Here is a 51,223-nt window from a genome sequence, read left to right as displayed (position 1 = left end):
TATAAAATGGCTGCCATCACGAACTAGGAAAACAGGAAACCAGGAAGTCTTGGACGTGATTAAAGTAGTTTTTGCTAGCAAAATAGACGCGCATACTATGGGAAGAGGCAAAAAAATATTCAAGGAAGCAGAACATTGCTACGAGTTAAATTGTGATATCCGAAAACACTTTTACGCCGCTGCTTGAAATGAAACGCAAGGACGCGAACGCTCCCTAACAACGCCCGCCTCGCGCAGTCAAGTGTAATAGTGGGTGGCATTAAGGGTGGTCCGTGCCGAATACTTGTTGGGTGGGTTATTTGAGCATGACAAGCATCGCACATATGACATCATACTCACAACCGAGTAATTGACGAAACGGAAAAACAAGAACACGAATAAAACGCGCAGCGTCCGAAGTGCGCATGTACGCAGATTTAGGCGCGAACCTCTTTGTAGGGGTGAATACGAGTACGTTGGGAGTACATAAGAGTCATTGTAGTTAATCTGCTGGCATCATCAATGTCTGCAGGTATGTAGGTACCATTTTGCTACGAAAGTCGGCTGTTGTAAGCATTTGAAGTGTTTCAGCATTTACTGAAACGCGTTTACTAAACGGGTTAAATATTAGTTAAAAAAAAATGGTTGTGGGCCGAATTTAGGAGATACCAAACATTGTACTTGTATTTCGAGATTTAGTACGCTTTTTTACACATGAACATTAAAAATGGTTGAACAGAGTATTATGTCATGAGAGCCATAACCGTGCTAAATTTTTTTTTTTATAAATTTCTAACTTTTTTTAAGTATGTATTTTGAATATATAAGGATATGAAATTATTAGAAGCTATTTTTAAATGTTTTCTAACGATATTGGTTTCTTGGACCCTACTCTGTCGATTCGAAAAAGGTTTATTAAGATTGCTAGATTCAAAAATATAGTTTTATGACTAAAATTTAATATCAGCAGGTCTGGTATAGAGTAATATATGTATAACAACACGTAACATAGAGGTTAGTTACCAGTTAGTAGGAACACCGACATAATAATGACTATGAAACACTTCGCATAAAACACGAAAACATTTTTCTCTACCAGGTTATGCACTCTCATGTACAAACATATTAGAGAAAGTAAAAAATTTTGATCGAAATTTTCGCTTATAAAAAATTCCACAGCCAATTGAACAAAACTCAGTTCAAGACGAGCGCTGAACGCCTAAAATGATGCTACATAAACGGCATGATTGAGACAATTTAACAAAAGGAGCTGCTTGTTCTTCCAGAAACAGGAAGGAAAGTGCACTAACATTCATATGTATATGTACATTCACAATTTTATATTGTACATTGTAGGGAACGCAGTTAACTGCCGCGCTTCATGACCCACTTTCCAGCTTTCGACACTTTTGCATACATAAAAAATATATACACACGTATGAAGCTACATTTCCTGCAGAAATATATATATATATTTTTTTTTTGCAGAATATAACTGACTGCTTAACACTGCTGAATCGGAGCTGATTTTCTCTTATTTTTAGAACAATTTTCAATTTTTATTATCAACTGCGTTCTTCTTCTTTTTAATCCACCCCAGGCGACTGATTGTTTGTAAACAACTGCCTTGGTGCTGGCGCCTTTTATCAGATTTATCAGAGGAGCTGAGATTCCATGACTCGCCTGTGCTGCTCGTATACACACTTAAATGTTTGCACTTTTCGCAATTTTTTGCATCATGCGTTCAGTTTCATGCATACATACATACAAACGTTTGTATTTACAAATTTATTTAACGGGATTAAAATGTGAACTTACACTTTTAGCTTTAATAAATATTATTGAAATACTGTCACTTTTCTTATTTAATTTTACTTTTGGTCGTATTTGTTTTTAATCAGTCACACTTAGCCTCGTCGTTGTTGTCGTGGTCTGCTCCGCTGTACTCTGCGTACTGGACGAAATTGCGAAGAAATCTGTCGTTTTCGACAATGGCGCACAGCCAGGCCCGTAGCCAGCTTTTCATTTCGGGGGGGCTGAAGTAAAAACATATATAAACTTTGAATTTTCTGTTTATTAAAAAAAAAACAATATAAATTCATATACATATTACTTAAATTATTTGGTAGTTGTAACTTAAATAAGTAAGTAATATTTTTCTTTTCTTCTTGTTTGCCATATCATTAACTACATACTTCATCTGGATCTATTTTAATATCCCAGTGCACTGCAATAACAGCAAGTGCACTCAGCCGCTCATTGCCCATCACACTGCGTGGTAAAGTTTTTATTCTTTTTAAGGTTGAAGAAGTTCTTTCGAAGGAAGCGGTCCTCACTGGAAGAGTTGGTAAAATTGTAAGCAGGTAGTGAATATTTTTAAAATACGTTGCATCGCAATGTTGCAGTAATTTCAACACTTCTATGGTTGGATCTATTGTTGATAAGCTGGCACACCACAATCGATACTCTGATTTTAATGCTGTCATTGATATTATCTCCTCGAAGTAAATAGTTAAATTTTTTTAATTCTTCGGCATTATCAATTGCAGCAAAACCCTGGGAGTAGAATTTGAAATGACGAGAGTAATATCCTCATTCACTAATAAACGTTCTGTCATCTTTTGAATCAGAGCATCAACGCATGGAATAAATATTGTAACTCTGAAGTGGCTTTCAGGGGTTGTGCAAGGTGGATTAGCACTAGTAGTTTGACGCGAAGTCACTCTAGGCACTACAAGATCTATGTCATAAAGATCTTTAGACATTTGTGATGCTGTTTGGAAAATATCGTTGAAAAAACCATCCGCTGTTTCTCTTATCTGGTGCAGAGTTCTTATTAATTCTTTGGCTCGGTTCATTGCTGATACAAAATCCATAGATTTTTCTTGAAGTTACACAGACAGTGGCAGCGTTATGCTGAACAATTGCTCACAGACGAATAGACTAAGCAAAAAATCGCTTTTTACCGCTACCGCTGCTAGGAAGGCTGATGCTTTAGACGAAATGGACCATGTCTTACTCGAAATTATTTCCAAACTTAGTACAATGAATTTGAAAAGCTCCACAAAGCTTATAATGCTTTCATGCCTTTCTATAAACCTTGTTTCACAAAGGCGAACAAGTCGTATTTTTTTGCTTTCTGGTGCGTGCTTCTGTATAACGTCCTGGAAAGTTGTGTTTGCATTTGAATGGTTTCTAAATAAATTTGCTATTTCACTGACAATACCAAGGCAGTTCCGTATTGAAGGTAATGACATAGTATTAGAAAGCGCAAGGTTCAATCGGTGACTAGCGCAATGAACATATCGTGCTTTTGGATACAGTTGTCTTATCCTGGTTTGCACTCCACTTAAATGCCCTGATATGTTTGCTGCTCCGTCATATCCCTGGCCAACCAACTTCGCCATATCAAGATGGAGATCTGTACAACGCTTAAGTATGACTTTTGATAAGTTTTCAGTCACCGTCTAGTGTAGTTGCGTACGACTGTTATAGGTTTGAGCTGAGTTGTGTATAAGAGTTTCAAAAGATTCAGTCAGTGATAAATCTTTTTTTATTTGCGATTTATTTAAAAAAATTTCCTTATTTCGGGGGGGCTTCAGCCCTCTACGCCCCCCCCTGGCTACGTGCCTGCGCACAGCAGTCGGTGGGAAAAGTGCGCAAAAGCTAAATGTTTCTAGTGGACGCTGTTCTGGCACACATATTTGCACGCACACACAAACATTTTCATAAAATATAAATGAGAGCCTATAAATATTTTGCGTATTTCATTCACACACATGTACATATGTATATATGTACTCACAGTATTAATGAATTTGTAGCTGTGACAACTGTTTGAGCTTGAGTGAGAAACAAATATACACACTCTCTTTTGAGTGAGATTTTTAAGTTTGGCAGAATTGTTGTCGAGAGCTGATGCACTTACGAGTGGAGCCAAATTACAGACATAATATGAACATGAACGAATATAGTATGTATGTTTAAGTATTATTTGTGTGCTTTCTCACTTTGGTATCAAAAAGGTTCAAAGGCGAGTTTGAAATAACAACAATTTGGTAATGACCATTTCTTAACGTTAGAAAATTAGTCAGATTCTTTTACGTGGTCATTACTATTACAAAATTATACAGCTAGAACATTTCAGACATTCATAGACTTAAGAAAACTTTTCTAAATGGCATAAGCAATTATAAAATTTAAACAAGACAAGTAAGGAGGGGCTAAGGTCTGGTGTAACCGAAAATTTTATATTTTATCAAAGCCCAGGATATTCGCCCAGGTGGTGTCAAAACTTTATATTAAAATATGTTGCGAGAGAATTAAATTTAGTTTTTTTGCTATGTTTTAGTCAATTATGTTGAAAATCTTTTCACATGAGATATAATTGATTTGTGATATTAACTCGATTTAGCCTCTACGAAAATTTAACATATAGAGTTACTGTAGTAAACGTCAACCAGAAGATCGAAAGTCTTTATATTCTGAGGTTTAGACCAAGATGTAGTCCAATTCCATTCCAATTCGGCGCTATACCACAACATTTTTGAAGAAAACTTGTCCATTTGTATAACTCACCGACTTTTTCTTTATTTTCTTTTTCTTTTCATTAAGGGGTCAGTAGGGTAATCTTTTTTCAAAAAATTTAATATTATTTTTGGAATTTTCTGTTCCCTTATACCCTTGGAATTTATGTAGAAACCCACTTTATCATTGGAAAGTTTCGAAAAAGGCCCAAAAATAATAATACCGCTCGGCAATCGGAACGCTCGGAGTGGACCCCTAGCGCTTTAAATGCGTTTTTCTCAAAACGCACTTTTTTTAAACTGTCGGACATGATTCCGGTCGAACTACTCTACCGATTTGCTTAATTTTTTTTTTCAATGTTCACAAAACGCCTGGCTCTCGTCCCTACTAGATTCATATTCATTTCATTTTATAATTTATTGAAAATGTTATGACAAAATTTATGTAAAAAACACATGGGGAAATTTTAAAAACAAAAACGTTAATTACTTTTTTATTTATCAACATTTTTTTCATGATTCTGGTAGGGACGATACACTTACTTTTAGAAAAAATAAATTGGGTTTTTGTGTTTCAGTTGATCCAAACATGAGAAATCGTGTCCGCCAGCGAAAAAACGTATCTCATTCACCCAGTTGTTTCTCCAAAAAATGTCACCAAAAAATTCCGAAAAAATTTGTTTATACACTCCACGATATACCTCATGATATGTGAAAAAAGTTCTATTGTAGAATAAAAATGTCTATGAAAAAAAATGTCAAAAAAACAGGCCAGATTACCCTACTGACCCCTTAACATGCCAAACTAATAAAATGTTTCCATGGTTTCATTAAGGTACCTTACATACCATCGTCATAAATCGGCTGATTCACCGTTTTCAATCTACTATGTAGAAAATAATTCGAGCTGCAAAGCTTAATCGAGAAGGTACAATCTCCTATAAGAGCGCGCAGCTGCTGGCGTACGCCGATGATATTGACATCATTATTGACATCCGCGCCATTAGTTTTGCTTTCTCCAGATTGGATAAGCGAAGCAAATGGGTCCGGTTGTGAACGAAATATATCCTGCCATCAAACAAACAGTCGTCACAATCGCGACCAGGCTTCCACATCACTCTTGACAGTCATAACTTCGAGGTCGTAGATAATTTCGTCTATTTAGGAACCAGCATTAACACCACCAACAATGTCAGCCTCTAAATCCAACGCAGGATTACTCTTGCCTATAGGTGCTACTTCGGACTGAGTAGGCAATTGAGAAATAAAGTCCTCTCTCGACGAACAAAGACCAAACTCTATAAGTAACTCATCATTCATTCCTGCAAAATGGTGCAGAGCCATGGCCGATGACAACATCTGATGAGTCGACGTTACGAGTTTTCGAGAGAAAGATTCTACGGAAGATTTCTGGTGTATTGCGAATATCGCATTCGTTGGATCGATGAGCTGGACGAGTTATACGACGACATAGGCAGAGTTCAGCGAATTAAGATACAGCGGCTACCCTGGCTAGGTCATGTTGTTCGAATGAATGAAAACAGCCCCCAGCTCTGAAAATATTCGACGTAGCACCCACTGGGCGAAACAGAACAAGAAGAAGACCTCCACTCCATTGGAAAGACCAGGTGGAGAAGGACCTGGCTACACCTGAAGGACCTGAAATTCCAATGGGCCCAACAGCGAAAAAGATGAATGTAATCAGTGTCTACGCCAGTAACAAAGACGAAAAAGATTGTATGTGGCAATACGGCCGGTTTCAGGTTTGATTTCCTTTTTTCAAAAAGTAGCTCTTTTAACATCTATAGGCATTTCAACAATAGCTTGTGGATTATCACATCCATTCAACTAAAATTGAGCTTCATCGCTAAAAAAATGTGCTTTGTGAAACTACGAAAAAGTTTTACTTCATTGAAAAGCACACGTCTAAAAAAACACTCGTTATTAGTTTATTTCTGAGCCAATAATCGAAGTCTAATATGATTTCAGACCATATTTTATATAAATAATTATAATTATTTTTTTTTAATGGGATTTAATTTCGAGATGACACTCTTTTTTTTATTACTCGTGATCAAATACTCTGAGCTATAGTACGTCATGAACGAATCAAGCTCTCAAACTGCTACAGTAATTATAACAAGTAAGGAAGGGATAAGTTCGGGTGTCACCGAACATTTTATACTCTCGCATGATAAAGTGATAATCGAGATTTCATTATCCGTTTCGGTGAAAAATTAGGTTAGGTTAGGTTAGGCACTGAGTTCTTCGTGTTCGATATCAGGGACCTTGAAAAGTTATAGTCCGATCACGACAATTTTTCCACAAGGGATACCTCAGCTCAAATACCGTTTTTGTTTAAGGTTTTATTCCGCTATCATCAATGGTTCCTAATGTATATATTATGCAGAGAAGGTATCAGATGGAATTCAAAATAGCGGTATATTGGAAGAAGGCGTGGTTGTGAACCGATTTCGCCCATATTTCATATATGTCATCAGGATGTTAATAAAATATTATATACCGAAATCCATTGAAATCGGTTGAGTAGTTCCTGAGATATGGTTTTTGGTCCATAAGTGGGCGACGCCATGCCCATTTTCAATTTTTAAAAAAGTCTGGGTGCAGCTTCCTTCTGCTATTTCTTCCGTAAAATTTTGTGTTTCTGACGTTTTTTGATAGTCGGTTAACGCACTTTTAGTGATTTTCAACATAACCTTTGTATGGGAGGTGGGCGTGGTTATTATCCGATTTCTTCCATTTTTGAACTGTATATGGAAATGCCTGAAAGAAACGACTCTATAGAGTTTGGTTGACATAGCTATAGCAGTTTCCGACGACGAGATATGTTCAAAAAACTTAGTAGGGGGCGGGGCCACGCCCACTTTTCCAAAAAAATTACGTCCAAATATGCCCCTCCTTAGTGTGATCCTTTGTGCCAAATTTCACTTTAATATCTTTATTTATGGCTTAGTTATGACACTTTATAGGTTTTCGGTTTCCGCCATTTTGCCGGCGTGGCAGTGGGCCGATTTTGCCCATCTTCGAACTTAACCTTCTTATGGAGCCAAGAAATACGTGTACCAAGTTTCATAATGATATCTCACTTTTTACTCAAGTTACAGCTTGCACGGATGGACAGACGGACAGACAGACATCCGGATTTCGACTCTACTCGTCACCCTGATCACTTTGATATATATAACCCTATATCTGACTCTTTTAGTTTTAGGACTTACAAACAACCGTTATGTGAACAAAACTATAATACTCTCCTTAGCAACATTGTTGCGAGAGTATAAAAAAGCCTTATCACCATATAGTTTATGACGTCACATACCAAACTATTTGCTCCCGAAACGTCCACAAATATTGAATTAATTATAGAAGAGAGAGAGACATACAAATATTCCCAGCATGTCACGACTACTAAAAGTAGTAGTCCCTGTTAGAAGGGAAGTAACGATCATATATATGTATTGTACAAGAGTCTCGGTTAGATTTGTGAATTAGGGTTTAGCTAATTTTGCTGAATGGTTCAAATGAAATGTATGATTGCATATATTTAAAAAATATAGTGAAAATACCCTTTTTTGAAACTTCGAAACGCAACTAATGTCCAGAGGTTTCAGGAAGCGATCTTGGGTAATTAACTGATGGTTTAAGAGGACTAAATCTGAGTGAACTCGAATACATAGTAGCCAAACCTCAGGATTATTTTCATAGCTACGAAGAAGCAAACTCAAGCCTAAGCTCAAATTTGAAATTGTTATAGCGTTCTTCTTTTTTCCATTAAGTATTCATTTTACAAGATACCGGAGTTTATATGTTTGTATAATTGTCTTAAGGAACAGCCTAGGGACACTTGTTATAAAAGAAATTATACTATAACAACAATCTGTACCATCTGACGCATCTTGTTGAACGTAAACATATTGAAGTCATGTTAGCCACGCAGATTGATTGCTTTGTTAAATAATCTACTTGGACCAAGCAGCTTAAACTCTTATTAATATTTTATACAAAATTTCATTCATTCATTATTTGTTCTTTCTTCTTTAAGTTGCCCCGCACATCATTAGGTATTCGCTATATATTATATTAACTTTAAAGTTTTTTCGAGCGATGACTTCATTTCCACCGCACGACAATGGTACACAATAATAACAACGAATTTTATAAACAAAACCTTCTCTAGAACTAATACCAATAGCTTGAAATAATCGTACCCGTAATACATGCGTAATACAAACAAACATGGGCACTCCAAACAAATGCTTATCAAAAGGCAAGAAAGCCACTCTTGCTCACAGAAGTTATATTTCGCTTTGAGTGAGAACGCTTTTTCCACTCGTTCAATTAACCCAGCGAACAAGTTGTGTCGTTATTATTATTTTTATTAATTATTATGATTGTTATTGATTTATACACTGAATTTATAAACAAAAATAAAGAAAATCCAACAACTCGATCATTCAAAATAAGATCATTATATGGAAACTGCTGAAGGCTTACATATATATTTTCGGTGTTATCAAAGTCAACGTTTTTTCTTGTTTTTGCACTAAAATTTCTTAGAGAGCGACCGGAATCGAACTATAACTTCTCTAGCTTCTCTCACTTCTCCATAACTTCTATCAGCTACAGATTATGAGTATATCGGTGGTTATGACTGACTTCTTACCGAAAATATCGTTCAATTTACAATGTCGTTATGAAGTGAAGATCTTTAGTTTGATAATAGTACAGTATGACATAAAAAATGGAACATAATCATTCAATCGCCATTCCAGTTATTACAGAGAGGTATTTTGAAGCCGCTCAATGTTAAGCAAATGCTAAAAACTCTGAATAAATAAAACAGTTTGTTTTGTTTTGCTTTATAAACAATATATTTTTGAGTATCATAATTAGCATACGTGGAAACAAGGTAAAACTGCTCCCCATATTGCCTCCGTAGCTTTTTCTAATTATTGCTCTGATAGCTTACAAATATTCATATATGTATGTAAGTATCTTCGCGAATTTACTTCAGTACAAATATTTTTTTTTATTTTTTTATTTACCAACTCTGATGACCTTACATACATACATATGCATTCATATGTAGTTTCACTAGCCAATAAGAGCAACCACTATTCAAATAAATAACTGTCTGAACTACGACTTAGCCATTATTGCTTCAGCTGTTTTGGCGCCTATCGTACTCACTGATTTCATTTTTTCACTTTTCCAGTGATTTATTAGGTGCGTTTTGAGCGGATGACAACAAACGTAAAGCAAAGCGCGTTTATTACGTCACTTTTTATGGTCGATATTTCGAAAAAGAAACAGTGTGAAAAATGTTTGTATAGATATACGTACATATGGTCTTACGTATATACTAAGTAATGCTTTATCATTTATTATCATTTTATTTAAGTTTTATTCAGCAAGTTCACAAAAATTATGCATACATATGTATGTACTACTGTGATCAAGTTGAAAGATGAATTTTTAATTTATACTTCGCGTGTTTTTTGAATCGGTAAATTGTTTTCCTCTGTAAGTTTGTAGTATTGTTAGTGACATCTATGCTAATTTTCACGTCAAAATATTCATTAGTATTTGAGATACGCGTCGTTTTGTGAGGGTCCAAAAGTTAATTCTTTGATTCTTACAATGATTGAATACAAAGAAGTACGATAATATATCATCTCACACTGCATTGGATACTCGTGATCATTTCACCACATTTTCAACTAATATCGTGCCGCAACCACCGCATTCACCAGATTTACCTTCGTGTAACTTCTGGCTATTCAGAAAATTCACATGACCACTCCGAGGACACCGTTTTGACTCAATTAAGGATATACAAACTAAATCGAGGAAGGCCCTGATGGCCATCATGACGGATAATTTTTCCAAGTGCTATGATGACTGGAAAATTAGTTGGCATAAGTGTATTGCAGTGGGAGGGGATTACTTTGAGGGAAATGAAACAATAATATTCAATGTATACATACATTCAAGTATACATAAATAAAGAAATTTGTGATAAAAAGAAATTACAAAAAGAAAAAATATTGACTGAAGCTACAGTACATTTTGCAAATACAGAAGATTTCTTACAAAAATTTGATTCCGACCGTTTAGTTCCAATTACCAGCTTCGTGAGTAGAAAATGACGTGTGCAAAATTTCAGGGATTTGTTCGCGCATATACAGACTGGCTGGCGAGGCTAAATTGACTCAGCTCATCATGCTGATCATTTATACATACGTTTTGTACAGTTTACGACGGTTTCTTCTTAATATACCCCTCCTAATATACTTTTGCAGACTATAAAAAGCCATCTAATAAACAATCGAACGAATACTATAATGGCAAGATGTTTGAATCTCTGTACCTGTGCTGGGCAGAAAACCTACCGTAGTCTTCTAAAACGACTTGGTTCTTAAATATATGGGCCATTCCATCAATTGGCGACACGGTTTTGTACCCGTGGTTCTCCGATTTTGACGAAACTTTAGAATATCATAATACATATAGACTAAAATAAGAATATCTGTAAACTTTTTAGTGGCCAAAGTTGCTCCATTGTTTTTTGGCGCGCACTTCAAATTGAGATCAAACAAAAAAATGACTTTTTCTTTTATTTTTTAACGACCTCAAAATTGAGTGAAAAAAATTTTTAAGTTATCCATTTTTATGTAAAAACAATCTCAGCTTTCTAATAAAAATATTTTCAAAATCCAAAAAAAATTTCAAAATCCAAAAAAAAACCTGTTTTTTCCAAAAATCCCGCTTTTTGTGCTCTTCCCCACTTTTTTTCAAAATTGACATTTTATTCGATTCCTCGTTAAATTTTACATAACAATCAGTGTTCAAAAATATGGGACTCTGATTCCATGAACAGCAAAAAATATTTAAAGCTGACGCTCAAAATCAAAAAAAAAACATTATTTTCCAAAAAATCCGGTTTTTTGTGCTTTTCGACCAACTTTTTTTCAAAATTGACTTTTCCACTCGATTCCTCGTTAAATTTTACATAAGAATCAGTGTTCAAAAATATGGGACTCTGATCCCATCAACAGCAAAAAAAATGCAAAGTTGCATATTTTTATGAATGAAGACAGTGATTTCCTCTTAGTTCAAGTCTAAGAATACAATTTACATTGTAGTTGTCCTACAAACTGGTCGATCAAAATTAAGTTTGGGTATTAAAAAGGATTTTATTGTTTAGGGTATTATAGCTTCTGTTCAATCGAAGTTAATTTTGTTTCTTGTTAAGCTGGACTCAGGTTCTGCCAACTTCTTTCATCATTCAGATAAATACGTTTTCTAAAGATCTCCAAAATAGGACTCCGGGCGGCGATCATCATTTAGCTGAAATTACTGTTCAAATTACGTAGATGGAAAGACAGACGAGATGTTTCAACAGTTTTGCAAAGGTTGAACCATGGAGGAGATGTTTCCATCTCACCCTCTTCCCTACAACGTTGACAATTTACGTCCGCCAAGTATTTTAGCTTTACCGTATGAATGCCTATTAAACAATATCCCGTAAGTAGTTCAGAAGATCTCCTGTGTTCTATTTTATATCTGGTTCAGTACCAGAACCCAAAATGCCAAAGGAGATCCAACTCGGTCCCTTTCCGATGTGTCCGCTCTGGCTAACTTATCGGCTTTTCAGTTACCAGCAATTCCATAATGAACAAGCACCGAAAGGAGTTGGATAGTGTACTAGCTTGATGCTATTTCTATTGATTTCCCGCATTAAAATAATTTGCTAACCCAAAATGCTTAATAATTCTATTCCATTTGAAGCTATCGTCTGTGAAGGGTTAACTTCCGCCCGAGCTTGACACATCCTTACTGGATTTGTTTACCTTTTCCTTTACATCATCATTGAAATTTACTCTGATTAGAATTACTTATCTACTTACATTACATTTAGGAGTTTAAAGATTTATGGCTTTTGCATATCCTTAATAGTGTCGTAACTCAAACCAGTAAAGTGCTTAAGTTCCAGGTATGCCTTGTGCCCTTCGGTTGTTTTTAAACCTTTGTAGACGTTAGTATGTACTTATGTGTTTAGTTATCTACTCAGTATAGTGGATTAACACAGTCTATGTTCATAAGCGAAGCAAATAAATCTGGCTACAAGACTTCATTGTGCTGCATAAGAGGGGATTTTTAATACCAAAATATTGGCTAGGTCTTTAGACTGCAAAATGGTAGATCGGAAATTTACAAAGTTCCTACTGACACTTGATAGAAGGGACTGTGAAAGCATTATTGAAGTACTCACTGGTCACTGTTTAGTGGCTGTACACGGCTACAGAATAAGATTGACAGCCGGAGAAGTTTACAGAAAATGTCAAGAACAAGGCACCAAGGAAGCAATGGAGCATCCCGTGGGTACTTGGTCCGCATTGACAAGGTTACGCTTTAAACATTTGGTAGCCTCACGGGGTGAAACACTGGAAGATATGCATACCGTTAGTCAGGCCATAGAGTCTGTTGAAATACGCATCGAAATTTAATGAAATTTTTACCAAGCAAAAAGTACGGTTGTACGCGCCTCTTTACCGTCGCAAAGAAATGCATTCAAAGGAGTAGAATTTACAAACAAATTACTGTCGCACCATTCATTGCACCCGTATTGGTTTTATAGCATCATTTTTGTGACTTAATGGTCATAACATGTGTGTCAGTTAGGGGTTTCACATAGTCTCATAAAGTTATAACGATCTGAAAACATAGCGTTCAGAGCTATATTTGTGTAAACGCCTTTAATATGCAATCCAACAACACATTTTTTAAACAATTATAAAAATTTATGATTTTATGATTTCACGATGATTTATGACACGTTGTGAGTACCCCAAGTATGTTGCCAGTGATCGTTCAGCAGCAGTCAGCTTATCAAGGGAATGTCTCAATAAAGATATTATCTAATTAATGTCTCATTAAACTGTGGAGAAGCAAATGCACTTATAGCAGAAGTGTTTATTTGTATATTGCAAACAACTAAAAGCTATTTACATACATGTACAGATGTATATACATAAGCAATTTATGATTCCTAGTTTATAAGCCCTTAAGCCAAACAGCATCAATGCTTTGGACAGAAAATCTTCATAGCCCAGTTGTAATTTCAATTGGTCTATAAGGAGTGAGAGAAACTTATACCACAGCAACGTGTGGACGGAAGTAATAAGTTTAAGTAATGACAGGTGTAAAAAAAAATGGTGCATCCTGGTTACATTGATCCTGACTCTACTGGTGGTCTGAAAAAAAAATCAAAAGAAATTCTTAATCAGTAAGGATGCTGTTACTCGCATAGTCCCTACCTCAGAGAACACGAACAAAATTTTTTTCGAAAAATGGCGACTGCCTGAAAATAAAAATAATTTTTTACGCTTTTTTTTGAAATTCCTGAATTTTTTTTAAATATTAAAAACAAAGGATTAAGGATTATATAAAGATAAAGGATAAAGGATTATATAAAGAAGGTTCACACAAAATTTCAAGTAAATCGGTTGTATAGAACTTGAGATAATGCCGGTACCGTGTGGAAAAAGTAGTTTCGAGAAAAACGCGTTTAAAAAAGTGAGTCTACCTACCTACCGAGCTAGGTACTGTGTCACTAAAGTAGCTATAGCTGTTAAAATATTTTATTATTTTTTAAAAATCCGTTGGAAGATATGCTCTTAAGGGTCTAATTTAAATATATGAAAAAACGAATTTTTCAAAAAACTAAAAATAGAAAAAAAATTCATAGGTGGTTAAAAACCATTGGAAATTAAAGAAAACATAATAAAAACAAAAGGAAAATAATTTACGTTAGACCTCAGAGCGTGAGGAGGAAGGAGAGGGTCATGGTTGAAACTGCTTCCATTTCCCACAAGAATATAGTATGTGTTCTACATAAAAAGTTGTACGGCAAAGAGATAAACTTTTCTACTAATATCTTGTGCACGTAACCTCAAATTTTATTAGAAAATTACACGTTTTCAATTTTCTTTTATTTTGTCTCTACAAAGAAGTTTCTTTCTTTGAAACTTTTAGTAAATTTATGTCCGAAACAATTTTTTTATTTGAAATTTTGTGTAGGAAACCTTATTTCGACTTATCATCAAAAAATCCTAACTTTCCAAAACGAAAGCTTCACATCATTTGCCTACACAATTTTTCTTGATTGAAGATTAACAAATGCCCAAGTATAGCATTATTAATACCTAAAATCGGACAAATAACATTCACATTAGACGCGATTAATTGCAGTAACTATAGCAGCTTTCCAGAAAGCGAGATTGTCAAATATATTAGAGTACATCTCGAATACAGATTAACAAAGCAATGACACTTAAAATCGAAATAAAAGGCGTTAAATGCAAAAAAATATTGACGTTTGGGGCTCCGACCTCAACACTTTTTAGCAAATATTTATTTTATTTTATAATCTTATATTCTAACAAAATTATTTTATTTAATTTTCTGGAATATCTATGTATATAGTATTACTAAAAATCTTAAACTTATATGACCCATTCAATTTCCTTGTCTGAAACCAGTTCTTGAAGAGTAGCGCCGTTTGCATAATGATACCAAAGAGACTAGTCTGCACATAATTTTCGACAGACATGCTACAATGTGAGTAGTATTGTTGCATTTAACAAACATGTAATAAAAAATGCAATCACATATGCATACGTATATATGTACAATAATAATACGTTAGCCAGACACAATACGAAGAAACCTTAAAGAAAATATGCTAAAGGGGTTTCCAATGAGATTGCACCAATTAAAAGCACATAAAGCATCAGAAGTTGTTTAAATAGTACAGATTACCTTGAATTTTTTTATTATCTATAGTTAAAATATGTACTTGGAGTGGACCATTATTGAACTAAGTCACAACCAATCTGGCCACACATTGACCAACTTATCCACGATTATACATCGACATATCAACAAAAAAATCTAAGCCAATATGCAAATAAAAGACCATTGCAGTAATAACTCTTGTTGTAGTGGGTATTCTTATGTCTGCCTAGTCTTATATAAAGATTTTCGAACTTCCGACTGACTATATACCGCATATATCGGCCAATATGTGAGTTAACTTAATAAAATTTAGAGAGAATCTCTTTTTAACGATAGTATCTCCTAGTGCCTAAAATCGATAAATACAAGAGAATACTTCATCTAGTCCCCATATTCCTAATATAATATTTTTCAAACATCCGGTTAACTTTGTACAGTATACATCGTCGGTCAATATGAAGGAAAACTGAGGAAAATTAAATGAATGTGTAACACTGAATATTGTATTGTTTAATTTTCGTTTATTAAGCTCACAATTATCCCAGTTACTAAGTATTACATACCTGTATAATGATTTTCGTTACTAGCAGACTTCATACCAAATATTTCGGTCAATAATGAAATCAGTCCCGTCTTTCTCATTGCTGACTTATTAATAATTTTACTACACTGAAATAACAAGAAAAGCAGCTATACTCATCGCAGACGTGTCCTAATTTGAATTTTGTAATTGAGTGTTTTTGCTTATTGTATCTCTAACTCATTCACTCAGCGTGATTTTTCAGTAAGAATCGACCGATTTAACACAGACATCAAATATGATAGATACACTGGTTGTAACGTTCCAAAATCAAAGACAAAAAGAACATTTTCAATCCATTTATTCAGACACGAAAAAATTGTGAAATGACTGAAAGTTGACGAAGAAAAACCTAGAATCTACGGCTGACAAACGAAACTCGAAATTTTTTGCCTGAGAACTTACGAAACATACTACAGGGTCTTAGTGCACATTCCTCTCTTGGACACAATAAGCGAAGATTTCAAGACTCACTTTTCTAGAAAAGTATTGGATGGATTTGAGTTTGCTGCTTCTAGAAAAAGTATGTACTTTGAAAATCAAAAAAATTAAAAATTTTATTGACTGCTTGGTAGATAGATTCAAAGGCCTTTAGGACAATGACGACGTCATGCGACGATGTAAGCCATTGGGGGCAGAAGCAAAAGTCAAAAGACAGCAAGTTACTGACTACTGCATTAGAAACGTTGAAGAACTGCCATGAAGACCTATACCCCATAAGTAATAGTTTTCTTCAGATATTCTGCACACTTCCTGTGACATATGCGAACTTTGAACGCTCTTTTCCGACACTTCGCCGCATAAAAACGTGGATGAGGACGAGCATTTTTCAAGATAAATTGATCGGCCTGGCATTGTGGCACCCACTTCATGATATTGAAGTCTCGCAGAAGAAATTCTCGAAAATTTCTCAAAACTTGGGGCACATCGTTTGTTTTGTGAAATTTTTCTATTTAATACACGAACGGACTACAGTATTATATGTTACTGTAAATTATGCCACCCGCACATCCACGATCTATAATGTGTTTTTTCTATTTAGCAGGATTTGATATTAGAAGGTCGATTTGAAATTTTTCCACCCTGATAGCATGTTTCAAATAAATGTTTAGTTATATCCAAACCCCACACCCCATCAAAAAATTGTTTCTGGATCCCCCCTGCATATAGTAAGAACTGGATTATGAATCATCTATTTGACTTTTCTCCTTATACTATATAATGGTGATGACATATGATGGGCTTTAAGGCAACTCCAAGAACATCTTTTATTGTTAAAATTATGTCAAATTAAGTAAAAAGCTTTCTTAACAATTTTGTGTGGCGCTGGATATGAACGGAATTGGTCTACACCTTGGTCCAAACCAAGTATCCACAATGTAATCAATTCCGAACTTCTAGGTAACGTTTTCCAATCAATTTATTAAATTTACCCTCATCGGTTGACTTTATGTCACATATAGTACGAGTATACCTCATTTTTGGATGATTATAATATAATTTTCGGAAGTAAAATATAGTTTTAAAACTGAATAAGTCTAGGGCACATGACTTTGAGTATAATAAAAGTTTGATAGCAATCCATTCACGATTTCGTAGAACAATAAATGTTGAATTCTTTTTCAACCATTTTTAAAATAAAGTTTTGTCACCACCTAAAGTATTTCTCCCATTTTGATCCTTGAAAATTGAAAGAGTCTGAAATATTCGATTACACCATAAATTTCGCCGTCCTTACTTGTTTATTATCCGTAAAATATAGATTAAGTAATACAAATGCAATTAAATATAATTTCTATCGCATTCAAATAACAAAACAATTGGTGTGTGCCTACTGAAGACCCCTGTACCAAATCATTGGTGTTCTTCACATATCACCTCAAGCGCTGCCTTGTTACAAGGAGTGATATGAATCAATGAAATCCAATGAAGGCCTACGCCAATCTTGCTATGAAATAACCAACGTTACCAATGTGTAAGGTGATGTAGGAGAAGAGTAAAGAAGAGGAAAAACAAACTGGAACATTGAAATGCACTTTGGATGTGAAAGGCACAAGCACTTGGCATGCCAACACGTCACATTGGTGCCGAAAGGACTTGACTTCATTTGGACACAAAGCTTCAACGTTTTCTTATGGGTTTACAGAGGAGGAAGGGATGTCATGAGTACGCAAGTGATGAGAAGTCTTGGACGGACCGCGGTTGGTCAAGAAAAAATTGCGACTAATAAGTAGTGACAGCGTTTTGCCACATTCAGTGGAGAGATACAAAAACATGTTGGTATAAGCACGCATAACATTTTCGTACATGAAAATTGAACGAGTAGGGCGGGCAAATAACGCCATTAAGAGTAACTAGCGTTAAATGTTGCAAGGCGGTACTTGGATGGCTAAAAATACCCTTTAATTCAAGCACTCCTTATAATAACAAATTAACACGGCTGCAGCCAACCAGTCAGCCAGCCAGTTCCCATCCGCTCTTATGCTTACATTCGAATTCCGTTATATGTACAAACTGTACAAAATGTTCAATAGGTATGTTCGCGCAGCACGGCCGATAGTGACGTTATTTTGATCCGTCAGTAATTATATTTGCAGTACTAAACCTTGGCCTTCACTTACCTTGAATTGTCATGATAATTTAATGTCCAGCACGAATTGGACAAAAGCAAAAGAAAAAGCATGCTGGGCGCAGAGCTTGTTGTCCGGCCGGCTAACCAGCTGGCAGACGCGCAAAAACCAACGGTCCAACTGCGGGTGCATGCGATTATGTGCTCCAGTGCTGCGACAGCCGATCAGATAGCGCTTTAACAAACATCTGTACTGGTGCATATCGGAACACGTGTGAGTGGCTGTGCGCATAATATATGCGGTAAAGGGAAGCTGAATTCGGGAAATACCTTATTAACTTCCAAACAAAGGTAATTTGACAGACACGCCCATCGATTGCTACCTCTTTGGATACAGCTTACTACTGCGGCTGCTGACAGAGTTATATGCAGACATATTGTTACCGAAATATGTTTATGCATGCACCCTTCAAAATTATCTCTACTCGTATAAATTATCAGCAGTGAACAATGGAATAAATCAATTGCAGTGAAAGGAGTTTGAATTTTGTCGTTTTGCTGATAAGCGAATTAATGCAAATATGTACAAATCAATCAGCATCAAATATAAATATTGCTTGATGTTTATTTGTAAAACACTCAACGTTTCCCCTAGGCACGGTTATCGTTAGAAAAGCTTTTATAGTGCGCTATCGGTATATGAGCACGCGTTGTTTTGCTGTGTGATTAGCTCCCATAAGAAAGGTGAACATTGTGTGCATGGAATTCAGTCAAATCTAGGTGGGCGAGAACTTGCTGAACTTTGCCAAATTTATTTATGAGCTACCCTGTTATACCTATAAGCATCCATAGTACTTTCTCATTTAATATTAGAAGGATTATTCTCTTACTGATTGGACTTAATTCAGAGGAATGTTTTAAAAGCAAAAGCGATTTTGATCCAAGAAAATCTTACCTAAGTTTGAGATTTTTACATATTATAGGCACCACCAAATTTTAAAACTTATTATTTATTTAATGTGAAAAGTTTCTTCATTTTATCAACAACTTGGTACACGTATTCCTTAGCACCCAAGTATGTATTACAGATGGAGCATTGGCAATCGCACAAAATGTCGTTAGGTAAAAACCTTTACGATAAAAGGCTATAATGAAGCCCCAAATTAAGATAGCAAACTGTAATGTACAGCGACTCGCAGTTGGAAGAAGCGATTTTAGTATAAACATGTTAAAAGTGGACGTGACTCCACCCTGACTATATTTTGTGTGCATATCTCATAAATGTCTAAAGCTATTTCAACAAAAAATTCCCGGTACCTTTACAAACAGTGTGAGGAGGGGTAATCTCGCAGGATAACACCGCGCTCTGGTGAGCGTATTGTGTGAAAGATTAAAGCCCACCGTCAACAAACTGATTGGACCTTATCAGTGTGGCTTTAGACCTGGCAAATCAACAACCGACCAAATATTCACCATGCGCCAAATCTTGGAAAGGACCCGTGAAAGGAGAATCGACCACACAGCACCTCTTCGTCGATTTCAAAGCTGCTATCGACAGCACCAAAAGGAGCGGCCTTTATGCCGCGATGTCTGAATTTGGTATCCCCGCAAAACTAATACTCGGCTATAATCGCATAAGCGGTGTCTACGCCAATTAAGAAGAATAAGAACTCCGCGGCCTCTCCATATAATGGTTAAAACTAAAATTTTGAAAACACTATAACTCACTAAACAAATATGTTAGAGTTCATTTTATGAGATCATCATCATCATCATCCACATCTCAAATGGTATGAGAATGGCTAAGAGCGCCGTCTTTAAGGGGGTAGCCTGATTTAGAAGCTTCAAAAAATCGAATTTTTTTTGCTTAAATAATCTAAAAATATGTCCCCAAAGTTTTAGATGGGAATTTGAAATATTTTCGAAGCTAGAAGGAAAATAGTGACCGAGCGTCTAGCAGATATATGAGCGATTGGGCAGACAGCAAAAACTTTGACGCGCGATTTCTCAGTTATTCTTTTTTAAGATTTTCCTTGATTGGCGGGCAGTATAGAAAAAAACTAAATGTCGTATAGAATTGGGGCAAAGTTTATTATCTTTGGCATTAAATTATCTTCTATTTAAACTAAAAAATTCTTTTTTTTTCAATTTTTAAAAAAATGTCTAAAATTTTACAATTTTTTTTGGAATTTTTTTAGTTTAACTAGGAGATAGTTTTTGAAGTCGGTTGGCAAAATTTCTCGAGAACTACTTAACTGATCTTTATGAAATTTTACACAGGTCTTTGAGATACAATTCTTAAAAACTTGGACTAAGGATTTTTTTTCGATTATAACTATTTGAAAAAAAAAATGCCGTGAAATTTTCACTCTAACTTTATATTTTTGCTTGTAAAAATGTCTGCCAAAAATCCAATTTTCAGGTTTTTTCCTTCGTTCAAGCTCCAAGTTAAAGTTTTAATGGTCGAGTTTAAAACATTTTTTTCCAAAAGTTTCACAAACTTCTTGTTAACAGTGTATGTTTGTAACAATAAACTATTATAATAAAATATTTGATTTTTATAACAGAAAAAAATTGTTGAAAAAAGAAACTAATACAATTTTCAATGCACACTAATCAAGGTCATAGCCGCTGATCTTGTACGAGTACAAATAATAAAAGTGCTAGCATAGGTCATTACAAAACAGGCGCGCACTACCATGACTGGAATGCCAAGAGTGATGAACACCTCTGCGCAATGTTGTTATTTACAACAAAGGTAGAATTCATTCATGTCGCTTGCCGCTGAAGTGGTGTTGATGTCCCTATGCGATTCCCACTGGATCTTTCAGCTGTCGGCCGACTACTTATGCTTGTAATTGCAATGAATAAAAAAAGAATGAATAAGGCGAAGTTCCTTAAGAAAGATAACGAGTAGGCGCATTCTTTGCGGCGAAGAATGTTTGTATACTTGTGTCGATGGAGCGCATATAAAAGGAGGCACAACCTTGGTGGACAGCATCAGAATACAAGCAAGCGAGTGCTGGTAAACATCTATTAGTAGCGCTACTAAACTATCGACCAGCTAGCCTGCCCTCATTGCCATGAAGTACTCTTACGTAGTCTTTATTTCAACCTTCATACTGGCCGCATTTTCGTATGTAAGAGCTAGCGATAATGCTGTAGCTTACGTAGCCACACCACTGCTACGCACGTATCCGTACGTTTACAGCGCGCACAGTTCTTCCCTCGTCACACCCACTCAACAGCAATATCACACCCAGGATGGCTTGGGACAGTACGCGTATGGCTATGCAGAGCCTCATTCTACGAAGCAGGAGGTGCGCTCACTGGACGGCATCACACGTGGCTCATATAGCTATCGCGACGCTACGGGAAAATTACAAACAGTAGACTATACCGCAGATGACAATGGTTTTCGTGTTGCCGCTACAAATCTACCAATCGCCGTCGCCGATGACCAGTCACTTCAGCAGCCCTTTCGTGGGAGGGCCACGACAGGCGGAGTTGCCATTACCACCGGGGTTGGAGCAGCCAGTGACGTTCACCTTGCAGGTCATAAGGAGGCTTTATTGCGCCTGGCAACGGGGGGCATCATTAGCGGCGAATCCTTTTCAACCGGGTCAGATACTCGATCTGTACAATTGTCTCAGCCCGTGGATGATACAGTTACCGTGGCCGCTGCAAAGACGCCTCAACTAAGCTCACATAATCCTGAGAAACAACTGCAGGAAATTATTCAACAAGGACGTGTTCTTACACCGGCAATTTTCCCTGGCCAAGCTGCTATTCGAACATCTGTCATTCCAAGTGTTTACAATTATGGTTATCCGTGGAGATACTTTTACTATTAGAAATATTCGTTTATCGAAATTTCTAATATACCAACAATATGCTTATAAACCTTTAAAAAATATAAAGAATTTTTGTAATTTTTTGGAATAATAAACTTTTATTTAATTATCGAATTTGTGCGGTAAATATTATCCCAATTTCACTCTTGAATAAGGAGTGCTCAATATTAGTACGCTCCTTCGTCCAAGTCTTTAAAAATTGTTTCTCAAAGACCTGTGTATAATTTCATGAAGAAGGGTTGAGTAGTTCTCGAGAAATCTTGCCAACCGACTTCAAAAATTTTTTTTAAGAAATCTTGCCAACCGACTTCAAAAACACAGTTTCAAGGAAAGCGCGTTTAAGGACGGCGCTCTTAGCCTACCTATCCTCGAGCGCACAAGTTCTCAAGGCTATATCTCCCAAAATATTACTCGGATCAACTTGAAAATTTAGGACTATATTTAGCTATGTCTATCTGTCCATCCATCCACGTGTCTGTATATATGGGAACTGGCTCCTTAGTTTTTGAGATATAGATCTGAAAATTTCCAAATGTCCTCTTCTCCTCAAGATTGTGCTTATTTATCGGAATTGCCGATATCAGACCTATTAACACTTAGGCGAGCAAAAGTATTATTATAACCCAACGATTACCCTACTCCCGTCCAAACAACGTGAGAGCGCAATTAGGTGCAGAATTAGCTAAGTCATGAAAGGCAAGAGACTTTTAAGTGTCGAGATCTAAAATTGCTCAGAATGAAGAATATAATGCAAGGCATTTCCCTACGACTAGTAAGAGGGCGCCATCGCATCAATCAATGGATTTATTGAGAGAAAACTTCGGTGAACAGACTATTTGACGTTTGGACCGGTCGATTGGCCGCCAAGCTCGTGCAATATCATACCTTTAGACTTTTTCCTGTGACGATGTGTAAAGCCTAAAGTCTATGCGAACAATGCCGCTTCTATTCAAGCCTTGGGTCAAACTATCACGCGTGCCATTCGCCAGTTACCAGTCGAAATGCTCGAACGAGTCGTCGAAAATTGGACTCAACGGATGGACCATCTAGGACGTAACTGCGGCCAACATTTGAAAGAGATAAGCTCCAAAAAATAATTGCCAAAGAAAGTTCTTTCGAATGATAATAAACATTCCCCATTAAATTTGAAGTTTCTGTGCCGCTACTTCAAAAAAGTAGGGAACCCCGAAATGGATCACTCTTTATTAGTTTGATCCTCAAAAACACAAAAATTATCTATTTTTACATCCTATAGGTATATTCAACCTTTCCTTAAAAATAATACAATAACTGTTTTCTGTCCTGGTAAAAATGGTTTTTGAACACACTCTGACTTGTCTGAATGATTTTGGTAACTAGAGTTTCCTACCACGTTGCGTTTTTCCAATATAGGCCTAACCAAAGTTCTTATGTATGCCAGAAATGTGTCTCTTCGCTACTAATTGCCCTTATTTTGCGGAAGATGGAAAATAAATTATTTCATAAACATATTCGTATTGCATTTGTCTTTTATTGATCAACGAAAATAAACAAAAATATATCAAACCAAAGTATTACTTTTTGAAGGAGCTCAATTTCGCAATAGGCAAGTACTCGCGACTATTTGATGGCACAATAATATCATAACGGAAAGCACCACTTGGAATTATAGACGGCCTATAGTTTCTCAAAGGGACCGTTACAGTCAACGGTTGCGACTTGACCAACGCATAACCAGCATTCTGCTGCTTCTGGTGCAATCGATTATTGCGTTGCTTCACCTCCTCGTAACGCTTAAAGAACTCCACCTTAGCAGCGGCCACCTCAGGTGTATCTTCTACTTGCTGAGGAAGTAAAACGGAACGATCAATAGTTTTTACATTGTCATCATTAGATTCCTTAACCAGCAATGAATTCGAGGCGATAGGCGTGGAAATGCCGTACAAACGCAATTTGGCCTGCTGATGCGCTGCCAAGTGTTGTAAGCGCGCCGCTGCAACTTCTGGTGTTTCCTGCACAGATTGTGGTGCTACGAATGCAGTGCTATCATCCGTTGACGAGCGCTGTTTTGGCAAATTGGTACCTGCTACATGAAAGCCATCGGCATCGGCGGTATATGTGACTGTCTGCAATTTGCCTTCGGCGTCTAAATAAGTGTAGTAACCGCGTGTAGTCCCGTCCTGAGTGCGTACTTCTTGTTTTGTGGAAAATGGTTCGCCATAGCCATAAGAATATTGCCCAAAACCATCCTGGGTGTGATATTGATACTGCTGGGCAGACGCTAACCTATTCCAATGCGGAACGATGCGTGTGGCGGGAGTCTCATAGTAGTAACCGTCGGCAGCGACCACCGCCAAAACGCACGACAAATACAAGAAGAACTGCATTGTAATTATGGAATGTCGAATTTTGAATACAAAGACAAATTGTTTAAATTGTTTAACTTGAAGAGCGCTGCTAGTGATGCGTTGTTGCAATGTACCAGTACTCGCTCTACGACGATTCTGTTATCAGTTCGACTAAATGTTCTGCTATTTATACAAAACGATGCTATGCGTAGTTACCTTTGCCTGGTTGGTCCACTGAAGGATTTTCGTTCTCCTTTATTTCTTAAGTTCAGTTATTCTGTCATATTAACATACATACTTATTTCTTATTCGGTAGCGAGCTTATGCTCTTCTAGATTGATGATATGTGTGTATTTATGAACATATATAAACAGTCGCGCATACACGCGGTCATCCCACTGTCAATGGCATGTTCCATAAATCGCACTCGTCCTCAAGAAGGTCGCCCAGTTTGCTTTCCGTCGCATGGCATGGCGAAACATGACGCACAGCACGTTTTTCGCGAACTCTGCACATGCGGCAGCGCCTCCTGACATCACATGTTGTACTTATGCTTGACTTGTGCGAAAGTATAAGCAACACGTGAGCGCCACGCATGTACAGTTGCGTGCAATTATATAGTGGTGGATCACTCTAAATCGTTTTCAATTGAGGGCTAAGCTCTCCAAACACATTTCTTAATATAAGTCCAAAAGCTTTCAATGGGATTGAGTTCAGGAGATCAAGTTGGCTAGTCCATAACCTCAATTCCACTGATCCGAATCATTTCTGTGCCAGTCTACGGTTGAATTTTTGTTCATTGTCCTGGTGTAAGATCCATTTTAGCGATGTCATCTTCTGCGAAGGATAACATAACATTTTGCAGTACGTACGTCTAGGCATGCTGATCATTATACCCTGAACAGGGTATATCACGAAATTTGTAACACCCAGAAGGAAGCGTCGGAGATTCTATAAAGTATATATACTATATAAATGATCAGTATGTCGAGCTGAGTCGATTTAGTCATGTCCGTCTGTCTGTCTGTCTGTATATATACGAACTAGTCCCTCCCTCTTAAAAATCGTTTTGAAATTTTGCAAGAAGCTGCTCATTTGTCGGAACGGTCGATATCGGACCACTATAACATATAGCTACCATACAAAGTGAACGATCGGAATCAAGTTCTTGTATGGACAACTTTCACATTTTACAAGATATATTCACGAAATTTGGTGCATATTGTTTTCTAAAGCATTGTAATCTCCGAAGAAATTGTTCAGAACGGATTACTATAGCATATAGCTTCCAAACTGAACACATAGTTACTAACAGAAATGCACCTGTGAAGGGTATTTAGCTTCGGTACAATCGAAGTTAACGTTTTTTCTTGTTGATATCTTAAATTCGATAGATCGGACCAACGTCTCTGTACGAGAAACAATCGGCCGGGTCAGGTGTTTCTGTGCAAATTTTAGATGTCATGTTATTTTTTTTAAGTTGCGAGCAAACGACAACAAATTATTCTCTCGAAACCTTTTTCCCACAGTATGAACACCGCATCCTTAATTTAATCTCTACAGCAGACATTGTTTGTATACGTTAAAACATTGCGGCTCATTGATGCTGAACACTGGACCAATTATTCCATCGCAATAACGGAAAAACGGAATTCACTTTACCTTTTCAAATTGAGTGCAATAGGGACTTTACATATTTCGGAATGTTAATTAAAGGGTAATTGGTATAAATATGGTAAGAAATATATATCAACATGCATTTAACGCATTTCCACTACTATTTCACTGCTCGCAGCTGTATGTACCGACATGCATACAAGTCTGTCGACGCATACACGTAAGAGCACCGTTAAAATTAAGTTACGCGAGACAGCTTTTGAACGCATGCTGCGATATGTCAGTTGTGCTGACTAAAAGAACTTAATTCACTTGAGTTGCTCAGCCTTACTATATGTACATGTGTATGAACAAATGTGCTGACAGGAAACAATTTGTGGCGTAGAGTGCCTACAACCATCCTGCCCAGCTGCTAACAGAAGTTTCTGCACGGAATAACAACTTCTCATTAATTTTTCTGATCTGCAAATTGTCCTTGCCGCGTTATTGTGCAGTTTCGTTTAATTCCATTTATTGGCGTTTAGGAATTATCATCGATGTTGTTCTCTTGTTGGTAAATTTGTGGGGTCAATAGTTCACTGTAAAAACTTAAATCGATCTGTAAGTTTATATGTTGAAGGAGTGGATGTATGTACATACGTGCAGCATACAATATCATTATTGCCTTGAAATATTGGCAGTCGAACATCCACATAAGTACAACTAGGAACACATACATATGTCCATATAAATTACATATTTACAAAAAATCGCTGTTGAGGTATAGAATAAAACCGTAAAATATTTTAAAACATTTTTGGTGCAAGTACTGAAATTTATATTAAGGGTAACATAGAAGATCTAGCAAGCAGATTAAAAAGCTACAATGCTGATTGACAGCTCTGATAAGCTTCTCTTGTGACACTACACTCTTGTTGTAATAAAAGGTGAACCATTTTAAAGTTCCCAACGAAGTTTGACAATTAAGTAATGAGACTGATCTTATTGCCCCGCTTGTGGTAAACCTGTGAACTTGAAATTCCGTTTCTTTTTTTCCGGTATCCCTCTCCACTCCATTGATATATGTACCGTCACTCTAGCTTGTTTAGTTCGCCTGCTGCGTCAAGTTGAGTAGACGTGTATTTGTAGTGCTCGTCACGAAAATGCAAAAAACGAAATCAATAGCAACGCGTCGCGATAAAATTTTGCGCCAAATGAGGCGAAATAGCTTCGGAAACGTACGCTAAAATTGTAAGAGTGTATGGTGTTCCAATACGACCCGGAAACCAAACGCCAAAGCTCACAATGGTTGTCTCCGCGCGCCCCCCGCCCGAAAAAAGCGCGTATGAGCAAGGCGAAGGTGAAAACGATGATTATTGCCTTTTTTTGAAAGCCCTGGAATCCTCCACAGAGAATTCGTTCCACCGGGGAAAAATATGAATCAAGTCTACTATTGCCAAGTACTCGAAAGATTGCGAAAACGAGTCAACAGGTGCGCCCAGACATCCCTCGTAACTGGATCCTTCATCACGACAACGCGCCGTGCCACACCGCCCTCAGCGTGTCCCAGTATTTGGCCTCTAAAGGGATCGCCGTGTTGCAACAGCCGCCTTACATGTCACCCCGTGACCTTTTTTGTTTCCTAAAACAAAATCGGTGGTCAAAAGAACCCATTTTGGGTCGATTACCGACATCCAGGCGGCTGTAACGAAGGCGGCAGAAATGTTACGAAGCATGGAAAATGCGCTGGAATCGCTGTATAGCTGCCCAAGGGCACAACTTTGAAGGCGATGGCAGAGTTGTAGAATATTTTTCAAATATACGGATTTTATGGAATCAGTCTCATTACTTAATTGTCATACCTCGCATTTGTTAAAGAAAAAACACAATTATTTTAAATTGTGTGGGAAATGTTTACTTGTATTATCATTAAAAGAACATTCTTTGGCATATATTTTTTTGGAGATTATCTCTTTCAAAAGTCCATCTGTTGGGTTCAACTTTCGATGACTCGTTGGAGCATTTCGACTGCTAACTGGCGAACGACACTGATGATGTTTTGCTCCTAGGCCAGAATCGAAGCGGGATTGTCCGCATAGACTTTAGACTTCACATATCCCACATGAAGACGGGTGATATCATAGAACTAGGTGACCAATCGACCGCCACAAAACGTGAAATTAATTCTTCACCGAAGTGTTCTCTGAATAAATCCATTGTTTGATGCGATGTATGGAAAGTGGCATCATCTTGTCGAAACCAAAGTCGCCGAAATCACAAACTTCAATTTCAGGCATCAAATAGTCAGTTATCATGGCATTATAAAGATCATCATTGACGGTTACGTTTTCAACGGCATCATTTTTAAAAAATGTGGACCGATGAATCAACCGGACCACAAACCACACCAAACTGTTGTTTTTCTTGATGAAATGGCAGGTTTTGAATTTCTCTCCAAATGCTGCAATTTTGCTTGTTTACATACCGATTAAGCCAGAAATCATCGCTGAACAAAATTTTGCTTGAAAACGTCGGATCTTCTAGAAACTTTTCAAAAGCCCATAGAGCGCAGCGATGAAGACTTGAAAAGTTATGTTCGTATGGGCCTACGGAGCCCAACTATGGAGTTGCTCAAGTCAAAGCTGCATTGCCAGCATTCAGCGCTTTCAAAGTAAAGTACTAAGGATTTTAGTTAACGTTAGATCTGCTGACCTGCACCGTGATCTAGGCATGAATTCAGTGGTAAATGAAATCTCCAAAATTGCAAAGTCTCACGAACTGTGGCTTAGACTGCAAAAAAATGTTCGATTTTGAAAACTTTTGGATCTGTGATGATATCTTGTTTTTTGACAGATTTGTGTTACAAAAATTCCCCAAATTTTGTAAGCTGTACTACTCCTAAAATTTGAAATCTAAACTACCATATGGCGAAACTTACCAGTAGGAGAGGTGGGATAGGGCCTAACCGGGCCGGCAACAGTGATCAATATACCAAGATAAGGTTGTAAGCGAATCATCGAATCATCGGGATGCAGGTTATCAGTGCAAAACAATTTGTCTCATCATTCTGATCAAAGCATTTGATGTAGCATTTTAAAAACAGAATATTTATGTATAGTATATATGTATATATGTCTGTGTCTGTGTATATATATTATTTAATCGTCGTTGATAACTACGTTTCAATAACTTTACTTAATTACTGGACAAAATGACGGCGACTTAGCGTAATTGACTTTGTTGGACATAGGCAGAAAACCATTTATCATTTAGCTTTACCAAAGAGGGTAAAAATCATTGCTATCTATCTCGATTAGAATTAGGTTATAGATATAACTGTTAAGTGAAAAAAACTATTATAGTCTGTAGCAACGTGTTGCTAGAGGACCAAAAGAATTTTCCAAATCAAAAGAAAGGAAGGATTTCCATTGCCGTTAACAAGATGTTTATTTAAAATGTTTATCAATTTCTCCCCGTTACTTTGTTAACATAGCGAGTACAGTGAAACTCTTCATAACCGGATATGCACATTCGCGCTCCATATATGGGGGCGTGGCAAAAACGAGTGTTTAAAATGTATGCTTAGAGCCAGAAGCTGCAACGCGGTACCATATTTATATTGAACTAAAAAAATGCTTTCCAATGTCAGACATTGATGAATGAATCCGCCCGGTTATAGGAATTCCTTGTGTATGAAAATAATGATGAAAATGTGTTCATGAGATTTGTCCAGTTATGAGAGGTGTCTGGCTATGAAGACTGTCCGTAATGCGGAATTTCACTATAGTCCCAATTTCATTAAGATGTATTGTAGATTTGAATCAAGACACTGTTGAAAGAAGATGGATTGAGTATTTGCAAAATAACTTTTAAGTATTTTGCATTTTGATATTATTTTTGGTTGCTCGATACTCGAGTAGATCTACTTATGTATTACTACTGTGCCCAAAAAAAGTCATATTTGGTTTTAAACTGCGCGCGTCGAAGGATTTGGAGAATTATTTTTTTTAGGTTGGTAGTACTGTCAGTCACATTTATGTCAAATTTCATGTCAAAATATTCATTAGTGTTTGAGATACGTGTCGTTTTGTGAGCTGCTAAAAGTGAGTTTTTCGTTTTTTTGCGATGTCGAAATTTGTTGAGCAAAGAATTTGCATTAAATTTTGTTTACGGAATCAATTTTCTGCTGCGGATACGTTGAGGATGGTGCAGAAAGCCTTTGGTGATGAGGCTATGTCTAAAAAAATGTTTACAAGTGGTATAGTGAGTTCCAAGCCGGCCGTGAACGTGTCGAAGACGAAGAGCGTCCAGGGCGACCATCAACCTCAACCGACGAAGCTCACGTTCAACAAATCAAAGATTTGGTGTTGAAAAACCGTCGATTAACAATTAGAGACTTACTGATGTAGTTGGCATATCGAAAGGCTCAGCCAATACCATTTTGAAGGATGTTTTGGGCCTCAAGCGCGTCAAATCTCGACTGGTACCGAAAACATTGAATTTTTTTGGAAAAAAGGCGTCGCGTTGAAGTGTGTGAAACGATGCTTTCCGACTACCAGGGTGTCATGAAATGCATTATAACTGGCGATGAGACTTGGATCTATGCTTACGACCCCGAAACAACCGATCAATCGAGCGAATATCGTGCCAAAAGAGAGCCGAGATCAAAAAAATCGCGCCAAAGTCGCTCAAAAATCAAGGTCATGTTGACTGTTTTCTTCGATTATCGTGGTGTTGTGCATTATGAATTCCTTCCAACCGGTCAAACAGTCAACAAGGAATATTATTTGAACGTTATGCGTCGTTTGCGTAACGCTATCCACCTAAAAAAGCCGGAATTGTGGAAAGACAATTCTTGGTTTTTACACCACGATAATGCACCATCTCATACTGCCCTCGTAATTCGTAATAATTTCGCCTAAAACTCAACCCATATCCTTCCGCAACCACCATATACCACCACCACAGTAGTATATCAGCCATATGCCACCCTGAATACGAGTAATACTATTATGAATAAATACTGTACAAAGTTTATGTCGAAATTCATTTATTTCTCGTGCAGAATATGTAAGTATATAAAACATTTTGTAAATTGGCAATAAAGCAAATAAAGATCCTTTAAGACCAAACTGGTTTCTTACTCTGAACCCTATCATATAATAGGTTTTAAGTGTATTAAATTATATATATACATACATTGTTTGCTTTGCAAAATTGTGTAAATATTTTAAAACTAAATACATCCACATACACACGTGTGTATATATACGTATGTATGTATGCGTACTCGCGCAATGAAGCTAATATTTTTATGTACATGCAGTATGAACAATTAAAAATAATAATATTAAATGTGAAATATGATAGGAATACATGTAATGCAACATTCGAATGTAACAAGAAACTCGTGCTACGAATATATGGTAATGTTAACTCTAGTCAAAAAATGATTCAAAAGTTGGTCCTTACGTCCGCGCTGATAAATCTTTTGTAAATGTGCGTCTTACCGTGATTCCTACTTCGATCTAAGACGGTGCGACAGGAAAGAACTGCTCAGGGAAATCGGCAGACTTTGACCGCGTTTCAGTGCTTCCTCACGCGGAACCAATTGATGTGTTGTGGGCGTGATGACAGTGTATTTGGTAGTGGGCGCCAAAACTGTATAGTACGAGTGCACTGGCACGCGCACAGTTTCAATAGTCGTAAGCTTTGGCTGTCGTAAAGCTAAGTCCGATTTATCTTGTAATTGCGTGAGTCCTTGACCATCGCCCTCGAATGTGTACAATGCACGCGAGTTAAGTTGTTCGATTGGACTTAACAAATCGCTGAGTTTATAAGTCGTCATTTGTCGATCTGCATTCGACAATTCACCGGCCTCATTTTCGCCGTCGCCATTTTCAATAGCAATATTATCGCCACTACTGCCGTTTCTTTCGTCCTCACTACCTTCACTATCGTCTTGTGTGCTTTGTACATTGTCCAAGGTTATTAGTCCATTATCATCATTACCATCTGTATTTTCGGCATCTTCTTCTTGATCCTGAGTTGTACCACCAACACCAATTTCAGCTGTCGCTTCAACATTCAAATTATTATTATCGGCATTCGCACTTTCCGATAATATTGCTAAAATTTTACTTCTGGTACTTTCTAATATATTCGCCACCTCTTGTTGCGGCCGTTCAGACTTTTGTTGCCCGTCCAAGCTAAGTTCGCCTAGCTGTACAGCTTCATTTTGTGACGCTAATGCCGCTCTCAATTCCGCCTCCCGGTACGCTTCGAAGTGCGCCTTCTTGGCTTCCTGTACTTCAGGCGTATCTCTTACCGGTAACGGTGCAAACCTGTTGGGATTCTTCGGCGCTTTTGGTAAGTTGGTAGCGGCAGCCTTGAAACCTTGATTCCGCCCGGCCTCATACTTCACTGTCTGCAACTTTCCATCTGCATCAACATATGAATAAAATCCGCGCGATGAACCGTCCAGCGAGAGGTACTCAGCCTTAGCAGATTGATCAGCGCTGTAACCATAAGAGTAAAAACCATTTGAATCCTGCTCGTGATATTGCGTGTTAGCCGGTGCGGTGTCCTTTTTGTCTAACGTTGCACTTTCTAGTTTGGTAACCAATATCTCGTTGGGCGTATAATGTATGGTAGACGCTGTGGTGAGGGTCACCCAAATCAAAGCGAGCATTAACCGCATTTTGAAACAGAAGTTTGAAAGGATGCTTATGTAGTTCGGGTGAAATATCCAAATAATCTGCAATATGCGTTGAGACTGTGTCCACCTTCCAAAGCTGCGAAACCACTAACTTAAAGTAATTGTGAACCGTTTCATTTATATTGTATAACACCCCTTCGAAGAATCTATTGCACGCGCCAACCAACCGCTCGCTATATTTTTGCAACAATTTGTTGCAGTTTGTGGAGTAGACGGTGCGTGGTACTTGTAGTATCTTTTACGAAAAAGTGCGATTGTCACAAGTGGTGACCTCGAAATGCAGCCAATAGACAAGTACCGGCAGCCACCAGTAAACAACAACCACCAACCTGAGATATCAGTTGGCACAGCACTTTGGCGCTCAAGAAGCCCAGCTTGGCGGATTATTTTACAGACCAAATGACATACTGGCATCATGATATTATTTACCCAACCAATCTCTGGTTTGTGTTGAAGCGCACATTCGCCTTATTGTTTATACAATTCGTACCGATGTCTTAATGGTTGTATGTAGACAGATCGATCGCTTCCGATGTTGTAATAACGAACTTCTTATGTTCCTACCAATAAGTTTATTAACGCTTGAAGACCTATTAAATATCAAATTTGCTAAAAAAAAACTTATTGTAAGTTGTAATATGCAGAGTGTCAGCTTTCACTGCGGCATAGTAACTTCCAAAGTCTGAAAGCTGTTATACTAGTTGAAATGTTGCAAAGCCGACGTAATATTTTTGCAAATACAAATCATTTATTACTATGCACAGTGGGTTTGGTGAGATAACGAGCTAATCAAAACTAAGCTATACTTTGTGGCAAATAAATATCCGGAAATTATAAATGAAATATTGGACACCTATATTTATTTTCTCGCCTTCAAAGTAATCCGCACCAATACACTTATGCCAACAATTTTTTTAGTCTTCCAAATACTTTTCAAAGGCACTTTAGGATGGTCTTCAGCTCCTTCAGCGTATTTTGTTTAATCTCTTTGATCGACTGAAAAAGGTTTCCATTCCGACGGTTATTACTTGTTTGTGCGTCAAACTCATAAGCCCAAGTCTCATCGGCAGTTACAACGCGACTCTCGCGACAGATGTCAAGCTCTCTCGCGATCTCTCTAACACCTGCCTGACGACTTTCATGCACCATATCCTTCACTTTGTTAACATTTTCACCAGTTGAAGAGATTGAAGGTCACCCAAAATGGCGCATGTTTTCAACGATCTGTTTCCGTCTGATCAATAACCGGTCGGTGACTTTGGCACAACGTGAATTTTGTCGCAGATTTCCTGGCCGTCCGACGCCTACTGGTAAACCACTGCGACGTTTAGCCGCTCGCCACGAAAAGACTGGCACAACACGACCGTTCTGCAGAGGATGTCATGGAAACGCCGTCGACATCGACCAGACCACGTGCCACGCAAATGGGTATAAGTCGACGGTGTTTACAGCGAATTTTGGTACAAGATTTGAAGATGTTTCTGTACAAAATCCAGCATCAGCTGTTAGCTGCTGACCATCGCGTCTAACACACGCTCAAGCTATCCTTAATCCCCACCAATAGAAAGATGATTTTTCATAAAAAATAATCTTGAGTGATGAGGCCCATTTCCATCTTAGCGGGTGCGTAAATAAGCAAAATTTACGCTTCTGGGACACTGAAAATCCGCGTCTAACCCACGAGAGCTGTTTTCGCGGGCCAAACGGTTACTGTGAGTGGTGAGCGCTACAGAGCAATGATCAACGAGTTCTTTTTGCCGCAACTTGATGAATTGGGATTGGAAAACATGTGGTTCCAACAGGACGGTGCAACGGCACACACTGCACGTGCCACAACCGATATGCTGAAGGATGCATTTCCCGGGCGCCTAATCTCCCGTTTTGGCGATTTGCACTGGCCAGCAAGATCGCCTGATATGGCCACTCCAGACTTCTTCTTGTGAGTTCTGTAAAGAATGTGTTTCGCGCGCCTTGCTCAAATAACTACTTAGCGTACTATTCGGAACACCGTTACCCATCTTGAGACCCAGAATAGACCACGACCGAATAGACTACGTCCAGCACGCCGTGAAGAAAATATAGCAGCCGCAGCTGAGAGTGGACACGAAGATCGTAAGGAGTGGTTTCGGCGCCGTTCGCAGCAACTCGAAAAAAACGTATGGAACGACTTGACGCACAAAATACAGATTGTGCAAGAACTGAAGCCGTTCGACCTTCGCAAGCGACATCACTTCGCTCTATGCGCTCTTGAATAATTCCAAGAAGATCCGACTTTTTCGAGCCAAATTTTGTTCAGTGATGAGGCCCATTTCTGGCTCTGCATTACCGCATTTGGAACGAAAAGCAACCTGAAGAGGTTCAAGAGTTGCCATTACATCCAGAAAAAAAACGGTTTGGTGTGGTTTGTAGTCTGGTGGATACATTGGTCCAATTTTCCTTAAAAACGATGCGGGTTGGAACGTAACCGTCAATGGCGATCGTTATGGCGCCATGAAACCGACTATTTAATGTCTGAAATTGAAGCTCGTGAGCTCGGCAATATTTGGTTTCAACGCACTTCTCTCACTTCGCATCAATCAATAGACTTATTGATAATTTCACGTTTGGGGCCGGTCAACCACCAAGATCGTGTGATATTACACCGTTATCACACCTATATGGACAATCCCGCTTCGATTCAGGCCTCGGAGCCAGACGAAATGCTCGAACGAGTCATCGAAAAATGGACTCAACGGATGGACCTTCTGAAACGTAGCTGCGGACAACATTTGCAAGAGATAATCATAAAACAATAAATGCAAAGAATGTTGTTTCGAATAATAATAAAATGAAGTTTCTGTGTTTATTCTTTAAAAAAGTAGGGAACATGTAATAGGATGTCTTATGATTATCCGGTGATCATTTCTTTTCGGCATGACAAACATCGTGGCAAACTTAATATACTCCTTTCAATGGTTTTCCGAAATAATTAGTTAATGCTTTCCCAGGCCTCGGAAAGCACTCTGGTACTAAGATCCTTAAATATCCATACAAAACTTTCACAACTATAATGAAGTTTCTTTTCCAACTTTTCAATATTGTATATAAATAATCTATGATTCCAAACTTTTTTACTATGACATAATAAGCGTTCGGCTGCACCCGAAGTCATTATTACTTGTTATACGCTAAATTGAGCATACACGTTTGCTGCTTGTAACATCAGGAGACCCCACAAAATGTTCGTATTCATATCATATATACATTCAAGTACTATCTTTAAGTTTTGTCCAGAAATAGCTCAACGGTATCGCCATGCCATAGTACAGTCTGCAGAGGAGTGTGGGAAGAATATGATTAAAGTAATTGAAACTGGTAAGAACGGTGGTGTCTACTTGCTAGATTTAGGCAATATCGATGATGAAATTCCATATAAAAGGCAGTGGGTAGTTTACTTATGAGACACACTAAATGGTTGAAAAAAAAAATTATAAAATAAATGTAATTCCAATAGATGCAGTTTTGATTTGACTTTTTTTGAAAAATTTATTCAATAAAGAAGTTTGGTAAACAATTGCAGTCATTTCAAAAGTTCTTGCAAACTATTCTCAGCTGTCTCGCATCCACTTATTCTTTCAATATGATAACTGATCTGGAAAATTTGTTCAGATGTTGAAGTGCTGCGAAGTGAGCTCTAAAACTGAGTGAAGCTTACCTAGATTCTCTCCTTCTCAAATTTGCAGATTTGGATCACTAGTTACAGAGGCATTGGTCGCTGCTTCTCTGTTCACATACCTACAAGTTAGATATCGATGAGAGAAGGCACTGGAGAAGAGGTGCAGTGTGCTTTTTCACGGATGGGTTGAAGCAAAATGGGCAACTAGAGGGGAAAGTTTTTTGCAGGGAGCTCTCCGTCAATCTTAGCGTTAGGCTACCGGACCACTGTATTATTTTTCAGGCAGAAGGTGCTGCTAAGAAGGTGACGGTAGATGTACTACTATGAAGTGCAGCCTCTTTGAGGGAGGTGAGTATATACTCCGATAGCAGATCGCCAATAAGCTCGCTAATGGTGCGTTCAAAGCTAGTCAAGCAGTGTCTATTCTCACTAGAAATACCAGCAAGCTACTTCATCATCAGGTTCGTTTAGGTGCCTGGTCACAGAGGAATCGCTGGCAACTTCAAAGATGATGAGCTAGCCAGAGGGGACACCGTTAACCCGCTCACATCGGCATGGACCTATTGCTTTACGACTGTGAGGTCTATCTGGCCCAAAGTAGAACCAAAGAAATCTTCCCATCCCAAAGGCATTCATTGCCAAAGTGAAAAGTGAGATGGAAATATTCAGGCAGTTTCCGTTCTATTGTCCAGCCTTTGCAAGACTGAGGCGGAAAAATCTTTTTAACCTTATCTTCGGCGAACCACAAGACATAGCTGAAACTAATATTAGCCGTCCGAACAAAATTATAACAAGCTCAAAGCGCTTTGTCGATCTGTAAGTTCTTACGATCCAGTATTTAGGAGTTCGTAGATATCACAACGAACCGGTGTTTTCGGTGTTTTAAGCTGCCTAACCTAACCTAAGCTGATATAAATCCCTGCTCTACATTCTAAACTCTCCCAAATACGAATTGGAGCACAATACCATAGAGGGAATCAGCAGTTTTTCAAAATAATTAAGAACTGAAGGAAGAAAATAACGACACAAAGAAGGAGGATCAATAACGGACTACCCTACTACAACAATAGTACAAAAGTCAACAGAATCATCACGACAATATCCACCCACATAATAGTTATATTGTATATTTTTAAATATTTATTTAAGTACAATTTATTATGGTTAGAATTACTTACTTAGATAAAGATGCTCACCCTTTAGTACAATACTATATTCACGTATACCCTAACTTATGTTAATATTATCATTTGTACCAGCGATATATAGGATCTAAATGTTTCTATTTCATTTCCGGGTTTCGGCACCATTCCGCCCCATCTTTATTCCCAAAATTGTATGTAGACAAAACATTTGGGTCTTGCTAATCCGACGTAGCCATATTCGTCAGTCATACCCGGAGTAGTCCCACAGTTTATAAGATATGGTTCTAAAACTGTGCAAGCGTCCTTGTCTTCTCATGAAGCTATTGATTTCTCGGAACCGCCGATATCGACTAATATAGCATATAGCTGCCATACAAACTGAGCGGTCGGAATCAAGTGCTTGTATGGAAAACTTTCTTATTTGACAAAGATGTTCTCACAAAATTTGGCTCGGATTATTCTGCAAGGCACCAGCAAATGGCAAATCAAGTTGTTGCAAGCAAACGTTAACCTGTAAAGGGTATTATTGTTTCGTTTTAAGCTAAGTTATCGTTCTTACATGTTTTGTTTGTTCAATGTTGATATTTAAATAGTAAAAATTACAAGGCGCTCTATTATAACTCACCGACAGTTGGCAAGTAGATCGCATAAACGGAAGTCAACGAACGCAACCAAACACTTCTAACTTAAGCAATATTCTACATTTAATTTTTATAATATTAAAATTGTTCTGTTGAAAATGGATCTTAAAGACAAAAATGTGATATATTCGGGTGGATTTGGTGGCATCGGCCTAGCCGGCGTCAGAGAGTTCCTAAAAAGTGGTGCAAAGGTAAAGTTAAGATACTATTTTTGGTAAGAGCAGAATATCCTTAAAAATAAACGATATAGTTACCGATGTATCTGTTTCGAAAAGGTTAAAAAAATTAAAAATTTCGCAAAAGTCTCTTCAATCCAAAATGCTATTAAAATACCAAGTAACGAATGGAGCGAGAGTAACTAACGTACATTTCTTTCAAAAAGAAAAATGTGCAAGATATTTACAGAACTTGCTGAACCGAGTTACAACAGATTGAAATCATATTGACATTACGAGTGTATTTCTAAATGAAAGAGATACAAAAAGTTGAGATGAGCGACAGCATATTTATGAGCAAACTGGAAAGTTGCCTTCGCCGTAAGGTAGTTGTCCATGACCTCTATTTAAAATTAAAACTAATAGTTAATCTCACTGAACAGAACGAAGTTTGTAATACCCAGAAATAAACGTTGGAGAAACTATTATTATTGAGTTGTTGTATATAACATTGATTTGGTTCTTTACCTCGGATTCTAATACTACTTTTACGGTAATTTTTAATGTATTAGAATAAATTAGGTCTATCTTGGCACCAGCATTAACACCAACAACAATGTCAGCCTCGAAAACCAACGCAAAATAACTTTTGCCAACAGGTACTTCGGACTGAATAGGCAATTTAGAAGTAAAGTCCTTCCTCCACGAAATCTACAAGTCACTCATGGTTTCCATTCTGCTATATGATACAGATATATATTTATATCTGATCAGTCGACGTTATGAGTTATCAAGAGAAAGGTTCTGGTCACGGTTTCTTGCACATTGGCAACGGGGAAAACCCCAGTCGATTAAAGGATGAGCTGTACGACGACACTCCAACTCTGAGAGTCCTCAACGCATTCTTATTTTTGGAAGGTGTAACACCAAAAGAAATTCACGAACAAATATTAAAAGTGTATAATGATTGTTCACCTATAAAAAGAATAGTAGAAATATGTGTTTTAAACGTGGTCGTACAAGCCTTTGAAGACGATCCACTTGAAGGACGTCCAAAAAGCGCATCAATACCAGAAATCATTGCCAAAATATATGATATGGATTCGGAAGATCGTCGATTGACTGAGAGAGATTTAGTAGAGGCTCTATACATCTCATTCGGCGGTGTGAGCCCAATTTTAAGTGAAATTTTGGGTTTAAGAAAGCTGTGTGCACAATGTGTGCCGCATTCGCTAACAATGGAACGAAAACATCTTCGAATCCAACTTTTTCAGCAACATTTGAAGCGTTTTAAAAAAGATAAAGTGGATTTTGTGCATCGATTCATCACTATGGATGAGACTTGGGTCTATCACCATGATGCTCAATCAAAACAAGAGGCTAAAAAGTGGTGTGAACCTAGTTGTTCGGCTTCGAAACGAGTTCGTGTGCGGAAATCGGCCAAAAAGGTTAAGGCATTAGTTTTTTGGAATGCTAAAGGAATTTTGTTTGCGGATTACTTGCAAAAAGCTGAAAAAATTCATTTAGAATGTTATTGCAACTTTTTGGACCAATTGAAGGAAAAAATTCGTTAAAAAAAGAACCGGTTTTCAGAAGAAAAAAATTCGTTTTCATCAGGACAGTGCATCGTGTCACAAGAGCATTTTGACAATGGCTAAAAGCCATGAATTGAAGTTCGAATTGTTGGAGCATCCACCGTATTCACCAGATTTGTGACCCAGCGACTTTCATTTATTTCCAATGCTCAAAAAATGTATGCGTAGCTATATCGTTTTTCATCAAATGAAGAGGCCATAACGGCTGTTGAAGCGTGTTTTGCAGATCTTCCGGATTCTCACTGCAGGGATGGGATCCACAGATTGGAGGATCGTTGGAACAAGTGTATTAATGTTCAGGGAGATTATACTAAACAATAAAGTGTATTTCGAATCATAAAATTTTGTTTTTCTTACTAAACGAAAAAACTTATTAAACAACCTGGCTATATACATATGTATGTGCTTTTATTTTAGTACGTAACAATACTTGATCTCAATGAGAATAAGGAAGTAATGCTTGAGTTAAAAACATCTCACCCTGGTGCCAAAATTGATTATATACCTGTGGATTTAACGAAAAAAGAGAGCATCACAGCAGCCTTTAAATCAGCTGTGGAGAAAATGGGTCACTTTGACGTTCTGGTCAATGGTTGTGGTATATGTATGGATAGTGAAGTTGACCTAACAATCCAAATTAACTTGGTAAAATATGTTGTTATAAAATTGTTTGAAGTATTGTGCAAATTAAATTTGTTCTCAATTTACCCTTTCTAGTTGGGGTTAATACATAGCACCTTAACTGCGCTGCCTTACATGGATAAATCCAGTGGTGGACGTGGTGGTACTATATTGAATATCTCATCCGTCAGTGGCTTGGAGATAACTCCTTTATTTGCAATATATGCGGCTTCCAAACATGGTGTTACAGCTTTCACCCGTTGCATGGGGGTTTGTATTGAAAATTAAATGTATATTTTAATCAAATATTGCACTAATTCATTCTCCTCAATTTACTAAAGGACCAAATTTATTTCGACCGCTTCGGAGTTAGGTTCCTAGCTATATGTCCTGGACTTACAAAAACCAACCTTATAAAGGATAATTATTTAAGTACTACCTTTAAGTTTTGTCAAGAAATAGGTAAACGGTATCGCCATGCCATAGTACAGTCTGCAGAGGAGTGTGCGAAGAATATGATTAAAGTAATTGAAACTGGTAAGAACGGTGGTGTCTACTTGCTAGATTTAGGCAATATGGATGAAATTCCATATAAAAGGCAGTGGGTAGTTACTTATGAGACACATTAAATGGTTGCAAAAAAATTATGAAATAAATGTAATTCCAATTGATGCACTTTTGATTTGACTTTTTTTGAAAAATTTATTCAATCAAGCAGTTTGATAAACCATTAAAGTAATTTCAAACAGCTTTTGCAAACTATTCTCAGCTGTCTCGCATCCATGTGTATGTACATACATATGTATGTATATACCACTACTTATTCTTTTGATATAACCTAACCTTCTGAACAGCAACACCATAAAGGGGATCAACAGGTTTTCAAAAGAAATTCAGATGTAAAGAAAGAATAGAACGACAAAACGAAGGAAGATCAATAGCGGACTACTCTACTACAACAATAGTAATAAAGTCAACAGAATCATCACGACAATATCCACCCACATAAAAGTTATATTGCATATTTTTAAATATTTATTTAAGTAAAATTTATTATGGTTAGAATTACTTACTTAGATAAAGATGCTCATCCTTTAGTACAATACTAACACCACCAAAATACTCGTATATATTCACGGACGCCGTACACTTACGTTAATAAATATTAGCATTTGTAACAAGCGATATATCACTGTTGACAGTCATAACTTTGAAGTCGTAGATAATTTCGTCTATCCTGGAACCAGTATCAACACCACCAACAATGTCAGCCTGGAAATCCAACGCAGAATAACTCTTGCCAACAGGTGCTACTTCGGACTGAGTAGGCAATTGAGAAGTAAAGTCCTCTCTCGACGAACAAAAACCAAACTCTATAAGTCACTCATTATTCCCGTCCTACTATATGGTGCAATGGCATGGACGATGACAACATCTGGTGACTCGACGTTACGAGTTTTCGAGAGAAAGGTTCTGCGAAAGTATATCGTATTTGATGGAACGATGAGCTGTATGATATATACGACGACATTAACATAGTTCAACGAATTAAAAGACAGCGGCTACGCTGGCTAGGTCATGTTGTTCGAATGGACGAAAACACTCCAGCTCTGAAAGTATTCGACGCACTACCCGCGGGTGGAAGCAGAGGAAGAAAAAGACCGCGTTTCGGCACCATTCCCGCCCATCTTTATTTCGTAGAATGCAATTTCGGATGATAACTCTAAATCTTATCGTATTTGCTTTTTTTGTAGGGGAAGCATCGAAAGCCGTATTGCGGAACTTTAATAGGCTAACTCTAACTTACTTCCAACTCAAGACTCTCCCAGAGAACCACTGGGTTAGTATTACTTCGTGGGAGTGATTGTATTTGTATGTAAATGTTGAAGGTAGAGTTTTTTGGCAAAAGCTCTAGCGTCAGGATACTAGACCATTATAGTATTTTTCAGCATAAAGGCAATACTAGTTCGCTAACCGCGGGTTCACGGTTACAGGGAGGGTCTGGCCTCACTAAAAATGGCATCAAGTTAACACCAAACGGATGGTACTTTCATTCTCATCTCATTCTCTATTTCATTTGACGGAATTTTCTGTAGCCTGTAAACTAATATACACATACAAGTATACATATAGAATTGATATTAGGAGCCTCAAAAAAATTTTGTCAGTCTCAAGGTGCCTTGTTGATATGCGATGATCTTTTAATCACAACGTACCGGCTTTTCTAGCTGTCCAAGTAGGTTCGTTCGTAATTTTGCTACTTCTTAGAGACAAACACAAAAATATTTAGAGGTGACAATTCTACTTAATTTTATGGGAAATAATCACGATATTGTTAAAGGATTTCATAAGGAGACAAAATACGAATTGAAACGTTGTGGAAGCCACTTGCAACTGCGATACTGAAGTAATAATCTGACAAGCCTGTTATCAATACAAGAAGTGCCCCTTAGATTTTATTATACAATATCATTGCCATGCATTTCTAAATCAATACAAACTCATCTCTGAAGCCTCAGGCAAATATAAAATAGTCCACAAAATGTATCTGAAGCCTATTTTGAGGACCTGATACATAGATGGCACTACTAAAATTAAATCCATATAATTTTTAATTAACTCTAATCATCGAAAAGCATATACATAAATTTGATAGATTAGCTTGATGACGAGTCTTCGAACACTCCCCCAAGAAAATCAACCATCAAGAATTGTTATTGCTAAGTTTTGAAGTGGTGAAATGAGAACCGAAGACGGTTAAGGCAGTGTACTCCCAAACCGAAGTTATAACCGACGCAAACATCAAAAAAGTAAGTTGTTCCAGTAAAGTGAAGTTGTTCGAGATAGCAGGCACTCTAAAGATATCAACTGAACATATACATCATATCAGTCACAAATATTTGGGTATGAGAATATTCTGTGCAGAGTGGGTGCCGCACGAGCTCACTTTTGGCCAAAACCAAGGACGAGTTGACAATTCGGAGCAATGTTTGGAGATGTTCAAGCGTAATAAACCCAAGTTTTTGCGTCAATATATGACAATGGTTGAAACATGGCTCCATCATCTCACTGTGAAGTCCAATCGGCAGTCATCCGAGTGGAGTGATGACCCACTCCAAAGTGTGAAAAAATATAACAGTTGGCTAGCGAGGTTATGATGTATGTATTTTGGGATGCGCATGAAATAATATTTATTGACTACCTTGAAAAAGGAAGGACCATTAACAGCGACTACAACGTAATGTTATTGGATCAAAATCACCGAAAACCGGTCGCATTTGAAGAAGAATGAGTGCTGTTTCACTAAGACAATGTACCGTGTGACAAGTTATTGAAAGCGATTGCAAAAATCCTTGAACTGGGATTCATTGTTTCCGCATTCACCGTATAATCCATATCTGGCCCCCAGCTACTGTCATATCTGTTCTCAGATCTCAAACGAATGCTCGGTGGAAAGAAAATTTCATCAAATGAAAGGTAATCACCAAAACTGAGGCCTATTTGGAGACAAAGGGCAAATCGTACTACAATAACGGTATCCAAAAGTTGGAGGGTTGATTAAAAAAAAGGAATTTTGCGAAAAAAATGTTTTTTACTATGGTAGGCCGAGAACTTTTCAATTGACTTGTTATGTATATAAGTAGATATCAGTTGATTTGCAGAACACTTTAATTTAAATAATTTTATTCGGTTTCTGGATTATGCCCGACTATATACTACCATACATATAATGATTTTCATTATTAATTAAGTTTTGTAGAATTATCCTCCAACATTTTGGTAGATTTTGAATTTTGTAGATTTGAAAAATTTCAGGAATATTTTGAACAAAATTTGCATAAATTTAATAATTAATTTTCCAGTCCTAACATCTTATTATGGCGTGAATTTTATTAAACAAGAATTGTTGACTTTAAGAAATGGAATTACAAACCCGTTTTTAAGGTATTCATTCGAATAACAGCAGAGCTGTTCTCAAAATACAATTTGCCTTCAGATTATACAAATGAAGCGAAAATTAATGCAATATCGTTCATTTCATTTTAACCGCGAGACATAAAGATGTCTCAAATTATATATTATAGACCATCGAAGGACCAAACAACATAAGATTTACCGATATATCCCCTCGTTCCCCGACGCAATGGAACATGTTGAGACTGAATCCTTTAAATCTATGTGTAAATGTTTGATTGGTATAATTAAATTTGGTGTTTTGTGTGAAAAACGGGTTTCTTCCAAGTTTTTGTGCTTTTTAAAACTTAAAAATTGTCACCCTGGTGAGGTTGGTATTATAGGTGGGGAAACCGAAATATTTTTACGCCCACAAATTGTCGTTAAGTGAAAAACTTTCAAGACTTATTTATAACCAAGCCACAAATTAAAAAAAAAATCTGTAATTGATAATGGTGATCAAGAAGAGAAGGTGAGAAGCATTAGAATTCACAGTCCACATGGTGCTTAATTACTTCCTAGGTCTAAAAATTGGACAAAAACTTTGTCATAGGCATTGAGATCCATCTATTCGCTATCTAAGAAGCTGAAAGATTATGGTCCGATTTCGGCCAATTTTGGATGTAATATACGTATGACACTACCTAAGTTGTGTATAAAGTTTTATTTCGATAACTGTATGGCTCTCGATTTTAATACTGTGAAGTGAAAGAATCATATGAATATTGAAGGAAGGGAAGTAGGTGTGGTAATAGTTCGGTTTCTTTTTTACAATCTAATATTATATTTGAATGTTGAGATAACGTTAAGAATCCAATTTGGTTGATTTGGTAGTAGTGCCTGAGATATCAAATTTTATCTGAAAGTGGGCGATGGTACTCACGTGAACTACCCAATTTTTATAATGAATCTTACAAGGAGCGTTTCAAAGTAAACAGGACTTTTTGAATCTAGCGCCCCCCTGGTGGCGCCATCTATATGTCGACTGGTGCGTTAGAATCTTCTATCCTTATCGATTGCCCAGTGAGAATTCCTTGACATTTCACTGATTGGAAGTGAAGTTATTGCGTTTAAAGTGTCAGTATGTTTGTGTTATCGGTGCGAAAATGAGCTTCGATCAAAGAGCCAATATTAAATTTTCCTTTAAAATTAGTAAAACGTTTACCGAAACGTTCCAATTGATGAAACAAGTTTATGACGACGATTGCCTATCCCGTAGCAAAGTGCACGAGTGGTGTCAACGTTTTTAAAGCGGTCTGTGAGAACATACTACAGTGTCCAAAAAATAAGGTGACATTTGAATTTAAACTGCGCGCGTCGACGTATTTAGAGAATTTATTTTTGTTTTAGGTTGGTAGTACTGTCAGTCACATTTATGTCAAATTTCATGTCAAAATATTCATTAGTGTTTGAGATACGTGTCGTTTTGTGAGCTGCTAAAAGTGAGTTTTTCGTTTTTTGCGATGTCGAAATTTGTTGAGCAAAGAATTTGCATTAAATTTTGTTTACGGAATCAATTTTCTGCTGCGGATACGTTGAGGATGGTGCAGAAAGCCTTTGGTGATGAGGCTATGTCTAAAAAAATGTTTACAAGTGGTATAGTGAGTTCCAAGCCGGCCGTGAACGTGTCGAAGACGAAGAGCGTCCAGGGCGACCATCAACCTCAACCGACGAAGCTCACGTTCAACAAATCAAAGATTTGGTGTTGAAAACCGTCGATTAACAATTAGAGACCTTGCTGATGAAGTTGGCATATCGAAAGGCTCAGCCAATACCATTTTGAAGGATGTTTTGGGCCTCAAGCGCGTCAAATCTCGACTGGTACCGAAAACATTGAATTTTTTGGAAAAAATTCGTGATCATTTCGCCATAAACTCAACCCATATCGTTCCGCAACCACCGTATTCACCTGATCTTGCGCCGTGCAACTTCTAGCTGTTCATCAAGCCGCTCCGGGGACACCGTTTTTATACGATAGAGGAGATTCAAGCCGCGGCGCAGACGGAACTGAAGGCCATCCCGAAAAGTGACTACAACCAGTGATTCGAAGATTGGAAAATCCGTTGGAATAAGTGCATTGGATCGGGAGGGGATTACTTTGAAGGGGATGAAATTGATTTGGAAGAATAAATAAAGAATTTTCAAAATAAATACAATGTCACCTTATTTTTTGGGCACAGAGTAAATGACGATCAACATGTGGGCCAATCAAAATCTGTGATCACCGGAAATTCCATCAAAACTGTGCGTGAATTCATCAAAAATCAGCCAAAATCATCATTGAAATTCATGGAAATGGAATTGATCACATCGATTTATCGCATTTTGACCGAATATTTGGGCTTACGAAAGGTGTGTGCACGATTTGTTCAGCACAAATTGACTGACGACCAAAAATTGCTCAGAATCTAACATTCGATCGACGCTTGTGACTAATTATTTGAACAAAAATTACATTTTAACCATTAACCACTCCCCGTAAGAGAGGCCCTATGTTCCACCTAGGAACTACGGAAAAATATACTCGTAGGTATATACTCCCCTCAAAAATAAGCTATGGCAAAACAATTTATTTTCCATAATTACAACCTTTTCGCAATAGACGTTGTCAAGACTTAGGAAAACGAAAACTTTTTTTTTTTTAACATACTGTTAAACTCGTATCTTCACAATTTATTAATGCCTTTTAAAAGATAATAAATTACAAATATACATATGTTTATTTATATGATAATAACAAAAGAAACAAGGAACATGTCTTATCAATTCGATGATAAGCGAACAGATTCACTCTCTCATTTAGTTACCATAGGCTTCACTTTTTAGTTTAGGGTAAACAAAACCAATAGCAGACTTTATATGCGAAATCGTAATCGTTTAAGAACACTTAAGAGAGGAGCATTTTGCTAGAATGTGTAGTTCTACAGCAGTCGTCGTACTAAATAGACGTTCAGTATTAATCGTGCAACGCAAGCAAGCAGACGCAAATATTTTGACTTCGTTAAGTATTCGGAAGTGCAGTTGATTTAGTTGACCAAATATGGATTTGAAAGGTAAAAATGTGATTTATGAAGGTGGCTTTGGAGGCATTGGACAGCGTTGTTTGAGGGAATTTCTCGCCAAAGGTGTAAAGGTAAATTTGCAAAGTAAAATATTAGTTTCCGTAAAAGAAACTTTATTTACAAATATTTATATAATTTTTTTTTTTTTTTAAAGAACCTGGTCATTTTCGATTTGCAAGAAAATGCAGACGTTTTGCAAGACTTAAGAACGTCGTATCCCGAGGCGAATATCTTTTTCTTTGCCTTCGATATCACTGATAAGAATAGCATTACAGCGGCCTTCGAGAAAGCGGTTGAGAAAATCGGACACTTTGATGTGCTGGTCAATGGTTGTGGTATGATGGATGATACCAAAGTGGAACTGATGATTGAAATTAATTTGGTAGGTTGTTGAGCTTGAAAATATTTTTGAGTATTGATTTTATGAATTCCTCTGCATACAATACTTCTCAGATGGGTTTAATTCATAGCACTTTGACGGCTCTGCCATATATGAATAAATCCAATGGTGGACGCGGTGGTCTTATCATCAACATATCTTCTGTGGCCGGTTTGGAGCCAACGGCTGTCGTAGCTGTTTATTCGGCGGCAAAACACGGTGTCACAGCATTCACACGAGCCATGGCGGTGAGTACATATGTATATTGAGTGGACACATAGGAAAAAAAAACATAGGAGATAACAACCGTTAAGTCATAAATACTAAAATTTATACATTTCTTGCTCGAATTATTTCTTTTATTAAATATAATAACGGTATTCACTTGACTCTTATAACTTTGTAATTTTTTCAGAATCCCCACTACTACAATCATTTCGGCGTGAGCTTTATCACCATTTGTCCAGGCATTACAGAAACAAACCTTGTGGAGAACATTCACGACAAGGTAAATTTTAAATTCGCTGAAGTTTTAGGCGCACGTTTGGATACAGCCGAGCGCCAAAGCCCCGAAGTTTGTGCACAGAACTTGGTGAAAGTTGCAGAGACGGGCAAAAATGGTGGCGTCTATATGCTTGATTTGGGCGAAATTAAAGAAATAACATTCCCCACCATGTGGACGCCGGTTTTCAAATCTTAAAATTGGAATTCACTGTTAATTTTAAATCCCGAATTAATTAATGTTTATAGATTATTCTACTGACATCTAGTTTATATGTACATATGTTACCCACTCTTTAGAGCTATAATTTTTTAGACACCTGGTTTGCTAGAAGAAATAAAATGCACTTGATTAAATCTTATGAACAAGAGTTTAGCTTTATCATAAAGATAAGGGTTTATTGTTTTAAAAATCAATTCATGCTAGTGAACGTCGCGGCTGGCTCGAATAAATTCTAGACGAGAGGCCCTATTTTCAACCGCTTTTTGTAGCAATCGCGGCCGTATGTCAGTATTCTCTTCTAAGGCGTCAATCGTCGCGCGCTTATTTGCGTAGACTAGTGACTTCATAAAAAACAACGGAGTTTAATCGCACGATCTTGAAGGCGACACCACAGGCCCAAGACGCAAGATAATGCGCTCAACAAAAGTTTCCTTCAAAAATTTTTTTTTATTTTAGTGAATAAATGGGGATGGCAAAACGATTTATGTATTATAGGTGTTATCTCTTATGGCATATACACAAACTAAGAACCATTTTGCTGTGCTAAAGTGCCAAGTGTTGATCCGTGATGGTTTGAGAAAACAACTCTGATAGGTTTTTTGTTTCTGCTGTTTATCTCATACCACAGATGGTGTTATGCAGTTAATGCAATCTTATGGAATAATACTTGAGCACGATAATTATACTTATATACATATATATATTTCTGATTCTATATTCACAAACAATTTTTCATCTTGATAGCAAACTTGATAGAAAGTAATCACAGAGATAGGGTGTCTAATCACATCTCAAAATAACATTTTCGTTTTCCAAACAATAATAAATAGTTAAAGGTTATCATTATAAAAACTTACTGGGATTTTAAAATTTATTTTCGAGGTTGATTTATTTTCACTAGGATGATGACTAGGAAATATTACACCTTGGTGCAACCGTGAATAAAATCATCATTAAATATGTACATAAATCATTATGGATAATCTAAATGAATATGCAATTTTTTTTATAATTTTTAGTTGTATCTCTATAAATGTAGGTCATTGTGAAAAAACTTTCACAATTGGGAGTATAGTTCGCACAAACAAGTGTCAAAGTCTAAGCCCCACTTAATCGTTGTATAAATACTTACACTTACGTACTACATATATTACGCAATTTTTCGCATGCAGAATTTAAAGCTAGTCGATTTTGTAATGTGCAAAGTCAAGTTGTGTCGAAACAGTTAAAAGTTTTCGTTTTTATATCGTTTTAAGCGACGACTGCATTCTTAAACCGCAGAAAACGACAGCTAACCGCACTGTTAAATATGAGCAGAAAAGCTTTCCTCATATTTCCATGGTAAACCGGTCAAAAAAGCACCGGAACACGATTGAAAACAAACTTGAGAATCAGTCACAACAAACGAAATAAACGCAATGATACGAGTTACACTCAAAAAAATTGGGGGGGATCAATTTCAGCATACGCAAAGCTTTTATAGGAGTTAATTGTCTTTTGAGCAACTATGTCACGCCTTGAACTCACCAGATTTGCTGCTTTCACATGAATACAGCAGATTCTTCATTGGTGCAATGAATCACAAAAAGTAACGTTTTCATTTTCCGTAAGTAGAAAAAATGTTGTAATTAAAGATAATGTATTTTCTTTCTGTTATATTCTTTTCTTTCTTTTTGTTATATTCAATATTTGCTCCAATCTTCCGCGTAGTCTAATATATATAACCTGATATCTTTGATGGCCAATTGGAACTAAATTTTTCGCATATTTCACAGGAAGCTACCTCCATATATTTTAGAGTGTCCGAATGAAATTTTTTGTTATCGTAAACTGTTTTTTTGATGTTTTGGCATTCACTAAAGTCCAAACATACTGTCCTTTTCTTATCCCAACACGTCTAAGATATGTAGATATTACGTTGCCCCAATTATGATGCCAGTTCTCTGAAGTCTTCCTCTTATTGTATTTAGAGACACATACGACCGCGAGAAAAATAAGTTCTATTAAATTTTGTGTGTGAGACCGAATTTCTGGTACCGAAACGTTCAGAATGTTAGAGAAGACCTTCGGTGATAATTGTTTGTCGACAACAAGTGTTTTGGATTGGTACGAATTATTTAAGGAGGGTCGAGAACGAGTCGTCCATGTCCAGAACTGCCATCAACATCAACTGATGATCAACATGCCAAGAAATTAAAGAAGATGGTGCTTGAGAACCAATGATTAACAGTCAGAGAACTTACTGTTACCGTTGGAATATCGGAAGGATCAGTGAAAACCATTTGAAAGACCATTTGGGTCTAAGAAAAGAGAAAGCACGAT

The 51,223-nt window shown here is 37.2% G+C and overlaps 6 protein-coding genes across 7 annotated transcripts in view; 3 read left to right on the top strand and 3 right to left on the bottom strand.

The window, feature by feature from the left end:
• The window catches only part of LOC105224679 (tubulin polymerization-promoting protein homolog), a 34,950-nt gene extending 32,983 nt beyond the window's left edge, over nucleotides 1-1,967 (bottom strand). Inside the window, exon 1 of one of the 2 annotated variants that reach the window (XM_049459265.1) lies at nucleotides 1,798-1,967. The gene's annotated coding sequence lies outside the window, so the exon portion shown is untranslated. The remainder of the gene's footprint in view (nucleotides 1-1,797) is intronic. The other variant, XM_049459267.1, reaches the window with a different exon arrangement.
• Nucleotides 1,968-21,307: 19,340 nt separating this feature from the next.
• On the top strand, nucleotides 21,308-22,364 carry LOC109580040 (uncharacterized). The gene has a single exon (XM_019992774.3). The coding sequence runs from the start codon at nucleotides 21,559-21,561 to the stop codon at nucleotides 22,327-22,329; it is 771 nt and encodes a 256-aa protein (XP_019848333.2). The 5' UTR covers nucleotides 21,308-21,558; the 3' UTR covers nucleotides 22,330-22,364.
• A 1,477-nt stretch (nucleotides 22,365-23,841) lies between these two features.
• On the bottom strand, nucleotides 23,842-24,876 carry LOC105233081 (uncharacterized). The gene has a single exon (XM_011215037.3). The coding sequence runs from the start codon at nucleotides 24,693-24,695 to the stop codon at nucleotides 23,883-23,885; it is 813 nt and encodes a 270-aa protein (XP_011213339.3). The 5' UTR covers nucleotides 24,696-24,876; the 3' UTR covers nucleotides 23,842-23,882.
• Nucleotides 24,877-31,291: 6,415 nt separating this feature from the next.
• On the bottom strand, nucleotides 31,292-33,072 carry LOC125778994 (uncharacterized). The gene has a single exon (XM_049459253.1). It carries the CDS (start codon nucleotides 32,950-32,952, stop codon nucleotides 31,771-31,773), a length of 1,182 nt encoding a protein of 393 aa, XP_049315210.1. The 5' UTR covers nucleotides 32,953-33,072; the 3' UTR covers nucleotides 31,292-31,770.
• Nucleotides 33,073-38,380: 5,308 nt separating this feature from the next.
• Nucleotides 38,381-41,455, top strand: LOC105233082 (fat body protein 2). Its single transcript, XM_011215038.2, has 4 exons — nucleotides 38,381-38,602; nucleotides 40,579-40,806; nucleotides 40,879-41,052; nucleotides 41,124-41,455. Exons 1-4 carry the CDS (start codon nucleotides 38,510-38,512, stop codon nucleotides 41,409-41,411), a joined length of 783 nt encoding a protein of 260 aa, XP_011213340.2. The 5' UTR covers nucleotides 38,381-38,509; the 3' UTR covers nucleotides 41,412-41,455.
• Nucleotides 41,456-47,643: 6,188 nt separating this feature from the next.
• Nucleotides 47,644-49,040, top strand: LOC105233083 (alcohol dehydrogenase). Its single transcript, XM_011215039.3, has 4 exons — nucleotides 47,644-47,869; nucleotides 47,953-48,180; nucleotides 48,252-48,425; nucleotides 48,593-49,040. The coding sequence occupies exons 1-4, from the start codon at nucleotides 47,777-47,779 to the stop codon at nucleotides 48,875-48,877; spliced, it is 780 nt and encodes a 259-aa protein (XP_011213341.2). The 5' UTR covers nucleotides 47,644-47,776; the 3' UTR covers nucleotides 48,878-49,040.
• Nucleotides 49,041-51,223: the final 2,183 nt, after the last annotated feature.

This window comes from Bactrocera dorsalis, chromosome 5 (genome assembly GCF_023373825.1).
Source record: "Bactrocera dorsalis isolate Fly_Bdor chromosome 5, ASM2337382v1, whole genome shotgun sequence".
In the NCBI taxonomy this organism is placed as follows: domain Eukaryota; kingdom Metazoa; phylum Arthropoda; class Insecta; order Diptera; family Tephritidae; genus Bactrocera; species Bactrocera dorsalis.
This window is presented reverse-complemented; position numbering and strand designations above follow the sequence as displayed.

Bases quoted from the DNA above. Each gene is read 5' to 3' on its own strand.
- LOC105233081 (XM_011215037.3), bottom strand. From the start codon at position 24,695: ATGCAGTTCTTCTTGTATTTGTCGTGCGTTTTGGCGGTGGTCGCTGCC.
- LOC125778994 (XM_049459253.1), bottom strand. From the start codon at position 32,952: ATGCGGTTAATGCTCGCTTTGATTTGGGTGACCCTCACCACAGCGTCT.
- LOC105233082 (XM_011215038.2), top strand. From the start codon at position 38,510: ATGGATCTTAAAGACAAAAATGTGATATATTCGGGTGGATTTGGTGGC. The intron at 38,603-40,578 runs GTAAAGTTAAGA...CTTTTATTTTAG, and splicing joins TCCTAAAAAGTGGTGCAAAG to TACGTAACAATACTTGATCT. The intron at 40,807-40,878 runs GTAAAATATGTT...TACCCTTTCTAG, and splicing joins TAACAATCCAAATTAACTTG to TTGGGGTTAATACATAGCAC.
- LOC105233083 (XM_011215039.3), top strand. From the start codon at position 47,777: ATGGATTTGAAAGGTAAAAATGTGATTTATGAAGGTGGCTTTGGAGGC. The intron at 47,870-47,952 runs GTAAATTTGCAA...TTTTTTTTAAAG, and splicing joins TTCTCGCCAAAGGTGTAAAG to AACCTGGTCATTTTCGATTT. The intron at 48,426-48,592 runs GTGAGTACATAT...TAATTTTTTCAG, and splicing joins CATTCACACGAGCCATGGCG to AATCCCCACTACTACAATCA.
- LOC109580040 (XM_019992774.3), top strand. From the start codon at position 21,559: ATGAAGTACTCTTACGTAGTCTTTATTTCAACCTTCATACTGGCCGCA.